Genomic DNA, 72089 nt, shown 5'->3' on the forward strand with positions numbered 1-72089 from the left:
ATAGTGTTCCTGTTGTTTCCATAGTGATGTATTATAGTGTTCCTGTTGTTTCCATAGTGATGTATTATAGTGTTCCTGTTGTTGCCATAGTGATGTATTATAGTGTTACTGTGTTTCCATAGTTATGTATTATAGTGTTCCTGTGTTTTCCATAGTGATGTATTATAGTGTTTCTGTTGTTTCCATAGTGATGTATTATAGTGTTCCTGTGTTTCCATAGTGATGTAGTATAGTGTTCCTGTGTTTCCATAGTGATGTATTATAGTGTTCCTGTGTTTCCATAGTGATGTATTATAGTGTTACTGTGTTTCCATAGTGATGTATTATAGTGTTCCTGTTGTTTCCATAGTGATGTGTTCCTGTGTTTTCATTGATAGTGTTCCTTTGTTTCCATAGTGATGTATTATAGTGTTCTGTGTTTCCATAGTGATGTATTATAGTGTTCCTGTTTTTTCCATAGTGATGTATTATAGTGTTCCTTTGTTTCCATAGTGATGTATTATAGTGTTCCTGTTGTTTCCATAGTGATGTATTATAGTGTTCCTGTTGTTTCCATAGTGATGTATTATAGTGTTCCTGTTGTTTCATAGTGATGTATTATAGTATTCCTGTTGTTGCCATAGTGATGTATTATAGTGTTCTGTTGTTTCCATAGTGATGTATTATAGTATAGTGATTCCTGTTGTTGCCATAGTGATGTATTATAGTGTTCCTGTGTTTCCATAGTGATGTATTATAGTGTTCCTGTGTTTCCATAGTGATGTATTATAGTGTTCTGTTGTTTCCATAGTGATGTATTATAGTGTTGTTTCCATAGTGAAATATTATAGTGTTCCTGTTGTTTCCATAGTGATGTATTATAGTGTTCCTGTTGTTTCCATAGTGATGTATTATAGTGTTCATGTTTTGCCATAGTGATGTATTATAGTGTTCCTGTTTGTTTCCATAGTGATGTATTATAGTGTTCTATTGCTTCCATAGTGATGTATTATAGTGTTCCTTTGTTTCCATAGTGATGTATTATAGTGTTCTTTTGTTTCCATAGTGATGTATTATAGTGTTCATGTTGTTGCCATAGTGATGTATTATAGTGTTCCTGTGCTTTTTTCCATAGTGATGTATTATAGTGTTCCTTTGTTTCCCATAGTGATGTATTATAGTGTTCCTGTTGTTTCCATAGTGATGTATTATAGTGTTCTGTTTTTTTTTCATTTGTTTCCAGTGATGTATTATAGTGTTCCTGTGTTTGTATTATAGTGTTCCCATAGTGATGTATTATAGTGTTCCTTTGTTTCCATAGTGATGTATTATAGTGTTCCTGTTGTTGCCATAGTGAAATATGTTCCTGTGTTTCCATAGTGTGTATTATTGTTCCTTGTTTCCATAGTGATGTATTATAGTGTTCCTGTTGTTTCCATAGTGATGTATTATAGTGTTCCTGTGCTTCCATAGTGATGTATTATAGTGTTCCCATGTTGTTGTGTTCCATAGTGATGTATTATAGTGTTCCTGTTGTTTCCATAGTGATGTATTATAGTGTTCCTATTGTTTCCATAGTGATGTAGTGATGTATTATAGTGTTCCTGTGTTTCCATAGTGATGTTGCTTTGTTGCCATAGTGATGTATTATAGTGTTCCTGTGCTTCCATAGTGATGTATTATAGTGTTCCTTTGTTTCCATAGTGATGTATTATAGTGTTCCTTTGTTTCCATAGTGATGTATTATAGTGTTCCTGTTGTTTCCATAGTGATGTATTATAGTGTTCCTTTGTTTCCATAGTGATGTATTATAGTGTTCCTTTGTTTCCATAGTGAAATATTATAGTGTTCCTGTTGTTTCCATAGTGATGTATTATAGTGTTCCTGTTGTTTCCATAGTGATGTATTATAGTGTTCCTGTTGTTTCCATAGTGATGTATTATAGTGTTCCTGTTGTTGCCATAGTGATGTATTATAGTGTTCCTGTGCTTCCATAGTGATGTATTATAGTGTTCCTGTTGTTTCCATAGTGATGTATTATAGTGTTCCCTTTGTTTCCATAGTGATGTATTATAGTGTTCTGTTGTTTCCATAGTGATGTATTATAGTGTTCCTGTTGTTTTCCATAGTGATGTATTATAGTGTTCCTGTTGTTTCCATAGTGATGTATTATAGTGTTCCTGTTTTTTCCATAGTGATGTATTATAGTGTTCCTGTTGTTTCCATAGTGATGTATTATAGTGTTCCTGTTGTTTCCATAGTGATGTATTATAGTGTTCCTGTTGTTTCCATAGTGATGTATTATAGTGTTCCTGTGCTTCCATAGTGATGTATTATAGTGTTCCTTTGTTTCCATAGTGATGTATTATAGTGTTCCTTTGTTTCCATAGTGATGTATTATAGTGTTCCTGTTGTTCCATAGTGATGTATTATAGTGTTCCTGTTTTTTCCATAGTGATGTATTATAGTGTTCCTTTGTTTCCATAGTGATGTATTATAGTGTTCCTGTGTTTCCATAGTGATGTATTATAGTGTTCCTGTTGTTTCCATAGTGATGTATTATAGTGTTCCTGTTGTTTTCCATAGTGATGTATTATAGTGTTACTGTGTTTCCATAGTTGTATTATAGTGTTCCTGTTGTTTCCATATAGTGATGTATTATAGTGTTCCTGTTGTTTCCATAGTGATGTATTATAGTGTTCCTGTGCTTCCATAGTGATGTGTATTATAGTGTTCCTGTTGTTTCCATAGTGAGTATATTATAGTGTTCCTGTGTTCCATAGTGATGTATTATAGTGTTCCTGTTGTTTCCATAGTGATGTATTATAGTGTTCCTGTGTTTCCATAGTTTGTTTCCATAGTGATGTATTATAGTGTTCCTGTTTTTCCATAGTGATGTATTATAGTGTTCCTTTGTTTCCATGTGAAATATTATAGTGTTCCTGTTGTTTCATAGTGATGTATTATAGTGTTCCTGTTGTTTCCATAGTGATGTATTATAGTGTTCCTGTTGTTTCCATAGTGATGTATTATAGTGTTCCTGTTGTTGCCATAGTGATGTATTATAGTGTTCCTGTGCTTCCATAGTGATGTATTATAGTGTTCCTTTGTTTCCATAGTGATGTATTATAGTGTTCCTTTGTTTCCATAGTGATGTATTATAGTGTTCCTGTTGTTTCCATAGTGATGTATTATAGTGTTCCTGTTTTTTTCCATAGTGATGTATTATAGTGTTCCTTTGTTTCCATAGTATGTATTAAGTGTTGTTTCCATAGTGATGTATTATAGTGTTCCTGTTTGTTGCCATAGTGATGTATTATAGTGTTTCCTGTTGCTTCCATAGTGATGTATTATAGTGTTCCTTTGTTTCCCATAGTGATGTATTATAGTGTTCCTGTGTTTCCATAGTGATGTATTATAGTGTTCCTGTTGTTGCCATAGTGATGTATTATAGTGTTTCTGTGTTTCCATAGTGATTCCTGTGTTTCCATAGTGATGTATTATAGTGTTACTGTGTTTCCATAGTGATGTATTATAGTGTTCCTGTGTTTTAGTGATGTATTATAGTGTTCCTGTGTTTCCATAGTGATGTATTATAGTGTTCCTTTGTTTCCATAGTGAAATGTATTATAGTGTTCCTGTTGTTTCCATAGTGATGTATTATAGTGTTCCTGTTGTTTCCATAGTGATGTATTATAGTGTTCCTGTGTTTCCATAGTGATGTATTATAGTGTTCCTGTTGTTTCCATAGTGATGTATTATAGTGTTCTGTTGTTTCCATAGTGATGTATTATAGTGTTCTTTGTTTCCCATAGTGATGTATTATAGTGTTCCTGTTGTTTCCATAGTGATGTATTATAGTGTTCATGTTGTTTCCATAGTGATGTATTATAGTGTTCCTGTTTTTCCATAGTGATGTATTATAGTGTTCCTGTTGTTTCCATAGTGATGTATTATAGTGTTCCTGTTGTTTCCATAGTGATGTATTATAGTGTTCATGTTGTTGCCATAGTGATGTATTATAGTGTTCCTGTGCTTCCATAGTGATGTATTATAGTGATGTATTATATAGTGTTCCTGTTGTTTCCATAGTGATGTATTATAGTGTTCCTGTTGTTTCCATAGTGATGTATTATAGTGTTCCTGTGTTTCCATAGTGATGTATTATAGTGTTCCTTTGTTTCCATAGTGATGTATTATAGTGTTCCTGTTGTTTCCATAGTGATGTATTATAGTGTTCCTGTTGTTTCCATAGTGATGTATTATAGTGTTCCTGTTTTTTCCATAGTGATGTATTATAGTGTTCCTGTTGTTTCCATAGTGATGTATTATAGTGTTCCTTTGTTTCCATAGTGATGTATTATAGTGTTCTGTTGTTTCCATAGTGATGTATTATAGTGTTCCTGTTGTTTCCATAGTGATGTATTATAGTGTTCCTGTTGTTTCCATAGTGATGTATTATAGTGTTCCTGTGTTTCCATAGTGATGTATTATAGTGTTCCTGTTGTTGCCATAGTGATGTATTATAGTGTTCCTGTGTTTCCATAGTGATGTATTATAGTGTTCCTGTGTTTCCATAGTGATGTATTATAGTGTTCCTGTTGTTTCCATAGTGATGTATTATAGTGTTCCTGTTTTTCCATAGTGATGTATTATAGTGTTCCTTTGTTTCCATAGTGAAATATTATAGTGTTCCTGTTGTTTCCATAGTGATGTATTATAGTGTTCCTGTTGTTTCCATAGTGATGTATTATAGTGTTCCTTTGTTTCCATAGTGATGTATTATAGTGTTCCTGTTGTTGCCATAGTGATGTATTATAGTGTTCCTGTTTCCATTTCCATAGTGATGTATTATAGTGTTCCTTTGTTTCCATAGTGATGTATTATAGTGTTCCTTTGTTGCCATAGTGATGTATTATAGTGTTCCTGTTTTCCCATAGTGATGTATTATAGTGTTCCTGTTTTCCATAGTTGTATTATAGTGTTCCTGTGTTTCCATAGTGATGTATTATAGTGTTCCTTTGTTTCCATAGTGAAATATTATAGTGTTCCTGTTGTTTCCATAGTGATGTATTATAGTGTTCCTGTTGTTTCCATAGTGATGTATTATAGTGTTCCTGTTTCCATAGTGATGTATTATAGTGTTCCTTCCATAGTGATGTATTATAGTGTTCCTGTTGTTTCCATAGTGATGTATTATAGTGTTCCTGTTGTTTCCATAGTGATGTATTATAGTGTTCCTGTTGTTTCCATAGTGATGTATTATAGTGTTCCTGTTTTTCCATAGTGATGTATTATAGTGTTCCTTTGTTTCCATAGTGATGTATTATAGTGTTCCTGTTGTTTCCATAGTGATGTATTATAGTGTTCCTGTTGTTTCCATAGTGATGTATTATAGTGTTCCTGTTGTTTCCATAGTGATGTATTATAGTGTTCCTGTTGTTGCCATAGTGATGTATTATAGTGTTCCTGTGCTTCCATAGTGATGTATTATAGTGTTCCTGTTGTTTCCATAGTGATGTATTATAGTGTTCCTTTGTTTCCATAGTGATGTATTATAGTGTTCCTGTGTTTCCATAGTGATGTATTATAGTGTTCCTGTTGTTTCCATAGTGATGTATTATAGTGTTCTGTGTTTCCATAGTGATGTATTATAGTGTTCCTGTGTTTCCATAGTGATGTAATATTATAGTGTTCCTGTTTTCCATAGTGATGTATTATAGTGTTCCTGTTGTTTCCATAGTGATGTATTATAGTGTTCCTGTTGTTTCCATAGTGATGTATTATAGTGTTCCTGTGTGTTCCATAGTGATGTATTATAGTGTTCCTGTTGTTTCCATAGTGATGTATTATAGTGTTCCTGTGTTTCCATAGTGATGTATTATAGTGTTCCTGTGTTTCCATAGTGATGTATTATAGTGTTACTGTGTTTCCATAGTTGTATTATAGTGTTCCATAGTGATGTATTATAGTGTTCCTGTGCTTCCATAGTGATGTATTATAGTGTTCCTTTTTTCCATAGTGATGTATTATAGATAGTGAAATATTATAGTGTTCCTGTTGTTTCCATAGTGATGTATTATAGTGTTCCTGTTGTTTCCATAGTGATGTATTATAGTGTTCCTGTTGTTTCCATAGTGATGTATTATAGTGTTCCTGTTGTTGCCATGGTGATGTATTATAGTGTTCCTGTCCTTCCATAGTGATGTATTATAGTGTTCCTTTGTTTCCATAGTGATGTATTATAGTGTTCCTTTGTTTCCATAGTGATGTATTATAGTGTTCCTGTTGTTTCCATAGTGATGTATTATAGTGTTCCTGTTTTTCCATAGTGATGTATATAGTTTCCTTTGTTTCATGGTGTTCCTGTTGTTTCCATAGTGATGTATTATAGTGTTCCTGTTGTTTCCATAGTGATGTATTATAGTGTTCCTGTGTTTCCATAGTGATGTATTATAGTGTTCCTGTTGTTGCCATAGTGATGTATTATAGTGTTCCTGTTGTGATGTATTATAGTGTTCCATAGTGATGTATTATAGTGTTCCTTTGTTTCCATAGTGATGTATTATAGTGTTCCTGTTGTTTCCATAGTGATGTATTATAGTGTTACTGTGTTTCCATGTGATGTATTAAATAGTGTTCCTGTGTTTCCATAGTGATGTATTATAGTGTTCCTGTGTTTCCATGTGATGTTTATAGTGTTCCTGTTGTTTCCATAGTGATGTATTATAGTGTTCCTGTTGTTGCCATAGTGATGTATTATAGTGTTCTGTGTTTCCATAGTGATGTATTATAGTGTTCCTGTGTTTCCATAGTGATGTATTATAGTGTTCCTGTTGTTGCCATAGTGATGTATTATAGTGTTCCTGTGTTTCCAGTGATGTATTATAGTGTTCCTGTGTTTCCATAGTGATGTATTATAGTGTTACTGTGTTTCCATAGTGATGTATTATAGTGTTCCTGTTTTTTCCATAGTGATGTATAGTGTTCCTTTGTTTCCATAGTGTTTATAGTGTTCCTGTTGTTTCCATAGTGATGTATTATAGTGTTCCTGTTGTTTCCATAGTGATGTATTATAGTGTTCCTGTTGTTTCCATAGTGATGTATTATAGTGTTCCTGTTGTTGCCATAGTGATGTATTATAGTGTTCCTGTGCTTCCATAGTGATGTATTATAGTGTTCCTTTGTTGTTTCCTTTGTTTCCATAGTGATGTATTATAGTGTTCCTGTTGTTTCCATAGTGATGTATTATAGTGTTCCTGTTTTTTCCATAGTGATGTATTATAGTGTTCCTTTGTTTCCATAGTTATTATAGTGTTCCATAGTGATGTATTATAGTGTTCCTGTTGTTTCCATAGTGATGTATTATAGTGTTCCTGTTGTTGCCATAGTGATGTATTATAGTGTTCCTGTGTTTCCATAGTGATGTATTATAGTGTTCCTGTGTTTCCATAGTGATGTATTATAGTGTTACTGTGTTTCCATAGTGATGTATTATAGTGTTCCTGTGTTTCCATAGTGATGTATTATAGTGTTCTGTTGTTTCCATAGTGATGTATTATAGTGTTCCTGTTGTTTCCATAGTGATGTATTATAGTGTTCCTGTTGTTTCCATAGTGATGTATTATAGTGTTCCTGTTGTTGCCATAGTGATGTATTATAGTGTTCCTGTGCTTCCATAGTGATGTATTATAGTGTTCCTTTGTTTCCATAGTGATGTATTATAGTGTTCCTTTGTTTCCATAGTGATGTATTATAGTGTTCCCATAGTGATGTATTATAGTGTTCCTGTTTTTTTCCATAGTGATGTATTATAGTGTTCCTTTGTTTCCATAGTGAAATATTATAGTGTTCCTGTTGTTTCCATAGTGATGTATTATAGTGTTCCTGTTGTTTCCATAGTGATGTATTATAGTGTTCCTGTTGTTTCCATAGTGATGTATTATAGTGTTCCCATAGTGATGTTTATAGTGTTCCTGTGCGTCCATAGTGATGTATTATAGTGTTCCTGTGTTTCCATAGTGATGTATTATAGTGTTCCTGTTGTTTCCATAGTGATGTATTATAGTGTTCCTGTTGTTTCCATAGTGATGTATTATAGTGTTCCTGTTTTTTTCCATAGTGATGTATTATAGTGTTACTGTGTTTCCATAGTGATGTATTATAGTGTTCCTTTGTTTCCATAGTGATGTATTATAGTGTTCCTGTTGTTTCCATAGTGATGTATTATAGTGTTCCTGTTGTTTCCATAGTGATGTATTATAGTGTTCCTGTGCTTCCATAGTGATGTATTATAGTGTTCCTTTGTTTCCATAGTGATGTATTATAGTGTTCCTGTTGTTGCCATAGTGATGTATTATAGTGTTCCTGTGTTTCCATAGTGATGTATTATAGTGTTCCTGTGTTTCCATAGTGATGTATTATAGTGTTCCTGTGTTTCCATAGTGATGTATTATAGTGTTCCTGTGTTTCCATAGTGATGTATTATAGTGTTCCTGTTGTTTCCATAGTGATGTATTATAGTGTTCCTGTTGTTTCCATAGTGATGTATTATAGTGTTCCTGTTGTTTCCATAGTGATGTATTATAGTGTTCCTGTTGTTGCCATAGTGATGTATTATAGTGTTCCTGTGCTTCCATAGTGATGTATTATAGTGTTCCTTTGTTTCCATAGTGATGTATTATAGTGTTCCTTTGTTTCCATAGTGATGTATTATAGTGTTCCTGTTGTTTCCATAGTGATGTATTATAGTGTTCCTGTTTTTTTCCATAGTGATGTATTATAGTGTTCCTTTGTTTCCATAGTGAAATATTATAGTGTTCCTGTTGTTTCCATAGTGATGTATTATAGTGTTCCTGTTGTTTCCATAGTGATGTATTATAGTGTTCCTGTTGTTGCCATAGTGATGTATTATAGTGTTCCTGTGTTTCCATAGTGATGTATTATAGTGTTCCTGTGTTTCCATAGTGATGTATTATAGTGTTACTGTGTTTCCATAGTGATGTATTATAGTGTTCCTGTTTTTTTCCATAGTGATGTATTATAGTGTTCCTTTGTTTCCATAGTGAAATATTATAGTGTTCCTGTTGTTTCCATAGTGATGTATTATAGTGTTCCTGTTGTTTCCATAGTGATGTATTATAGTGTTCCTGTTGTTTCCATAGTGATGTATTATAGTGTTCCTGTTGTTGCCATAGTGATGTATTATAGTGTTCCTGTGCTTCCATAGTGATGTATTATAGTGTTCCTTTGTTTCCATAGTGATGTATTATAGTGTTCCCATAGTGATGTATTATAGTGTTCCTGTTGTTTCATAGTGATGTATTATAGTGTTCCTGTTTTTTCCATAGTGATGTATTATAGTGTTCCTTTGTTTCCATAGTGAAATATTATAGTGTTCCTGTTGTTTCCATAGTGATGTATTATAGTGTTCCTTTGTTTCCATAGTGATGTATTATAGTGTTCCTGTTGTTGCCATAGTGATGTATTATAGTGTTCCTGTGTTTCCATAGTGATGTATTATAGTGTTCCTGTGTTTCCATAGTGATGTATTATAGTGTTCTGTGTTTGCCATAGTGATGTATTATAGTGTTCCTGTGCTTCCATAGTGATGTATTATAGTGTTCCTTTTGTTTCCATAGTGATGTATTATAGTGTTCCTTTGTTTCCATAGTGATGTATTATAGTGTTCCTTTGTTTCCATAGTGATGTATTATAGTGTTCCTGTTGTTTCCATAGTGATGTATTATAGTGTTCCTGTTTTTTTCCATAGTGATGTATTATAGTGTTCCTTTGTTTCCATAGTGAAATATTATAGTGTTCCTGTTGTTTCCATAGTGATGTATTATAGTGTTCCTGTTGTTTCCATAGTGATGTATTATAGTGTTCCTGTTGTTGCCATAGTGATGTATTATAGTGTTCCTGTGTTTCCATAGTGATGTATTATAGTGTTCCTGTGTTTCCATAGTGATGTATTATAGTGTTACTGTGGTTGCCATAGTGATGTATTATAGTGTTCCTGTGCTTCCATAGTGATGTATTATAGTGTTCCTTTGTTTCCATAGTGATGTATTATAGTGTTCCTTTGTTTCCATAGTGATGTATTATAGTGTTCCTGTGTTTCCATAGTGATGTATTATAGTGTTCCTGTTGTTGCCATAGTGATGTATTATAGTGTTCCTGTGTTTCCATAGTGATGTATTATAGTGTTCCTGTGTTTCCATAGTGATGTATTATAGTGTTACTGTGTTTCCATAGTGATGTATTATAGTGTTCCTGTTTTTTTCCATAGTGATGTATTATAGTGTTCCTTTGTTTCCATAGTGAAATATTATAGTGTTCCTGTTGTTTCCATAGTGATGTATTATAGTGTTCCTGTTGTTTCCATAGTGATGTATTATAGTGTTCCTGTTGTTTCCATAGTGATGTATTATAGTGTTCCTGTTGTTGCCATAGTGATGTATTATAGTGTTCCTGTGCTTCCATAGTGATGTATTATAGTGTTCCTTTGTTTCCATAGTGATGTATTATAGTGTTCCTTTGTTTCCATAGTGATGTATTATAGTGTTCCTGTTCCCATAGTGATGTATTATAGTGTTCTGTTTTTTTCCATAGTGATGTATTATAGTGTTCCTTTGTTTCCATAGTGAAATATTATAGTGTTCCTGTTGTTTCCATAGTGATGTATTATAGTGTTCCTGTTGTTTCCATAGTGATGTATTATAGTGTTCCTGTTGTTGCCATAGTGATGTATTATAGTGTTCCTGTGTTTCCATAGTGATGTATTATAGTGTTCCTGTGTTTCCATAGTGATGTATTATAGTGTTACTGTGGTTGCCATAGTGATGTATTATAGTGTTCCTGTGCTTCCATAGTGATGTATTATAGTGTTCCTTTGTTTCCATAGTGATGTATTATAGTGTTCCTTTGTTTCCATAGTGATGTATTATAGTGTTCCTGTGTTTCCATAGTGATGTATTATAGTGTTCCTGTTGTTGCCATAGTGATGTATTATAGTGTTCCTGTGTTTCCATAGTGATGTATTATAGTGTTCCTGTGTTTCCATAGTGATGTATTATAGTGTTACTGTGTTTCCATAGTGATGTATTATAGTGTTCCTGTGTTTCCATAGTGATGTATTATAGTGTTCCTGTGTTTCCATAGTGATGTATTATAGTGTTCCTTTGTTTCTATAGTGAAATATTATAGTGTTCCTGTTGTTTCCATAGTGATGTATTATAGTGTTCCTGTTGTTTCCATAGTGATGTATTATAGTGTTCCTGTTGTTTCCATAGTGATGTATTATAGTGTTCCTGTTGTTGCCATAGTGATGTATTATAGTGTTCCTGTGCGTCCATAGTGATGTATTATAGTGTTCCTTTGTTTCCATAGTGATGTATTATAGTGTTCCTGTTTGTTTCCATAGTGATGTATTATAGTGTTCTGTTGTTTCCATAGTGATGTATTATAGTGTTTCCTGTTGTTGCCATAGTGATGTATTATAGTGTTCCTGTGTTTCCATAGTGATGTATTATAGTGTTCCTGTGTTTCCATAGTGATGTATTATAGTGTTCCTGTGTTTCCATAGTGATGTATTATAGTGTTACTGTGGTTGCCATAGTGATGTATTATAGTGTTCCTGTGCTTCCATAGTGATGTATTATAGTGTTCCTTTGTTTCCATAGTGATGTATTATAGTGTTCCTTTGTTTCCATAGTGATGTATTATAGTGTTCCTGTGTTTCCCAGTGATGTATTATAGTGTTCCTGTTGTTGCCATAGTGATGTATTATAGAGTTCCTGTGTTTCCATAGTGATGTATTATAGTGTTCCTGTGTTTCCATAGTGATGTATTATAGTGTTACTGTGTTTCCATAGTGATGTATTATAGTGTTCCTGTGTTTCCATAGTGATGTATTATAGTGTTCCTGTGTTTCCATAGTGATGTATATAGTGTTCCTTTGTTTCTATAGTGAAATATTATAGTGTTCCTGTTGTTTCCATAGTGATGTATTATAGTGTTCCTGTTGTTTCCATAGTGATGTATTATAGTGTTCCTGTTGTTTCCATAGTGATGTATTATAGTGTTCCTGTTGTTGCCATAGTGATGTATTATAGTGTTCTGTGCGTCCATAGTGATGTATTATAGTGTTCCTTTGTTTCATAGTGATGTATTATAGTGTTCCTGTTGTTTCCATAGTGATGTATTATAGTGTTCCTGTTGTTTCCATAGTGATGTATTATAGTGTTACTGTTGTTGCCATAGTGATGTATTATAGTGTTCCTGTGTTTCCATAGTGATGTATTATAGTGTTCCTGTGTTTCCATAGTGATGTATTATAGTGTTCCTTTGTTTCCATAGTGAAATATTATAGTGTTCCTGTTGTTTCCATAGTGATGTATTATAGTGTTCCTGTTGTTGCCATAGTGATGTATTATAGTGTTCCTGTGCTTCCATAGTGATGTATTATAGTGTTCCTTTGTTTCCATAGTGATGTATTATAGTGTTCCTGTTGTTTCCATAGTGATGTATTATAGTGTTCCTGTTGTTTCCATAGTGATGTATTATAGAGTTCCTGTTGTTGCCATAGTGATGTATTATAGTGTTCCTGTGTTTCCATAGTGATGTATTATAGTGTTCCTGTGTTTCCATAGTGATGTATTATAGTGTTCCTTTGTTTCCATAGTGAAATATTATAGTGTTCCTGTTGTTTCCATAGTGATGTATTATAGTGTTCCTGTTGTTTCCATAGTGATGTATTATAGTGTTCCTGTTGTTGCCATAGTGATGTATTATAGTGTTCCTGTGTTTCCATAGTGATGTATTATAGTGTTCCTGTGTTTCCATAGTGATGTATTATAGTGTTACTGTGGTTGCCATAGTGATGTATTATAGTGTTCCTGTGCTTCCATAGTGATGTATTATAGTGTTCCTTTGTTTCCATAGTGATGTATTATAGTGTTCCTTTGTTTCCATAGTGATGTATTATAGTGTTCCTGTGTTTCCATAGTGATGTATTATAGTGTTCCTGTTGTTGCCATAGTGATGTATTATAGTGTTCCTGTGTTTCCATAGTGATGTATTATAGTGTTCCTGTGTTTCCATAGTGATGTATTATAGTGTTACTGTGTTTCCATAGTGATGTATTATAGTGTTCCTGTGTTTCCATAGTGATGTATTATAGTGTTCCTGTGTTTCCATAGTGATGTATTATAGTGTTCCTTTGTTTCTATAGTGAAATATTATAGTGTTCCTGTTGTTTCCATAGTGATGTATTATAGTGTTCCTGTTGTTTCCATAGTGATGTATTATAGTGTTCCTGTTGTTTCCATAGTGATGTATTATAGTGTTCCTGTTGTTGCCATAGTGATGTATTATAGTGTTCCTGTGCTTCCATAGTGATGTATTATAGTGTTCCTTTGTTTCCATAGTGATGTATTATAGTGTTCCTGTTGTTTCCATAGTGATGTATTATAGTGTTCCTGTTGTTTCCATAGTGATGTATTATAGTGTTCTGTTGTTGCCATAGTGATGTATTATAGTGTTCCTGTGTTTCCATAGTGATGTATTATAGTGTTCCTGTGTTTCCATAGTGATGTATTATAGTGTTCCTTTGTTTCCATAGTGAAATATTATAGTGTTCCTGTTGTTTCCATAGTGATGTATTATAGTGTTCCTGTTGTTGCCATAGTGATGTATTATAGTGTTCCTGTGCTTCCATAGTGATGTATTATAGTGTTCCTTTGTTTCCATAGTGATGTATTATAGTGTTCCTGTTGTTTCCATAGTGATGTATTATAGTGTTCCTGTTGTTTCCATAGTGATGTATTATAGTGTTCCTGTTGTTGCCATAGTGATGTATTATAGTGTTCCTGTGTTTCCATAGTGATGTATTATAGTGTTCCTGTGTTTCCATAGTGATGTATTATAGTGTTCCTTTGTTTCCATAGTGAAATATTATAGTGTTCCTGTTGTTTCATAGTGATGTATTATAGTGTTCCTGTTGTTTCCATAGTGATGTATTATAGTGTTCCTGTTGTTTCCATAGTGATGTATTATAGTGTTCCTGTTGTTGCCATAGTGATGTATTATAGTGTTCCTGTGCTTCCATAGTGATGTATTATAGTGTTCCTGTTGTTTCCATAGTGATGTATTATAGTGTTCCTGTTGTTTCCATAGTGATGTATTATAGTGTTCCTGTTGTTTCCATAGTGATGTATTATAGTGTTCCTGTTGTTGCCATAGTGATGTATTATAGTGTTCCTGTGTTTCCATAGTGATGTATTATAGTGTTCCTGTGTTTCCATAGTGATGTATTATAGTGTTACTGTGGTTGCCATAGTGATGTATTATAGTGTTCCTGTGCTTCCATAGTGATGTATTATAGTGTTCCTTTGTTTCCATAGTGATGTATTATAGTGTTCCTTTGTTTCCATAGTGATGTATTATAGTGTTCCTGTGTTTCCATAGTGATGTATTATAGTGTTCCTGTTGTTGCCATAGTGATGTATTATAGTGTTCCTGTGTTTCCATAGTGATGTATTATAGTGTTCCTGTGTTTCCATAGTGATGTATTATAGTGTTACTGTGTTTCCATAGTGATGTATTATAGTGTTCCTGTGTTTCCATAGTGATGTATTATAGTGTTCCTGTGTTTCCATAGTGATGTATTATAGTGTTCCTGTTGTTTCCATAGTGATGTATTATAGTGTTACTGTGTTTCCATAGTGATGTATTATAGTGTTCCTGTGTTTCCATAGTGATGTATTATAGTGTTCCTGTGTTTCCATAGTGATGTATTATAGTGTTCCTTTGTTTCTATAGTGAAATATTATAGTGTTCCTGTTGTTTCCATAGTGATGTATTATAGTGTTCCTGTTGTTTCCATAGTGATGTATTATAGTGTTCCTGTTGTTTCCATAGTGATGTATTATAGTGTTCCTGTTGTTGCCATAGTGATGTATTATAGTGTTCCTGTGCTTCCATAGTGATGTATTATAGTGTTCCTTTGTTTCCATAGTGATGTATTATAGTGTTCCTGTTGTTTCCATAGTGATGTATTATAGTGTTCCTGTTGTTTCCATAGTGATGTATTATAGTGTTCCTGTTGTTGCCATAGTGATGTATTATAGTGTTCCTGTGTTTCCATAGTGATGTATTATAGTGTTCCTGTGTTTCCATAGTGATGTATTATAGTGTTCCTTTGTTTCCATAGTGAAATATTATAGTGTTCCTGTTGTTTCCATAGTGATGTATTATAGTGTTCCTGTTGTTGCCATAGTGATGTATTATAGTGTTCCTGTGCTTCCATAGTGATGTATTATAGTGTTCCTTTGTTTCCATAGTGATGTATTATAGTGTTCCTGTTGTTTCCATAGTGATGTATTATAGTGTTCCTGTTGTTTCCATAGTGATGTATTATAGTGTTCCTGTTGTTGCCATAGTGATGTATTATAGTGTTCCTGTGTTTCCATAGTGATGTATTATAGTGTTCCTGTGTTTCCATAGTGATGTATTATAGTGTTCCTTTGTTTCCATAGTGAAATATTATAGTGTTCCTGTTGTTTCCATAGTGATGTATTATAGTGTTCCTGTTGTTTCCATAGTGATGTATTATAGTGTTCCTGTTGTTTCCATAGTGATGTATTATAGTGTTCCTGTTGTTGCCATAGTGATGTATTATAGTGTTCCTGTGCTTCCATAGTGATGTATTATAGTGTTCCTTTGTTTCCATAGTGATGTATTATAGTGTTCCTGTTGTTTCCATAGTGATGTATTATAGTGTTCCTGTTGTTTCCATAGTGATGTATTATAGTGTTCCTGTTGTTTCCATAGTGATGTATTATAGTGTTCCTGTTGTTGCCATAGTGATGTATTATAGTGTTCCTGTGTTTCCATAGTGATGTATTATAGTGTTCCTGTGTTTCCATAGTGATGTATTATAGTGTTACTGTGTTTCCATAGTGATGTATTATAGTGTTCCTGTGTTTCCATAGTGATGTATTATAGTGTTCCTGTGTTTCCATAGTGATGTATTATAGTGTTACTGTGTTTCCATAGTGATGTATTATAGTGTTCCTGTGTTTCCATAGTGATGTATTATAGTGTTCCTGTTTTTCCATAGTGATGTATTATAGTGTTCCTGTGTTTCCATAGTGATATATTATAGTGTTCCTGTGTTTCCATAGTGATATATTATAGTGTTCCTGTTGTTTCCATAGTGATGTATTATAGTGTTCCTGTTGTTTCCATAGTGATGTATTATAGTGTTCCTGTTGTTTCCATAGTGATATATTATAGTGTTCCTGTTGTTTCCATAGTGATGTATTATAGTGTATTGTGTTTGTGTATTGGTAGGTTGACTTCACAAAATGAATGTAAATGTACATGGACAATGAAGTAGATATTATTGTATGTCAGATATATTTTACAGTAAATTATTTCTACTTATATGTCTTATATGTTTGAATAATTCAGTGCTTATTTTCCATTCTAGTTTATGGGATGTATTTGGGATGGGATCTATTGGACCATTTGGGATCTATTTGGGATGGGATCTATTGGACCATTTGGGATCTATTTGGGATGGGATCTATTGGACCATTTGGGATCTATTTGGGATGGGATCTATTGGACCATTTGGGATCTATTTGGGATGGGATCTATTGGACCATTTGGGATATATTTGGGATGGGATCTATTGGACCATTTGGGATCTATTTGGGATGGGATCTATTGGATCATTTGGGATCTATTTGGGATGGGATCTATTGGACCATTTGGGATCTATTTGGGATGGGATCTATTGGACCATTTGGGATCTATTTGGGATGGGATCTATTGGACCATTTGGGATCTATTTGGGATGGGATCTATTGGACCATTTGGGATCTATTTGGGATGGGATCTATTGGATCATTTGGGATCTATTTGGGATGGGATCTATTGGACCATTTGGGATCTATTTGGGATGGGATCTATTGGACCATTTGGGATCTATTTAAACATTTGTAAACCAATTCACATACAGTACTGTACTTTTGTAGAGTATCATTAAAATTGTGTTGTGATTTCAGACGATACATACTTGATGCAAACTAGATTCCAGATACTGTAGAAGTGAATGAAAATGACATTTGTGATGGTTGATCTTCCCCCAGAGCTCTTTGGGACAGTGTTCAGCGAAGCCCGAGTAGAACAACAGTGTTCAGCGAAGCCCGAGTAGAACAACAGTGTTCAGCGAAGCCCGAGTAGAACAACAGTGTTCAGCGAAGCTTGATTAGAACAACAGTGTTCAGCGAAGCTTGATTAGAACAACAGTGTTCAGCGAAGCCCGAGTAGAACAACAGTGTTCAGCGAAGCCCGGTTGAACAACAGTGTTCAGCGAAGCCAGTAGAACAACAGTGTTCAGCGAAGCCCTAGTAGAACAACAGTGTTTGTAAAGCCTTTCTTCACAAACCTCTGCTCTCCATGTTTAGGTACGGAGAGGCCTTATTCATGACTTCTAAGCTAATCAGTGGGGTGACTGAATTCCTAAACACAGAGACGGAGCTGAATGAGGTACGTTTATTTATTAAGGTTCACTCAGGTGTCCCAGTCTTCAGTAACACACTGGCTTATTGTATGATGTGATATATTTAACTACATTGTAAATGACACTTTTTATAAAATGTGAAATAAATCTGAATATATGCCAACTTGGGGATTTTGGCCTTTTAAATAGCAGTATGATTATAACAGGTACATGCCATTTACTAATCTGTCCTGCTCCGTTAAATTGTCTTAACATTGATTTGATGGAGACAGTCTGGTACAGAGTCTCCTTTAAATTCCAACGTTCTCTAAAAACCATACCTTTATTTCTCACCACAAAGTAATAGTCTCTTTTTTTTAAATTAATAGTGTTTTTCTCACTGATCAGTGGGCATCAGTACCAGTCCAGTAATCCCATCTGACAGAACCCTAGAGAAGAGACCTAAACCTTAAAGGGATGTTTTCGAGTTCTTTTTGTTATTTGTTCTCTGCAGTCGCTAATTGGCAAAAAAAAAAGAAGCTTTTCTGAAGTTCTGAACTTCAAAGAAACTTCCTGTTTGTTTTCATGTCTGGGAGTAATTCAAAACATCCGTCTGCATATTACGGCTTATGCATACAGTAGGCCTATATATGAGCCCAAGCCTGGAAAAAGAAAACATTAATTAAATTAATGATTGTGCTGTTACACAATACATAGACTACTGCAATAAACACACGGCAGAATTATTATCATTTTTAAATACTGATTTAAGTTATTTTTTGGTACAGAATTGGTCTAGCCTAAATTAAACACATTTAGAGTTTTCCTACAAATATAGGGGATTTGTATTTGGTTTTGAATAGCCTAGTAATAGATAACATTAAAAAAAAATCATAATAATAGGCTGACACATTACCTTTAGCTCCAGAATATCTCAAAACCGTACATTTCCATCTCCTCCCCTCTCTTCTTGTCACGCCCTGGTCTAGTATTTTGTGTTTTCTTCATGTATTGGGTCAGGCCAGGGTGTGGCATAGAGTTTTTGTATTGTGGTGTGTTTTGTCTTGGGATTTTGGTGTGTTGTATAGTGGGATTGTAGCTTAGTGGGGTGTTCTAGGAGAGTCTATGGCTGTCTGAAGTGGTTCTCAATCAGAGGCAGGTGTTTACCGTTGTCTCTGATTGGGAACCATATTTAGGCAGCCATATTCTTTGGTTGTATTGTGGGTGATTGTCCTGTGTGTCTTGATGTCCTTGTTAGAGGTTAGTAGACACTTGTATAGGCTGTTTTCGGTTTTCGTTTCGTTTATTGTTTTGTAGTGTTAGTGTTTTGTCGTGTGTTACGTTTGTTTATTAAAGATGAATCGCAATGACACGCTGCAGTTTGGTCCGACTCTCCTTCACCATTAGAAAGCCGTTACAGAATCACCCACCAAAACGGACCAAGCAGCGTGTCAACAGGCAGGAGCAGCCCAAAGAGGAGAAGCGCTATAAGGATTTCTGGACATGGGAGGAAATCCTAAACGGAGAAGGACCCTGGGCTCAGGCTGGAGAATATCGCGCCCCAAGGAGGAACTGGAGGCGGTGAAAGCTGAGAGGCGCAGATATGAGGAGGCAGCACGGCGACGCGGACGTAAGCCTGAGAATCGGCCCCAAAACATTATTGGGGGCTAAGGGAGAGTGTGGCAGAGTCAGGAGTCAGACCTGAGCCAACTCTCCTGTTTATCGTGAGGAGCCAAGGAGGAGACCAGAACCAGAGCCGGTGTTGGAGGTGAGCGAAACAGAGACTGTGAAGGAGTTAATGGGGAAATTGGAGGAGAGAGAAATGAGGGAGTTGCTGTGTTGGTGCTTTTTGCATGGAATTCGACCGGCCAACGTGTCGGAGATTTGATGGCACCTGGGTTAGCGCTCCATACTCGTCCTGAGGTGCGTGTTAGTCGGCTGGTGAAGTTGGTGCCAGCCTCACGCACCAGGCCTCCTGTGCACATCCCTAGCCTTACACGTCCTGTGCCAACACTGCTCTCAAGATCTCCAGTACGCCTTCACGGTCTAGCCCATCCTGTGCCACCTCCACACTCTAGTCCTCCGGTAGCAGCTCCGCACCAGGCTTCCTGTGCGTGTCCTCGATCCAGTACCACCGGTTCCAGCACCACGCACCAGGCCTTCAGTGCGCCCCGCCTGTTTAGCGCGCCAGAGCCTGTCTCCCTCTCCTGCGCTGTCGGAGCCTCCCGCCTGTTTAGCGCGCCAGAGCCTGTCTCTCTCCTGCGCTGCCGGAGCCTCCCGCCTGTTTAGCGCAGCCAGAGCCTGTCTCTTCTCCTGCGCTGCCGGAGCCTCCGCCTGTTTAGCGCAGCCAGAGCCTGTCTCTTCTCCTGCGCTGCCGGAGCCTCCCGCCTGTTTAGCGCAGCCAGAGCCTGTCTCTTCTCCTGCGCTGCCGGAGTCTCCCGCCTGTTCAGCGCAGCCAGAGCCTGTCTCCTTTCCTGCGCTGCCGGAGCCTCCCGCCTGTTCAGCGCAGCCAGAGCCTGTCTCCTCTCCTGCGCTGCCGGAGTCTCCCGCATGTTCAGTGCAGCCAGAGCCTGTCTCCTCTCCTGCGCTGCCGGAGTCTCCCGCCTGTTTAGCGCTGTCGGAGCCTTTCTCTTCTCCTGCGCTGCCGGAGTCTCCAGTCTGCCCAGCGCCGCCAGTGCTCCCAGTCTGCCCAGCGCCGCCAGTCTGCCCAGCGCCGCCAGTCTGCCCAGCGCCGCCAGTCTGCCCAGCGCCGCCAGTGCTCCCAGTCTGCCCAGCGCCGCCAGTGCTCCCAGTCTGCCCAGCGCCGCCAGTCTGCTCAGCGCTGTCAGTCTGCCCAGCGTCGCCAGTGCTCCCAGTCTGCCCAGCGCCGCCAGTCTGCCAGACTCTTCCAGATCTGCCAGTCAGCCAGACTCTTCCAGATCTGCCAGTCAACCAGACTCTTCCAGATCTGCCAGTCAACCAGACTCTTCCGGATCTGCCAGTCAGCCAGACTCTTCCGGATCTGCCAGTCAGCCAGACTCTTCCGGATCTGCCAGTCAGCCAGACTCTTCCGGATCTGCCAGTCAGCCAGACTCTTCCGGATCTGCCAGTCAGCCAGACTCTTCCGGATCTGCCAGTCAGCCAGACTCTTCCGGATCTGCCAGTCAGCCAGACTCTTCCGGATCTGCCAGTCAGCCAGACTCTTCCGGATCTGCCAGTCAGCCAGACTCTTCCGGATCTGCCAGTCAGCCAGACTCTTCCGGATCTGCCAGTCAGCCAGGATCTTCCAGTAGCACCAGTCAGCCAGGATCTGCCAGTCAGCCAGGATCTGCTGAGACCACCAGCCAGCCAGGATCTGGTAGATCTATCTACCTGCCTGAGCTTCCTCTCACTCCCGAGCTTCCTCTCACTCCCGAGCTTTCTCTCGCTCCCGAGCTTCCTCTCGCTCCCGAGCTTTCTCTCACTCCCGAGCTTTCTCTCACTCCCGAGCTGCCTCAGTCCCGAGCTGTCCTTCAGTCCCGATCTGCTCCTCAGTCCATTGGGGTTCTGGGTGAGGACTACTAGGCCATGGTCGGCGGCGAGGGTGGACTATCCAGGGACGCGAGGAAGAGGGACTAAGACAGTAATTGAGTGGGGTCCACGTCCCGCGCCGGAACCGCCACCATGGACAGACGCCCACCCGGACCCTCCCTATTTGTTTTGAGGTGCGTTCGGGAGTCCGCACCTTAGGGGGGGGTTCTGTCACGCCCTGGTCTAGTATTTTGTGTTTTCTTCATGTATTGGGTCAGGCCAGGGTGTGGCATAGAGTTTTTGTATTGTGGTGTGTTTTGTCTTGGGATTTTGGTGTGTTGTATAGTGGGATTGTAGCTTAGTGGGGTGTTCTAGGAGAGTCTATGGCTGTCTGAAGTGGTTCTCAATCAGAGGCAGGTGTTTACCGTTGTCTCTGATTGGGAACCATATTTAGGCAGCCATATTCTTTGGTTGTATTGTGGGTGATTGTCCTGTGTGTCTTGATGTCCTTGTTAGAGGTTAGTAGACACTTGTATAGGCTGTTTTCGGTTTTCGTTTCGTTTATTGTTTTGTAGTGTTAGTGTTTTGTCGTGTGTTACGTTTGTTTATTAAAGATGAATCGCAATAGACACGCTGCAGTTTGGTCCGACTCTCCTTCACCATTAGAAAGCCGTTACAGAATCACCCACCACAAACGGACCAAGCAGCGTGTCAACAGGCAGGAGCAGCCCAAAGAGGAGAAGCGCTATAAGGATTTCTGGACATGGGAGGAAATCCTAAACGGAGAAGGACCCTGGGCTCAGGCTGGAGAATATCGCCGCCCCAAGGAGGAACTGGAGGCGGTGAAAGCTGAGAGGCGCAGATATGAGGAGGCAGCACGGCGACGCGGACGTAAGCCTGAGAATCGGCCCCAAAACATTATTGGGGGGGGGCTAAGGGAGAGTGTGGCAGAGTCAGGAGTCAGACCTGAGCCAACTCTCCCTGTTTATCGTGAGGAGCCAAGGAGGAGACCAGAACCAGAGCCGGTGTTGGAGGTGAGCGAAACAGAGACTGTGAAGGAGTTAATGGGGAAATTGGAGGAGAGAGAAATGAGGGAGTTGCTGTGTTGGTGCTTTTTGCATGGAATTCGACCGACGGAACGTGTCGGAGATTTGATGGCACCTGGGTTAGCGCTCCATACTCGTCCTGAGGTGCGTGTTAGTCGGCTGGTGAAGTTGGTGCCAGCCTCACGCACCAGGCCTCCTGTGCACATCCCTAGCCTTACACGTCCTGTGCCAACACTGCTCTCAAGATCTCCAGTACGCCTTCACGGTCTAGCCCATCCTGTGCCACCTCCACACTCTAGTCCTCCGGTAGCAGCTCCCCGCACCAGGCTTCCTGTGCGTGTCCTCGATCCAGTACCACCGGTTCCAGCACCACGCACCAGGCCTTCAGTGCGCCCCGCCTGTTTAGCGCGGCCAGAGCCTGTCTCCTCTCCTGCGCTGTCGGAGCCTCCCGCCTGTTTAGCGCGGCCAGAGCCTGTCTCCTCTCCTGCGCTGCCGGAGCCTCCCGCCTGTTTAGCGCAGCCAGAGCCTGTCTCTTCTCCTGCGCTGCCGGAGCCTCCCGCCTGTTTAGCGCAGCCAGAGCCTGTCTCTTCTCCTGCGCTGCCGGAGCCTCCCGCCTGTTTAGCGCAGCCAGAGCCTGTCTCTTCTCCTGCGCTGCCGGAGTCTCCCGCCTGTTCAGCGCAGCCAGAGCCTGTCTCCTTTCCTGCGCTGCCGGAGCCTCCCGCCTGTTCAGCGCAGCCAGAGCCTGTCTCCTCTCCTGCGCTGCCGGAGTCTCCCGCATGTTCAGTGCAGCCAGAGCCTGTCTCCTCTCCTGCGCTGCCGGAGTCTCCCGCCTGTTTAGCGCTGTCGGAGCCTTTCTCTTCTCCTGCGCTGCCGGAGTCTCCAGTCTGCCCAGCGCCGCCAGTGCTCCCAGTCTGCCCAGCGCCGCCAGTCTGCCCAGCGCCGCCAGTCTGCCCAGCGCCGCCAGTGCTCCCAGTCTGCCCAGCGCCGCCAGTGCTCCCAGTCTGCCCAGCGCCGCCAGTCTGCTCAGCGCTGTCAGTCTGCCCAGCGTCGCCAGTGCTCCCAGTCTGCCCAGCGCCGCCAGTCTGCCAGACTCTTCCAGATCTGCCAGTCAGCCAGACTCTTCCAGATCTGCCAGTCAACCAGACTCTTCCAGATCTGCCAGTCAACCAGACTCTTCCGGATCTGCCAGTCAGCCAGACTCTTCCGGATCTGCCAGTCAGCCAGACTCTTCCGGATCTGCCAGTCAGCCAGACTCTTCCGGATCTGCCAGTCAGCCAGACTCTTCCGGATCTGCCAGTCAGCCAGACTCTTCGGATCTGCCAGTCAGCCAGACTCTTCCGGATCTGCCAGTCAGCCAGACTCTTCCGGATCTGCCAGTCAGCCAGACTCTTCCGGATCTGCCAGTCAGCCAGACTCTTCCGGATCTGCCAGTCAGCCAGACTCTTCCGGATCTGCCAGTCAGCCAGGATCTTCCAGTAGCACCAGTCAGCCAGGATCTGCCAGTCAGCCAGGATCTGCTGAGACCACCAGCCAGCCAGGATCTGGTAGATCTATCTACCTGCCTGAGCTTCCTCTCACTCCCGAGCTTCCTCTCACTCCCGAGCTTTCTCTCGCTCCCGAGCTTCCTCTCGCTCCCGAGCTTTCTCTCACTCCCGAGCTTTCTCTCACTCCCGAGCTGCCTCAGTCCCGAGCTGTCCTTCAGTCCCGATCTGCTCCTCAGTCCATTGGGGTTCTGGGTGAGGACTACTAGGCCATGGTCGGCGGCGAGGGTGGACTATCCAGGGACGCGAGGAAGAGGGACTAAGACAGTAATTGAGTGGGTCCACGTCCCCGCGCCGGAACCGCCACCATGGACAGACGCCCACCCGGACCCTCCCTATTTGTTTTGAGGTGCGTTCGGGAGTCCGCACCTTAGGGGGGGGTTCTGTCACGCCCTGGTCTAAGTATTTTGTGTTTTCTTCATGTATTGGGTCAGGCCAGGGTGTGGCATAGAGTTTTTGTATTGTGGTGTGTTTTGTCTTGGGATTTTGGTGTGTTGTATAGTGGGATTGTAGCTTAGTGGGGTGTTCTAGGAGAGTCTATGGCTGTCTGAAGTGGTTCTCAATCAGAGGCAGGTGTTTACCGTTGTCTCTGATTGGGAACCATATTTAGGCAGCCATATTCTTTGGTTGTATTGTGGGTGATTGTCCTGTGTGTCTTGATGTCCTTGTTAGAGGTTAGTAGACACTTGTATAGGCTGTTGTCGGTTTTCGTTTCGTTTATTGTTTTGTAGTGTGTTACGTTTGTTTATTAAAGATGAATCGCAATAGACACGCTGCAGTTTGGTCCGACTCTCCTTCACCATTAGAAAGCCGTTACACTTCTTCATTCCTTTCTCCAGCATGCAGAGGAGAAGGCCTGTCAACAGTTTAATGAAATATGTTTTATTGTGAAAAGCACTGGGTAGCTGCAGGAACAGGGTTGGAGAGCCCATGGCATACAGAGTACTGGGTAGCTGCAGGAATAGGGCTGGAGAGACCATGGCATACAGAGTACTGGGTAGATACAGGCACAGGGCTGGAGAGACACGGCATACAGAGTACTGGGTAGATACAGGAACAGGGTTGGAGAGCCCACGGCATACAGAGTACTGGGTAGATACAGGAACAGGGCTGGAGAGACCATGCCATACAGAGTACTGGGTAGATACAGGAACAGGGCTGGAGAGACCATGACATACAGAGTACTGGGTAGATACAGGAACAGGGTTGGAGAGACCATGACATACAGAGTACTGGGTAGATACAGGAACAGGGTTGGAGAGACCATGGTATACAGAGTACTGGGTAGATACAGGAACAGGGTTGGAGAGACCATGACATACAGAGTACTGGGTAGATACAGGAACAGGGTCGGAGAGACCACAGCATACAGAGTACTGGGTAGATACAGGAACAGGGTCGGAGAGACCACAGCATACAGAGTACTGGGTAAATACAGGAACAGGGTCGGAGAGACCACAGCATACAGAGTACTGGGTAGCTGCAGGAACAGGGTTGGAGAGACCACAGCATACAGAGTACTGGGTAGATACAGGAACAGGGTCATTTGATAATGGGCCATTCTAAATCTGAACTACGTTTACATATTAGTAAAGACAAAGTATTTCGGGAAAGTATTCAGACCCCTTTACTTTTTCCACATTGTTACGTCACAGACTTATTTTTAAACGGATTCAATGTTTTTTTCCCGTCAATGTCACACAATAACCCATAATCACAAAGCAAAAACAGGCTTCTAGATTTTCTGGCAAAAAATAAGTGTTCAGACCCTTTACTCAGTACTTTGTTGAAGCACCTTGGGCAGCGATTGCAGCCTCGAGTCTTCTTGGGAATGACGGTACAAGCTTGGCACACCTGTATTTGGGGAGGTTCTTCCATTCTTCTCTGCAGATCCTCTCAAGCTCTGTCAGGTTGGATGGGGAGCGTTGCTGCACAGCTATTTTCAGGTCTCTCCAGAGATGTTTGATTGGGTTCAAGTCCGGGCTCTGGCTGGGCCACTCAAGGACATTCAGAAAATTGTCCTGAAGCCAATCCTGCGTGGTCTTGGCTGTGTGCTTAGGGCCATTGTCCTGTTGGAAGGTGAACCTTTGCCCAAGTCTGAGGTCATGAGTGCTCTGGAGCAGGTTTTCATCAAGGCTCTCTTTGTACTTTGACCGTTCATCTTTCCCTCAAGCCTGACTAGTGTCCCATTCCCTGCCGCTGAAAAACATCCCCACAGCATGATGCTGCCACCACCACCGTGCTTCACTGTAGGGATGGTGCCAGGTTTCCTCCAAACGTGAAGCTTGGCATTCAGGCCAAAGAGTTCAATCTTGTTTTCTTAAAACCAGAGAATCTTGTTTCTCATGGTCTGAGAGTCTTTAGGTGCCTTTTGACAAACTCCAAGCAGGCTGTCATGTACCTTTTACTGAGGAGTGTCTTCCGTCTGACCACTCTACCATAAAGGCCTGATTGGTGGAGTTCTGCAGAGATGGTTGTCCTTCTGGAAGGTTATCCCATCTCCACAGAGAAACTCTGGAGTTGTATCAGAGTGACCATCGGGTTCTTGGTCACCTCCCTGACCAAGGCCCTTCTCCCCCGATTGCTCAATTTGGCCGGGCAGCCAGCTCTAGGAAGAGTCTTAGTTGTTCCAAACTTCTTCCATTTAAGAATGATGGAGAAATTTTTTGGTACCCTTCCCCAGATCTGTGCCTCGATTACAATCCTGTCTCAGACAATTTCTTCGACCTCATGTCTTGATTTTTGCTCTGACATGCACTGTCAACTGTGGGACCTTATAAAGACATGTGTGTGCTTTTCCAAATCATGTCCAATCAATTTAGTTGACCACAGATGGACTCCAATCAAGTTGTAGAAACATCTGAAGGATGATCAATGGAAACAGGATGCATCTGAGCTCAATTTCGAGTTTCAAAGCAAAGGGGATGAATACTTATGTAAATAAGTAAAATTTCAATAAACCTGTTTTCGCTTTTTCGTTATGGGGTATTGTGATGTCATTATGGGGTATTGTGATGTCGTTATGGGGTATTGTGATGTCGTTATGGTGTATTGTGTGTAAATTGATGTGAGAAATGAAATGATTGTATCAATTTTAGAATAAGGCTGTAACATAATAAAATCTGGAAAAAGTCAAGGTGTCTGAATACTTAAAAAAAAATGTTTATTTATTTAACCTTTATTTAACTATGCAAGTCAGTTAAAAGAACAAATTATTATTTACAATGACGGTCTAGGAACAGTGTGTTAACTGCCTTGTTCTGCCTGAATGCACTGTATGATCACTTGATGAGAATGATGAGAGGCAAGGAAAAGAGTGCAAGCTTTTTTTGCGACTTTTTCAAATCATCGATAGCCGATAGTAATCATCGATAGCCGATAGTAATCATCGATAGCCGATAGTAATCATCGATAGCCGATAGTAATCATCGATAGCCGATAGTAATCATCGATAACCGATAGTAATCATCGATAGCCGATAGTTATCATCGATAGCCGATAGTTATCATCGATAGCCGATAGTTATCATCGATAGCCGATAGTAATCATCGATAGCCGATAGTAATCATCGATAGCCGATAGTAATCATCGATAGCCGATAGTAATCATCGATAGCCGATAGTAATCATCGATAGCCGATAGTAATCATCGATGGCCGATAGTAATCATCGATGGCCGATAGTAATCATCGATAGCCGATAGTAATCATCGATGGCCAATAGTAACATCATGCAGCCCATAAATGTGTTGATTTCTAACACGTTCTAAGGTTTGTGTCATTTACAACTAAAGTTGCCAAATAACTCTAAATCTAGCATATAGGACCTGTTTCAAATTATCACTTCTACGCTCAACATCATATGCCCGATCTCGCTCCACAATGTGAAAAATGTCCTTTCTATTTTATTTCATTATATTCTTCTTACTATAAAATCATATAATAATGTCTGCTAAATGAACAAGCCTACAGCCTATGGCCTATGGCATGGAACATAGCCAGATAACATATAGTAGGTCAGTAGGTTCCTCCATACCATAATGTATGGTCTGGTACTCAGGGCTCTATTGTCTATAGCATGGAACATAGCCAGATAACATACAGTAGGTCAGTAGGTTCCTCCATACCATAATGTATGGTCTGGTACTCAGGGCTCTATTGTCTATGGCATGGAACATAGCCAGATAACATACAGTAGGTCAGTAGGTTCCTCCATACCATAATGTATGGTCTGGTACTCAGGGCTCTATTGTCTATGGCATGGAACATAGCCAGATAACATACAGTAGGTCAGTAGGTTCCTCCATACCATAATGTATGGTCTGGTACTCAGGGCTCTATTGTCTATGGCATGGAACATAGCCAGATAACATACAGTAGGTCAGTAGGTTCCTCCATACCATAATGTATGGTCTGGTACTCAGGGCTCTATTGTCTATGGCATGGAACATAGCCAGATAACATACAGTAGGTCAGTAGGTTCCTCCATACCACAATGTATGGTCTGGTACTCAGGGCTCTATTGTCTATAGCATGGAACATAGCCAGATAACATACAGTAGGACAGTAGGTTCCTCCATACCATAATGTATGGTCTGGTACTCAGGGCTCTATTGTCTATGGCATGGAACATAGCCAGATAACATACAGTAGGTCAGTAGGTTCCTCCATACCATAATGTATGGTCTGGTACTCAGGGCTCTATTGTCTATGGCATGGAACATAGCCAGATAACATACAGTAGGTCAGTAGGTTCCTCCATACCATAATGTATGGTCTGGTACTCAGGGCTCTATTGTCTATGGCATGGAACATAGCCAGATAACATACAGTAGGTCAGTAGGTTCCTCCATACCATAATGTATGGTCTGGTACTCAGGGCTCTATTGTCTATGGCATGGAACATAGCCAGATAACATACAGTAGGTCAGTAGGTTCCTCCATACCATAATGTATGGTCTGGTACTCAGGGCTCTATTGTCTATGGCATGGAACATAGCCAGATAACATACAGTAGGTCAGTAGGTTCCTCCATACCATAATGTATGGTCTGGTACTCAGGGCTCTATTGTCTATGGCATGGAACATAGCCAGATAACATACAGTAGGTCAGTAGGTTCCTCCATACCATAATGTATGGTCTGGTACTCAGGGCTCTATTGTCTATGGCATGGAACATAGCCAGATAACATACAGTAGGTCAGTAGGTTCCTCCATACCATAATGTATGGTCTGGTACTCAGGGCTCTATTGTCTATAGCATGGAACATAGCCAGATAACATACAGTAGGTCAGTAGGTTCCTCCATACCATAATGTATGGTCTGGTACTCAGGGCTCTATTGTCTATAGCATGGAACATAGCCAGATAACATACAGTAGGTCAGTAGGTTCCTCCATACCATAATGTATGGTCTGGTACTCAGGGCTCTATTGTCTATAGCATGGAACATAGCCAGATAACATACAGTAGGTCAGTAGGTTCCTCCATACCATAATGTATGGTCTGGTACTCAGGGCTCTATTGTCTATAGCATGGAACATAGCCAGATAACATATAGTAGGACAACTCATATTCTGTTCTTCTGAAATACATTTTCTTCCTACCATAATGTTTCTTTAGACCTGTTAAAAATAAATAATGGTGATGATATATATTCAGTTGATTTATTAGACCTTAGATGTATATTCAGTTGATTTATTAGACCTTAGATGTATATTCAGTTGATTTATTAGACCTTAGATGTATATTCAGTTGATTTATTAGACCGTAGATGTATATTCAGTTGATTTATTAGACCTTAGATGTATATTCAGTTGATTTATTAGACCTTAGATGTATATTCAGTTGATTTATTAGACCGTAGATGTATATTCAGTTGATTTATTAGACCTTAGATGTATATTCAGTTGATTTATTAGACCTTAGATGTATATTCAGTTGATTTATTAGACCTTAGATGTTCCTAAGGTCCGCATCAACTGCTTATGTTAATTTGTATACCAGAAGAAGCCTGGAGATGCGAAACGCATTTATGTTAATTAACCAGAAGAAGCCTGGAGATGCTGAACACATTTATGTTAATTAACCAGAAGAATCCTGGAGATGCTGAACACATTTATGTTAATTAACCAGAAGAAGCCTGGAGATGCTCAACACATTTATGTTAATTAACCAGAAGAAGCCTGGAGATGCTGAACACATTTATGTTAATTAACCAGAAGAAGCCTGGAGATGCGAAACACATTTATGTTAATTAACCAGAAGAAGCCTGGAGATCCTCAACACATTTATGTTAATTAACCAGAAGAAGCCTGGAGATGCTGAACACATTTATGTTAATTAACCATCAGTTACCGTGACACCTGCAGCCTGTTTTGCATTATTAACCTTTCATGACCGCCACCGCCCTATCTGGACCAGAGATATTTTGTCTTCTTTCTTAAACATGATTTTATTCTGTAATGACCACAAGTGTCTCTGATATCTTCCAAAGTAATAATTCACAGCAAAGGACATGTTTGTCTGTTCCGCTCGGCCCAGATTCAGACTTAGGAAATCTATTTCTTTATTTGCATTTTGTTTACCATTTTTTTTCTCTCCCAATTGGTAGTTACAGTCTTGTCCCATCGCTCCAATTCCCGTACGGTCTCGGGAGAAGCGAAGGTCGAGAGCCGTGCGTCCTCCAAAACACAGCCCTGATAAGCAGCTTGTTGACACACTGCCCTGCTAAACCCAGAAGCCAGCCGCACCAATGTGTCGGAGGAAACACCGCACACCTGGTGACCATGTCAGCGTGCACTGCACCCAGCCCGCCACAGAACGCGATGGGACAAGGACATCCCGGCCGCCCAAATCCTCCCCTTACCCGGACAACGCTGGGCCAATTCTCTGCCGCCTCATGGGTCTCCCAGGCGCGGCCCGGCTGCGACACAGCCTGGGATTTGAACCCGTTTCTGTAGTGACGCCTCTAGCACACTGCAATGCAGCAGCTGCGCCACTCGGGAGGTGAAGATCTAGTCCTTTTTTACATGTTTTTGATTGAAGCACTTCTCAGTAGTTTATATTCAGACTTACCATATGGAGGTGCGTAACTGACTTTGCAGGTGTGACTCCCTTGCGGGCCCTGAATAAATTTAATTCAACAGCTGAATACCCTCCCATATGCTGGCCAAAAAATATTTTCTCATGAATTGGTCATTCAATAGGGTTTTCAGTACATTTATCTAGTGCTATCTCTTTAAATACTGTGTACTTTCAATTAGAATCTTCTTGACAGAATAGTTCAGAATAGGGATGAAAGAATGCCACTACTACTGTGAATACACACATGTTCCTCTCCTTTCCAGCACCAATTGGTAAATCTATAAATAATCAGATGTTGTAGATTATTTAGGAACATATGAATGAATCAAACATAAACAGGCTGGAGGGCCTTTACGGTGAACCTAGAAACTACAGGAACGTCTGAATGAATCAAACATAAACAGGGCCGGAGGGCCTTTACGGTGAACCTAGAAACTACAGGAACGTCTGAATGAATCAAACATAAACAGGCTGGAGGGCCTTTACGATGAACCTAGAAACTACAGGAACGTCTGAATGAATCAAACATAAACAGGCTGGAGGGCCTTTACGGTGAACCTAGAAACTACAGGAACGTCTGAATGAATCAAACATAAACAGGCTGGAGGGCCTTTACGGTGAACCTAAAAACTACAGGAACGTCTGAATGAATCAAACATAAACAGGCTGGAGGGCCTTTACGGTGAACCTAGAAACTACAGGAACGTCTGAATGAATCAAACATAAACAGGCTGGAGGGCCTTTACGGTGAACCTAGAAACTACAGGAACGTCTGAATGAATCAAACATAAACAGGCTGGAGGGCCTACGGTGAACCTAGAAACTACAGGAACGTCTGAATGAATCAAACATAAACAGGCTGGAGGGCCTTTACGGTGAACCTAAAAACTACAGGAACGTCTGAATGAATCAAACATAAACAGGCTGGAGGGCCTTTACGGTGAACCTAGAAACTACAGGAACGTCTGAATGAATCAAACATAAACAGGCTGGAGGGCCTTTACGATGAACCTAAAAACTACAGGAACGTCTGAATGAATCAAACATAAACAGGCTGGAGGGCCTTTACGGTGAACCTAAAAACTACAGGAACGTGTGCAATAGAAGTAAAACCAGGAATCTATAAATCTACCCTCAGTTAGCATGGACCTGGTGTGCCAGGCTCCAGGTTTAACCTGCTTCTATTCGGTCTGACTTGTAATCCATCATGGACCTGGTGTGCCAGGCTCCAGGTTTAACCTGCTTCTATTCAGTCTGACTTGTAATCCATCATGGACCTGGTGTGCCAGGCTCCAGGTTTAACCTGCTTCTATTCGGTCTGACTTGTAATCCATCATGGACCTGGTATGCCAGGCTCCGGGTTTAACCTGCTTCTATTCGGTCTGACTTGTAATCCATCATGGACCTGGTATGCCAGGCTCCGGGTTTAACCTGCTTCTATTCGGTCTGACTTGTAATCCATCATGGACCTGGTGTGCCAGGCTCCGGGTTTAACCTGCTTCTATTCGGTCTGACTTGTAATCCATCATGGACCTGGTGTGCCAGGCTCCGGGTTTAACCTGCTTCTATTCGGTCTGACTTGTAATCCATCATGGACCTGGTGTGCCAGGCTCCGGGTTTAACCTGCTTCTATTCGGTCTGACTTGTAATCCATCATGGACCTGGTGTGCCAGGCTCCGGGTTTAACCTGCTTCTATTCGGTCTGACTTGTAATCCATCATGGACCTGGTGTGCCAGGCTCGGGGTTTAACCTGCTTCTATTCGGTCTGACTTGTAATCCATCATGGACCTGGTGTGCCAGGCTCCGGGTTTAACCTGCTTCTATTCGGTCTGACTTGTAATCCATCATGGACCTGGTGTGCCAGGCTCCGGGTTTAACCTGCTTCTATTCGGTCTGACTTGTAATCCATCATGGACCTGGTGTGCCAGGCTCCGGGTTTAACCTGCTTCTATTCGGTCTGACTTGTAATCCATCATGGACCTGGTGTGCCAGGCTCGGGTTTAACCTGCTTCTATTCGGTCTGACTTGTAATCCATCATGGACCTGGTGTGCCAGGCTCCGGTTTTAACCTGCTTCTATTCGGTCTGACTTGTAATCCATCATGGACCTGGTGTGCCAGGCTCCGGGTTTAACCTGCTTCTATTCGGTGTGACTTTTAATCCATCATGGACCTGGTGTGCCAGGCTCCGGGTTTAACCTGCTTCTATTCGGTCTGACTTGTAATCCATCATGGACCTGGTGTGCCAGGCTCCGGGTTTAACCTGCTTCTATTCGGTCTGACTTGTAATCCATCATGGACCTGGTGTGCCAGGCTCGGGTTTAACCTGCTTCTATTCGGTCTGATTTGTAATCCATCATGGACCTGGTGTGCCAGGCTCCGGTCTGACTTTATCCTGCTTCTATTCGGTCTGACTTGTAATCCATCATGGACCTGGTGTGCCAGGCTCCGGGTTTAACCTGCTTCTATTCGGTCTGACTTGTAATCCATCATGGACCTGGTGTGCCAGGCTCCGGGTTTAACCTGCTTCTATTCGGTCTGACTTGTAATCCATCATGGACCTGGTGTGCCAGGCTCCGGGTTTAACCTGCTTCTATTCGGTCTGACTTGTAATCCATCATGGACCTGGTGTGCCAGGCTCCGGGTTTAACCTGCTTCTATTCGGTCTGACTTGTAATCCATCATGGACCTGGTGTGCCAGGCTCCGGGTTTAACCTGCTTCTATTCGGTCTGACTTGTAATCCATCATGGACCTGGTGTGCCAGGCTCCGGGTTTAACCTGCTTCTGTCGGTCTGACTTGTAATCGATCATGGACCTGGTGTGCCAGGCTCCGGGTTTAACCTGCTTCTTTTCGGTCTGACTTGTAATCCATCATGGACCTGGTGTGCCAGGCTCCGGGTTTAACCTGCTTCTATTCGGTCTGACTTATAATCCATCATGGACCTGGTGTGCCAGGCTCCGGGTTTAACCTGCTTCTATTCGGTCTGACTTGTAATTCATCATGGACCTGGTGTGCCAGGCTCCGGGTTTAACCTGCTTCTATTCGGTCTGACTTGTAATCCATCATGGACCTGGTGTGCCAGGCTCCGGGTTTAACCTGCTTCTATTCGGTCTGACTTGTAATTCATCATGGACCTGGTGTGCCCGGCTCCGGGTTTAACCTGCTTCTATTCGGTCTGACTTGTAATCCATCATGGACCTGGTGTGCCAGGCTCCGGGTTTAACCTGCTTCTATTCGGTCTGACTTGTAATCCATCATGGACCTGGTGTGCCAGGCTCCGGGTTTAACCTGCTTCTATTCGGTCTGACTTGTAATCCATCATGGACCTGGTGTGCCAGGCTCCGGGTTTAACCTGCTTCTGTCGGTCTGACTTGTAATCCATCATGGACCTGGTGTGCCAGGCTCCGGGTTCCAACCTGCTTCTATTCGGTCTGACTTGTAATCCATCATGGACCTGGGTGTGCCAGGCTCGGGTTTAACCTGCTTCTATTCGGTCTGACTTGTAATCCATCATGGACCTGGTGTGCCAGGCTCCGGGTTTAACCTGCTTCTGTCGGTCTGACTTGTAATCCATCATGGACCTGGTGTGCCAGGCTCCGGGTTTAACCTGCTTCTATTAGGTCTGACTTGTAATCCATCATGGACCTGGTGTGCCAGGCTCCGGGTTTAACCTGCTTCTATTCGGTCTGACTTGTAATCCATCATGGACCTGGTGTGCCAGGCTCCGGGTTTAACCTGCTTCTGTCGGTCTGACTTGTAATCCATCATGGACCTGGTGTGCCAGGCTCGGGTTTAACCTGCTTCTATTCGGTCTGACTTGTAATCCATCATGGACCTGGTGTGCCCAGGCTCAGGTTTAACCTGCTTCTATTCAGTCTGACTTGTAATCCATCATGGACCTGGTGTGGGCCAGGCTCCGGGTTTAACCTGCTTCTATTCGGTCTGACTTGTAATCCATCATGGACCTGGTGTGCCAGGCTCCAGGTTTAACCTGCTTCTATTCGGTCTGACTTGTAATCCATCATGGACCTGGGTGTGCCAGGCTCCAGGTTTAACCTGCTTCTATTCGGTCTGACTTGTAATCCCATCATGGACCTGGTGTGCCAGGCTCTGGGTTTAACCTGCTTCTATTCGGTCTGACTTGTAATCCATCATGGACCTGGTGTGCCAGGCTTCGGAGTTTAACCTGCTTCTATTCAGTCTGACTTGTAATCCATCATGGACCTGGTGTGCCAGGCTCCGGGTTTAACCTGCTTCTATTCGGTCTGACTTGTAATCCATCATGGACCTGGTGGCAGGCTCGGGTTTTAACCTGCTTCTATTCGGTCTGACTTGTAATCCATCATGGACCTGGTGTGCCAGGCTCCGGGTTTAACCTGCTTCTATTCGGTCTGACTTGTAATCCATCATGGACCTGGTGTGCCAGGCTCCGGGTTTAACCTGCTTCTTTTCGGTCTGACTTGTAATCCATCATGGACCTGGTGTGCCAGGCTCCGGGTTTAACCTGCTTCTATTCGGTCTGACTTATAATCCATCATGGACCTGGTGTGCCAGGCTCCGGGTTTAACCTGCTTCTATTCGGTCTGACTTGTAATTCATCATGGACCTGGTGTGCCAGGCTCCGGGTTTAACCTGCTTCTATTCGGTCTGACTTGTAATCCATCATGGACCTGGTGTGCCAGGCTCCGGGTTTAACCTGCTTCTATTCGGTCTGACTTGTAATTCATCATGGACCTGGTGTGCCCGGCTCCGGGTTTAACCTGCTTCTATTCGGTCTGACTTGTAATCCATCATGGACCTGGTGTGCCAGGCTCCGGGTTTAACCTGCTTCTATTCGGTCTGACTTGTAATCCATCATGGACCTGGTGCCAGGCTCCGGGTTTAACCTGCTTCTATTCGGTCTGACTTGTAATCCATCATGGACCTGGTGTGCCAGGCTCCGGGTTTAACCTGCTTCTATTCGGTCTGACTTGTAATCCATCATGGACCTGGTGTGCCAGCTCCGGGTTTAACCTGCTTCTGTCGGTCTGACTTGTAATCCATCATGGACCTGGTGTGCCAGGCTCGGGTTTAACCTGCTTCTATTCGGTCTGACTTGTAATCCATCATGGACCTGGTGTGCCAGGCTCGGGTTTAACCTGCTTCTATTCGGTCTGACTTGTAATCCATCATGGACCTGGTGTGCCAGGCTCCGGGTTAACCTGCTTCTATTCGGTCTGACTTGTAATCCATCATGGACCTGGTGTGCCAGGCTCCGGGTTTAACCTGCTTCTATTCGGTCTGACTTGTAATCCATCATGGACCTGGTGTGCCAGGCTCCAGGTTTAACCTGCTTCTATTCGGTCTGACTTGTAATCCATCATGGACCTGGTGTGCCAGGCTCAGGTTTAACCTGCTTCTATTCGGTCTGACTTGTAATCCATCATGGACCTGTGTGTGCCAGGCTCTAGGTTTAACCTGCTTCTATTCGGTCTGACTTGTAATCCATCATGGACCTGGTGTGCCAGGCTTCGGGTTTAACCTGCTTCTATTCAGTCTGACTTGTAATCCATCATGGACCTGGTGTGCCAGGCTCCGGGTTTTAACCTGCTTCTATTAGGTCTGACTTGTAATCCATCATGGACCTGGTGTGCCAGGCTCCAGGTTTAACCTGCTTCTATTGGTCTGACTTGTAATCCATCATGGACCTGGTGTGCCAGGCTCGGGTTTAACCTGCTTCTATTCGGTCTGACTTGTAATCCATCATGGACCTGGTGTGCCAGGCTCCGGTTTAACCTGCTTCTATTCGGTCTGACTTGTCCATCATGGACCTGGTGTACCAGGCTCCGGGTTTAACCTGCTTCTATTCGGTCTGACTTGTAATCCATCATGGACCTGGTGTGCCAGGCTCCGGGTTAACCTGCTTCTATTCGGTCTGACTTGTAATCCATCATGGACCTGGTGTGCCAGGCTCCGGGTTTAACCTGCTTCTATTCAGTCTGACTTGTAATCCATCATGGACCTGGTGTGCCAGGCTCCAGGTTTAACCTGCTTCTATTCGGTCTGACTTGTAATCCATCATGGACCTGGTGTGCCAGGCTCAGGTTTAACCTCTTCTATTCGGTCTGACTTGTAATCCATCATGGACCTGGTGTGCCAGGCTCAGGTTTAACCTGCTTCTATTCAGTCTGACTTGTAATCCATCATGGACCTGGTGTGCCAGGCTCTGGGTTTAACCTGCTTCTATTCAGTCTGACTTGTAATCCATCATGGACCTGGTGTGCCAGGCTCTGGAGTTTAACCTCCTTCTGTCAGGTCTGACTTGTAATCCATCATGGACCTGGTGTGTGCCAGGCTTCGGGTTTAACCTGCTTCTATTCAGTCTGACTTGTAATCCATCATGGACCTGGTGTACTTGAGCTCCGGGTTTAACCTGCTTCTATTCGGTCTGACTTGTAATCCATCATGGACCTGGTGTGCCCAGGCTCCAGGTTTAACCTGCTTCTATTCGGTCTGACTTGTAATCCATCATGGACCTGGTGCTTGGCAGGCTCCGGGTTTAACCTGCTTCTATTCGGTCTGACTTGTAATCCATCATGGACCTGGTGTGCCAGGCTCCGGGTTTAACCTGCTTCTATTCGGTCTGACTTGTAATCCATCATGGACCTGGTGTGCCAGGCTCGGGTTTAACCTGCTTCTTTTCGGTCTGACTTGTCCATCATGGACCTGGTGTGCAGGCTCCGGGTTTAACCTGTTCTATTCGGTCTGACTTATAATCCATCATGGACCTGGTGGCCGGGTTTAACCTGCTTCTATTCGGTCTGACTTGTAATTCATCATGGACCTGGTGTGCCAGGCCGGGTTTAACCTGCTTCTATTCGGTCTGACTTGTAATCCATCATGGACCTGGTGTGCCCGCTCCGGGTTTAACCTGCTTCTATTACGGTCTGACTTGTAATTCATCATGGACCTGTAACCTGCTTCTATTCGGTCTGACTTGTAATCCATCATGGACCTGGTGTGCCAGGCTCCGGGTTTAACCTGCTTCTATTCGGTCTGACTTGTAATCCATCATGGACCTGGTGTGCCAGGCTTCTATTCGGTCTGACTTGTAATCCATCATGGACCTGGTGTGCCAGGCTCGGGTTCGCCTGCTTCTATTCGGTCTGACTTGTAATCCATCATGGACCTGGTGTGCCAGGCTCCGGGTTTAACCTGCTTCTGTCGGTGACTTGTAATCAGGACCTGGTGTGCCAGGCTCCGGGTTTAACCTGCTTCTATTCGGTCTGACTTGTAATCCATCATGGACCTGGTGTGCCAGGCTCCGGAGTTTAACCTGCTTCTATTCGGGTCTGACTTGTAATCCATCATGGACCTGGTGTGCCAGGCTCCGGGTTTAACCTGCTTCTATTCGGTCTGACTTGTAATCCATCATGGACCTGGTGTGCCAGGCTCCGGGTTTAACCTGCTTCTATTCGGTCTGACTTGTAATCCATCATGGACCTGGTGTGTCCGGAGTTTAACCTCCTTCTATTCGGTCTGACTTGTAATCCCATCATGGACCTGGTGTGCCGGAAGCAGGTTTAACCTGCTTCTATCGGTCTGACTTGTAATCCATCATGGACACGTGTGCCAGGCTCTGGTTTAACCTGCTTCTATTCGGTCTGACTTGTAATCCATCATGGACCTGGTGTGCCAGGCTTCGGGTTTAACCTGCTTCTATTCAGTCTGACTTGTAATCCATCATGGACCTGGTGTGCCAGGCTCCGGGTTTCACCTGCTTCTACGGTCTGACTTGTAATCCATCATGGACCTGGTGTGCCAGGCTCCGGTTTAACCTGCTTCTATTCGGTCTGACTTGTAATCCATCATGGACCTGGTGTGCCAGGCTCCGGGTTTAACCTGCTTCTGTCGGTCTGACTTGTAATCCATCATGGACCTGGTGTGCCAGGCTCCGGGTTTAACCTGCTTCTATTCGGTCTGACTTGTAATCCATCATGGACCTGGTGTGCCAGGCTCCGGAGTTTAACCTGCTTCTATTCGGTCTGACTTGTAATCCATCATGGACCTGGTGTGCCAGGCTCCGGGTTTAACCTGCTTCTATTCGGCCTGACTTGTAATCCATCATGGACCTGGTGTGCCAGGCTCCGGGTTTAACCTGCTTCTATTCCAGTCGACTTGTAATCCATCATGGACCTGGTGTGCCAGGCTTCGGGGTTTAACCTGCTTCTATTCGGTCTGACTTGTAATCCATCATGGACCTGGTGTGCCAGGCTCAGGTTTAACCCTCTTCTATTCGGTCTGACTTGTAATCCATCATGGACCTGGTGTGGCAGGCTCCGGGTTTAACCTGCTTCTATTCAGTCTGACTTGTAATCCATCATGGACCTGGTGTGCCAGGCTCTGGAGTTTAACCTGCTTCTATTCGGTCTGACTTGTAATCCATCATGGACCTGGTGTGCCAGGCCCGGAGTTTAACCTGCTTCTGCTTCCAGTCTGACTTGTAATCCATCATGGACCTGGTGTGCCAGGCTCCGGGTTTAACCTGCTTCTATTCGGTCTGACTTGTAATCCATCATGGACCTGGTGTGCCAGGCTCGGGTTTAACCTGCTTCTATTCGGTCTGACTTGTAATCCATCATGGATATCCAGGCTCGGGTTTAACCTGCTTCTACTCTGACTTGTAATCCATCATGGACCTGGTGTGCCAGGGCTCCGGGTTTAACCTGCTTCTATTCGGTCTGACTTGTAATCCATCATGGGACCTGGTGCCAGGCTCCGGGGTTTAACCTGCTTCTATTCGGCTCTGACTTGTAATCCATCATGGACCTGGTGTGCCAGGCTCCGGGTTTAACCTGCTTCTATTCGGTCTGACTTGTAATCCATCATGGACCTGGTGTGCCAGGCTCCGGAGTTTAACCTGCTTCTATTCGGGCTGACTTGTAATCCATCATGGACCTGGTGTGCCAGGCTCCGGGTTTAACCTGCTTCTATTCGGCCCGACTTGTAATCCATCATGGACCTGGTGTGCCAGGCTCAGGTCTTAACCTGCTTCTATTCGGTCTGACTTGTAATCCATCATGGACCTGGTGTGCCAGGCTCCGGGTTTAACCTGCTTCTATTCGGTCTGACTTGTAATCCATCATGGACCTGGTGTGCCAGGCTCCAGGTTTAACCTGCTTCTATTCGGCCTGACTTGTAATCCATCATGGACCTGGTGTGCCAGGCTCTGGGTTCTAACCTGCTTCTATTCGGTCTGACTTGTAATCCATCATGGACCTGTAGTGTGTGCCAGGCCCTGCTTCTATTCAGTCTGACTTGTAATCCATCATGGACCTGGTGTGCCAGGCTCTGGGTTTAACCTGCTTCTGTGGTCTGACTTGTAATCCATCATGGACCTGGTGTGCCAGGCCCGGGTTTAACCTGCTTCTATTCAGTCTGACTTGTAATCCATCATGGACCTGGTGTGCCAGGCTCGGGTTTTTAACCTGCTTCTATTCGGTCTGACTTGTAATCCATCATGGACCTGGTGCCAGGCTCCGGGTTAACCTGCTTCTATTCGGTCTGACTTGTAATCCATCATGGACCTGGTGTGCCAGGCTCCAGGTTTAACCTGCTTCTATTCGGTCTGACTTGTAATCCATCATGGACCTGGTGTGCCAGGTCTCCGGGTTTAACCTGCTTCTATTCGGTCTGACTTGTAATCCATCATGGACCTGGTGTGCCAGGCTCCGGGTTTAACCTGCTTCTATTCAGTCTGACTTGTAATCCATCATGGACCTGGTGTGCCAGGCTCCGGGTTTAACCTGCTTCTATTCCAGTCTGACTTGTAATCCATCATGGACCTGGTGTGCCAGGCTCCAGGTTTAACCTGCTTCTATTCGGTCTGACTTGTAATCCATCATGGACCTGGTGTGCCAGGCTCCAGGTTTAACCCTCTTCTATTCGGTCACAGAAGCATTCCATCATTGGTGTGCCAGGCTCAGGTTTAACCTGCTTCTATTCAGTCTGACTTGTAATCCATCATGGACCTGGTGTGCCAGGCTCTGGGTTTAACCTGCTTCTATTCGGTCTGACTTGTAATCCATCATGGACCTGGTGTGCCAGGCCCCTGCTTCTATTCAGTCTGACTTAACATCTGGACCTGGTGTACAACCTGCTTCTGTCGGTCTGACTTGTAATCCATCATGGACCTGGTGTGCCAGGCTCCGGGTTTAACCTGCTTCTATTCGGTCTGACTTGTAATCATCATGGACCTGGTGTGCCAGGCTCCGGTTTTAACCTGCTTCTATTCAGTCTGACTTGTAATCCATCATGGACCTGAGTGTGCCAGGCTCCGGGTTTAACCTGCTTCTATTCGGTCTGACTTGTAATCCATCATGGACCTGGTGTGCCAGGCTCCGGGTTTAACCTGCTTCTATTCGGTCTGACTTGTAATCCATCATGGACCTGGTGTGCCAGGCTCCAGGCTTAACCTGCTTCTATTCGGTCTGACTTGTAATCCATCATGGACCTGGTGTGCCAGGCTCGGGTTTAACTCTGCTTCTATTCCGGTCTGACTTGTAATCCATCATGGACCTGGTGTGCCAGGCTCCGGAGTTTAACCTGCTTCTATTCGGTCTGACTTGTAATCATCATGGACCTGGTGTGCCAGGCTCGGGTTTAACCTGCTTCTATTCAGTCTGACTTGTAATCCATCATGGACCTGGTGTGGCTCCAGGTTTAACCTGCTTCTATTCGGGTCTGACTTGTAATCCATCATGGACCTGGTGTGCCAGGCTCCAGGTTTAACCTGCTTCTATTCGGTCTGACTTGTAATCCATCATGGACCTGGTGTGCCAGGCTCTGGGTTTAACCTGCTTCTATTCGGTCTGACTTGTAATCCATCATGGACCTGGTGTGCCAGGCTTCGGGGTTTAACCTGCTTCTATTCAGCCTGACTTGTAATCCATCATGGACCTGGTGTGCCAGGCTCGGGTTAACCTGCTTCTATTTCGGTCCGACTTGTAATCCATCATGGACCTGGTGCCAGGCTCCGGGTTTAACCTGCTTCTATTCGGTCTGACTTGTAATCCATCATGGACCTGGTGTGCCAGGCTCCGCCTGCTTCTTACTTGTAATCCATCATGGACCTGGTGTGCCCGGGCTCCGAACCTGCTTCTATTCGGTCCTGACTTGTAATCCATCATGGACCTGGTGTGCCAGGCTCGGGTTTAACCTGCTTCTATTCGGTCTGACTTGTAATCCATCATGGACCTGGTGTGCAGGCTCCGGGTTTAACCTGCTTCTATTCGGTCTGACTTGTAATCCATCATGGACCTGGTGTGCCAGGCTCCGGGTTTAACCTGCTTCTATTCGGTGACTTGTAATCCATCATGGACCTGGTGTGCCAGGCTCAGGTTTAACCTGCTTCTATTCAGTCTGACTTGTAATCCATCATGGACCTGGTGTGCCAGGCTCCAGGTTTAACCCCTGCTTCTAATCGGTCTGACTTGTAATCCATCATGTGGACCTGGTGTGCCAGGCTCCAGGTTTAACCTGCTTCTATTCAGTCCATGTCCATCATGGACCTGGTGGCGCAGGCTCTGAGTTTAACCTGCTTCTATTCGGTCTGACTTGTAATCCATCATGGACCTGGTGTGCCAGGCTTCGGGTTTAACCTGCTTCTATTCAGTCTGACTTGTAATCCATCATGGACCTGGTGTGCCAGGCTCCGGGTTTAACCTGCTTCTATTCGGTCTGACTTGTAATCCATCATGGACCTGGTGTGCCAGGCTCCGGGTTTAACCTGCTTCTATTCGGTCTGACTTGTAATCCATCATGGACCTGGTGTATTGCCAGGCCCGGGTTTAACCTGCTTCTATTCGGTCTGACTTGTAATCCATCATGGACCTGGTGTGCCAGGCTCCGGGTTTAACCTGCTTCTGTCGGTCTGACTTGTAATCCATCATGGACCTGGTGTGCCAGGCTCGGGTTTAACCTGCTTCTATTCGGTCTGACTTGTAATCCATCATGGACCTGGTGTGCCAGGCTCGGGTTTAACCTGCTTCTATTCGGTCTGACTTGTAATCCATCATGGACCTGGTGTGCCCAGGCTCCGGGTTTAACCTGCTTCTATTCAGTCTGACTTGTAATCCATCATGGACCTGGTGTGCCAGGTCCGGGTTTAACCTGCTTCTATTCAGTCTGACTTGTAATCCATCATGGACCTGGTGTGCCAGGCTCCAGGTTTAACTCTGCTTCTATTCGGGGTCTGACTTGTAATCCATCATGGACCTGGTGTGCCAGGCTCTGGGTTTAACCTGCTTCTATTCGGGCCTGACTTGTAATCCATCATGGACCTGTGTGTACCCAGGCTTCCGGGTTTAGCCTGCTTTATTCAGTCTGACTTGTAATCCATCATGGACCTGGTGTGCCAGGCTCCGGGTTTAACCTGCTTCTATTCGGTCTGACTTGTAATCCATCATGGACCTGGTGTACTTGAGCTCCGGGTTTAACCTGCTTCTATTCGGTCTGACTTGTAATCCATCATGGACCTGGTGTGCCCAGGCTCCGGGTTTAACCTGCTTCTATTCGGTCGACTTGTAATCCATCATGGACCTGTGTGCCAGGCTCCGGGTTTAACCTGCTTTATTCAGTCTGGACTTGTAATTCATCATGGACCTGGTGTGCCAGGCTCCAGGTTTGGCCCTGCTCTATTCGTCCGACTTGTAATCCATCGCGGACCTGGTGTGCCAGGCTCCAGGTTTAACCTGCTTCTATTCGGTCTGACTTGTAATCCATCATGGACCTGGTGTGCCAGGCTCCAGGTTTAACTCTGCTTCTATTCGGGTCTGACTTGTAATCCATCATGGACCTGGTATGCCAGGCTCCGGGTTTAACCTGCTTCTATTCGGTCTGACTTGTAATCCATCATGGAACGGTGTGCCAGGCCCGGCTTCATAACCTGCTTCTATTCGGCCCGACTTGTAATCCATCATGGACCTGGTGTGCCAGGCTCGGGGTTTAAACCTGCTTCTATTCGGCTCCGACTGTAATCCATCATGGACCTGGTGTGCCAGGCTCCGGGTTTAACCTGCTTCTATTCGGTCTGACTTGTAATCCATCATGGACCTGGTGTGCCAGGCTCCGGGTTTAACCTGCTTCTATTCGGTCTGACTTGTAATCCATCATGGACCTGGTGTGCCAGGCCCGGGTTTAACCTGCTTCTATTCGGTCTGACTTGTAATCCATCATGGACCTGGTGTGCCAGGCTCGGGTTTAACCTGCTTCTATTCGGTCTGACTTGTAATCCATCATGGACCTGGTGTGCCAGGCTCCGGGTTTAACCTGCTTCTATTCGGTCTGACTTGTAATCCATCATGGACCTGGTGTGCCAGGCTCCGGGTTTAACCTGCTTCTATTCGGTCTGACTTGTAATCCATCATGGACCTGGTGTGCCAGGCTCCGGGTTTAACCTGCTTCTATTCGGTCCGACTTGTAATCCATCATGGACCTGGTGTGCCAGGCTCCGGGTTTAACCTGCTTCTATTCGGTCTGACTTGTAATCCATCATGGACCTGGTGTGCCAGGCTCCGGGTTTAACCTGCTTCTATTCGGTCTGACTTGTAATCCATCATGGACCTGGTGTGCCAGGCTCCGGGTTTAACCTGCTTCTATTCGGTCTGACTTGTAATCCATCATGGACCTGGTGTGCCAGGCTCCGGTTTAACCTGCTTCTATTCGGTCTGACTTGTAATCCATCATGGACCTGGTGTGCCAGGCTCCGGGTTTAACCTGCTTCTATTCGGTCTGACTTGTAATCCATCATGGACCTGGTGTGCCAGGCTCAGGTTTAACCTGCTTCTATTCGGTCTGGACTTGTAATCCATCATGGACCTGGTGTGCCAGGCTCCGGGTTTAACCTGCTTCTGTTCGGTCTGACTTGTAATCCATCATGGACCTGGTGTGCCAGGCTCCGGGTTTAACCTGCTTCTATTCGGCTCCGACTTGTAATCCATCATGGACCTGGTGTGCCCAGGCTCCGGGTTTAACCTGCTTCTATTCGGCCTGACTTGTAATCCATCATGGACCTGGTGTGCCAGGCTCCGGGTTTAACCTGCTTCTATTCGGTCTGACTTGTAATCCATCATGGACCTGGTGTGCCAGGCTCCGGGTTTAACCTGCTTCTATTCAGTCTGACTTGTAATCCATCATGGACCTGGTGTGCCAGGCTCCGGGTTTAACCTGCTTCTATTCGGTCCGACTTGTAATCCATCATGGACCTGGTGTGCCAGGCTCAGGTTTAACCTGCTTCTATTCAGTCTGACTTGTAATCCATCATGGACCTGGTGTGCCAGGCTCCGGGTTTAACCTGCTTCTATTCAGTCTGACTTGTAATCCATCATGGACCTGGTGTGCCAGGCTCCGAGTTTAACCTGCTTCTATTCGGTCTGACTTGTAATCCATCATGGACCTGGTGTGCCAGGCTCCGGGGTTTAACCTGCTTCTATTCGGTCTGACTTGTAATCCATCATGGACCTGGTGTGCCAGGCTCCGGGTTTAACCTGCTTTTAATATGATCCACTATTGCTAGCGACCCTTGCAGGAACAACCACACTGACGTGACAGAATGAAGACAGGTACATTAACCATGTCATGATGACATGATATAAAATGTAGGCTTCAGAATAGAGAATAAAGTGGCTTTTTTTTTTTTTTTCTCACTTGGAACCCGGCAGGTCGTTCGTCCTTATTCATCGTTTTCCGTGCGTTTTAAAAGGTGGTGGAATTATGAGTATCTGAAGACACACTTCCACAAGAGCTCAGTTTTCTTTGCTCTCCACCTAAAATGCGTACCTTTTCCCCATAAATTCAAGGTCAGAATACACGCAGAGAGAAAAGCTCATGAAATGGAAATAAAGTTACATTTACGTGGAAGTAACTCTGGTCTGAATTCTTCTGCCCCTTCTGCAGCTTTGTTTTGGGTCTAACGTTTGAATTATTTCCCAGAATGCACTTTAAAACGTATCTAGAATACCTAGACACTAGATACACACAGTATTCTTTCCAACAGGTATGCTTGCTGATTGTTTTGGGTCTAACGTTTGAATTATTTCCCAGAATGCACTTTAAACGTATATAGAGTACCTAGACACTAGATACACACAGTATTCTTTCCAACAGGTATTCTTGCTGATTGTTTTGGTTCTAACGTTTGAATTATTTCCCAGAATGCACTTTAAAACGTATCTAGAGTACCTAGACACTAGATACACACAGTATTCTTTCCAACAGGTATGCTTGCTGATTGTTTTGGGTCTAACGTTTGAATTATTTCCCAGAATGCAAAAACTCTAGAGTACCTAAAAGATACACGTATTCTTTTCCAACAGGTATGCTTGCTGATTGTTTTGCCTGAATTATTTCCCAGAATACCTTATCTAGAGTACCCTAGACACTAGATACACACAGTATTCTTTCCAACCGGTATGCTTGCTGATTGTTGCCTGGATACCCTCACGTACCTGACTCTGTGTGTGTCTGTTCCCGTCTTCAGCTGAAGGAGTTTATCCAGATCAGTGGAGGTGGAGCGGGGCCGGCGTTGGCCCGGGCCGTGGAGATCGTGGAGGCCAACGTGAGATGGCACAGTCTCTACGACGCCAGATCTTCCAGTGGCTAAGGAAGTCTCCCAACGGTTAACACACAGCCAACAGGGTTCAGCCCAAGCACGGCATCTCTCTGACACTATTACAGACCCAACAAATCAGGCGGAGAAAAAAATATCCGAAAAAACAGTTTCAACATGAATATGTTAATTTGAATTACAAAATAAGACATTTCCCCGCCTTCCCCCAAAAAAAAACTTGATGAGAAAGTGACTGGAAAACCGGAGAGAGGGAACAGTGAAGACAGACGACGTGATTGGCTCAGATGACCTTAGTCTGACCCGGCCGTTTGGAAAGTGGATTTGATTAGGTATAAATATTGCATGGTGGCTTTCATCTCCAGTGACTGTTTTCTTTTCAACGCATGGTTTTCACCCCTCTCCTCTGATTGGTTTTCCACTAAGCTGACCCATGTGACCTTTTCAATGACCTTTGAACCTCCGGTCGACTCTTTAGTAGCCTATGAGGAGAAAGACAAACTAGAGCTACAAGAGGCACGGGAAGAGGACCTGGCGGCTTTATGATACAACTGTGACAAGCACAAGTATTATAATTTTTTGTTCAATGATGACAATCATTATTTTGATTGGGAAAACAACAAAAAAAACTAATATAAATTATAACGAAATAAAATAATATGTGTACCTAAATGTTTTGGACCTTAATAACCTTCTCTTTTGAGCCATACTGAGGTGGAACATTTAGACAGGGGGTGGCGGCTGAAGTGATGTTCATTGTTGTGCGTGGTGTGTTCCATAATAACTTATCCTCCTTCCTCAGCCAATAAGGTTTCCTAAATGACATTACTTCCTCAGCCAATAAGGTTTCCTAAATGACATTACGCCAGGGGAGACTCTGCAGAACCCAGGAGGCAGGTTGGAAGCAGGAACAAGGGGACTCCCCATAACCCGAAGGAGTCACTATTGATTATTGATCGATTATCGTTAAATTACATCATTTATATTTGCTTGTTGCACCGGAGTGTCCTTTGGATTATACCGTCTTGGTGTTTGAGTGAAAATAAAAAATGAAACTGTTGTGAGTTGCAGGTTGATATTCTGTGTGCAAAATGGTCCACGTTGCTGATGGGACTGAGAGCCAGTGGATACAGTCTGTGAGCCGCGGTGTAGTAATGCTGACATATAGAAACTTACGTTGTTTTGGTCAAACGTCATGCTTGGGTTTTCATGTGCCGCTAATTACTTCATAAAAAGTTTCACTCAGAAACCGTATTTTTTAAGCAAAAAGCAGAGGAAATATGCTACAATATTCCCGACAGATATTACTAGTTTTGTTGCTACCCTGCAAAGCCCAGTAAACTTAACAGGCCGATGCTAACAGCTAGCTGGATATACTCTGTGGACTCGTTTCATGAAGAATAGAACATAATAATGAGTTTTTACTGTTGACACTTGGCTGGTAGAGCAAATCCCCATTGGGTTTACTGGGGAGTCCATTGCTCTTATTTTCTGTGTAAAAGTCAGTGCTATTTATATCCTCTACGGCTAATCCTTGATACTGTAGACCTCAAGAAGAAAACAGTTGCAGCCCTTCACCATCTTTTCCTTTCTTGTTGTTGTTTTGATGTGTTAAAACAGTTTTTTTTTTTTTAAATGAGGGACTATATTGTTCTGTGTTTTGAGCAGAGCAGCAATGGGATTTTAACGCTGATAAATAAATTATTTTGTACAGTAATGCAACGCTGCCTGACTGTCTGTCATTATGTGTGAGAGAGAGAGACAGAGAGGGAGAGAGGGACAGAGAGAGAGAGAGACAGAGGGGAGAGAGAGAGAGGGAGAGAGACAGAGAGAGACAGAGAGAGAGAGAGAGACAGAGGGAGAGAGAGAGACAGAGAGAGAGAGAGACAGACAGAGGGAGAGAGAGAGAGACAGAGGGAGAGAGAGAGACAGAGGGAGAGAGACAGAGAGAGAGAGAGAGAGAGAGACAGAGGGAGAGAGAGAGAGACAGAGGGAGAGAGAGAGACCGAGGGACAGAGAGGGGAGAGACAGAGAGAGACATATAGAGAGAGACCGAGGGACAGAGAGATGGAGAGAGACAGACAGAGAGAGACAGATAGAGAGACCGAGGGACAGAGAGACAGAGAGATGGAGAGAGACAGAGAGAGAGAGAGACAGATAGAGAGACCGAGGGACAGAGAGACAGAGATGGAGAGAGACAGACAGAGAGAGACAGATAGAGAGACCAAGGGACAGAGACAGGGAGATGGAGAGAGACAGAGACAGATAGTTTGTGTTTGCTCTGCAGCTGACTCCACTATTTCCATTTTGTCTTGATGGACCAATTCGAACCGGGAAAAGTGTGAGGAAAAGGGTTGGTCGTTTTACTTGCTGAATTAAGCCACACAGTATATTTTAGAGATCATCAACTAGATTCATAAAGGTATTGATTGTCACACATGATCTACAATCAGAGATGGACAACAGAGCTTCGAGTGGCCTTAAACAGCAATCAGAGATGGACAACAGAGTGGCCTTAAACAGCAATCAGAGATGGACAACAGAGTGGCCTTAAACAGTAAACAGAGATGGACATCAGAGTGGCCTTTCCAGCAATCAGAGATGGACAACAGAGTGGCCAAAAGTAAACAGCAATCAGAGATGGACAACAGAGTGGCCTTAAACAGTAAACAGAGATGGACATTAGAGTGGCCAAACAGTAAACAGCAATCAGAGATGGACAACAGAGTGGCCTTAAAGGTAAACAGAGATGGACATCAGAGTGGCCTTTCAAACAGTAAACAGCAATCAGAGATGGACAACAGAGTGGCCTTAAACAGTAAACAGCAATCAGAGATGGACAACAGAGTGGCCTTAAACAGTAAACAGCAATCAGAGATGGACAACAGAGTGGCCTTAAACAGTAAACAGCAATCAGAGATGGACAACAGAGTGGCCTTAAACAGTAAACAGAGATGGACAACAGAGTGGCCTTAAACAGTAAACAGCAATTGGACAACAGTAAACAGCAATCAGAGATGGACAACAGAGTGGCCTTAAACAGTAAACAGCAATCAGAGATGGACAACAGAGTGGCCTTAAACAGTAAACAATGGTAAATGAAGATTGAAGATGATATACTTCATGTATTTTTCGTCATTCGTGCGTTTATTTGTCATTCAGTACCTGCCTTACTCTGTCACCTTGTAGAATGTATTAGTATAATGTTATTATTAGTTTGCATCCTGTAGCTCCAACTCCAAAAAGTTCTGGGACACTGTGAAGTCCATGGAGAACAAGAGCACCTCCTCCCAGCTGCCCACTGCACTGAGGCTAGGGAACACGGTCACCACCGACAAATCCATGATTATCGAAAACTTCAACAAGCATTTCTCAACGGCTGGCCATGCCTTCCGCCTGGCTACTCCTACCTCGGCCAACAGCTCCGCCCCCCCCGCAGCTCCTCGCCCAAGCCTCTCCAGGTTCTCCTTTACCCAAATCCAGATAGCAGATGTTCTGAAAGAGCTCCAAAACCTGGACCCGTACAAATCAGCTGGGCTTGACAATCTGGACCCTCTATTTCTGAAACTATCCGCCGCCATTGTCGCAACCCCTATTACCAGCCTGTTCAACCTCTCTATCACATCGTCCGAGATCCCCAAGGATTGGAAAGCTGCCGCAGTCATCCCCCTCTTCAAAGGGGGAGACACCCTGGAACCAAACTGTTACAGACCTATATCCATCCTGCCCTGCCTATCTAAGGTCTTGAAAGCCAAGTCAACAAACAGATCACTGACCGCTCTCGAATCCCACCGTACCTTCTCCGCTGTGCAATCTGGTTTCCGAGCCGGTCACGGGTGCACCTCAGCCACACTCAAGGTACTAAACGATATCATAACCGCCATCGATAAAAGACAGTACTGTGCAGCCGTCTTCATCGACCTTGCCAAGGCCTTCGACTCTGTCAATCACCATATTCTTATCGGCAGACTCAGCAGCCTCGGTTTTTCGGATGACTGCCTTGCCTGGTTCACCAATTACTTTGCAGACAGAGTTCAGTGTGTCAAATCGGAGGGTTGTCGGTCCATGCTGTCCGGTCCTCTGGCAGTCTCTATGGGGGTGCCAGAGGGTTCAATTCTCGGGCCGACTCTTTTCTCTGTATATATCAATGATGTTGCTCTTGCTGCGGGCGATTCCCTGATCCACCTCTCGCAGACGACACCATTCTATATACTTTCGGCCCGTCATTGGACACTGTGCTATCTAACCTCCAAACAAGCTTCAATGCCATACAACACTCTTCCGTGGCCTCCAACTGCTCTTAAACGCTAGTAAACCAAATGCATGCTTTTCAACCGATCCCTGCCTGCACCCGCATGCCCGACTAGCATCACCACCCTGGATGGTTCCGACCTTGAATATGTGGACATCTATAAGTACCTAGGTGTCTGGCTAGACTGCAAACTCTCCTTCCAGACTCATATCAAACATCTCCAATCGAAAGTCGGCTTTCTATTCCGCAACAAAGCCTCCTTCACTCACGCTCAAGCTTACCCTAGTAAAACTGACTATCCTACCGATCCTCGACTTCGGCGATGTCATCTACAAAATGGCTTCCAACACTCTACACAGCAAACTGGATGCAGTCTATCACAGTGCCATCCGTTTTGTCACTAAAGCACCTTATACCACCCACCACTGCGACTTGTATGCTCTAGTCGGCTGGCCCTCGCTACATATTCGTCGCCAGACCCACTGGCTCCAGGTCATCTACAAGTCCATGCTAGGTAAAGCTCCGCCTTATCTCAGTTCACTGGTCACGATGGCAACACCCATTCGTAGCACGCGCTCCAGCAGGTGTATCTCACTGATCATCCCTAAAGCCAACACCTCATTCGGCCGCCTTTCGTTCCAGTACTCTGCTGCCTGTGACTGGAACGACTAAAAATCGCTGAAGTTGGAGACTTTTATCTCCCTCACCAACTTCAAACATCAGCTATCTGAGCAGCTAACCGATCGCTGCAGCTGTACATAGTCTATTGGTAAATAGCCCACCCATTTTCACCTACCTCATCCCCATACTGTTTTTATTTATTTACTTTTCTGCTCTTTTGCACACCAATATCTCTACCTGTACATGACCATCTGATCATTTATCACTCCAGTGTTAATCTGCAAAATTGTAATTATTCGCCTACCTCATGCCTTTTGCACACATTGTATATAGACTCACCCCTTTTTTTCCAACTGTGTTATTGACTTGTTAATTGTTTACTCCATGTGTAACTCTGTGTTGTCTGTTCACACTGCTATGCTTTATCTTGGCCAGGTCGCAGTTGCAAATGAGAACTTGTTCTCAACTAGCCTACCTGGTTAAATAAAGGTGAAATAAAATAAAAATAAAAATTAGTATTAGTATAATGCTTAGTATAAGTATTAGTATTAGTATAATGTTAGTATTAGTATTAGTATAATGTTAGTATTAGTATTGTCATTCAGTACCTGCCTTACTCTGTCACCTTGTAGAATGTATTAGTATAATGTTAGTATTAGTATTAGTATAATGCTTAGTATAAGTATTATTATTAGTATAATGTTAGTATTAGTATTAGTATTAGTATAATGTTAGTATTAGTATTAGTTTTAGTATAATGTTAGTATTAGTATTAGTATTAGTATAATGTTAGTATTAGTATTAGTTTTAGTATAATGCTTTCTCTATGTAATCCAGTGTTATTAAGGCATATTTGTTTTCCCAAAATGAAGTCTGTAAAAGTAACTTAGAAATACAGTGCATTTGGGAAAGTATTCTGACCCTTTGACTTTTTCCACATTTTTACAAATTTATAAAAAATAAAAACCGGAAAAATAACATTTACATAAGTATTCAGACCCTTTACTCGGGACTTTGTTGAAGCACCTTGGGCAGCGATTATAGCCTTGAGTCTTCTTGGGAATGACGCTACAAGCTTGGCTCACCTGTATTTAGGGAGTTTCTCCCATTCTTCTTTGCAGATCCTCTCAAGCTCTGTCAGGTTAGATGGGGAGCGTCACTGCACAGCTATTTTCAGGTCTCTCCAGAGATGTTTGATCGGGTTCAAGTCCGGGCTCTGGCTCGGCCACTCAAGTACATTCAGAAACGAAATCATATCAAAATCAAATCAAATGTATTTATATAGCCCTTCCAGCCTAAAACCGCAAACAGCAAGCAATGCAGGTGTTGAAGCACGTTGGCTAGGAAAAATTCCCTATAAAGGCCAAAACCTAGGAAGAAACCTAGAGAAGAACCAGGCTATGAGGGGTGGCCAGTCCTCTTCTGGCTGTGCCGGGTGGAGATTATAACAGAACGTGGCCAAGATGTTCAAATGTTCATAAATGACCAGCATGGTCAAATAATAATAATCACAGTAGTTGTCGAGGGTGCAGCAAGTGAGCACCTCAGGAGTAAATGTCAGTTGGCTTTTCATAGCCGATCATTCAGAGTATCTCTACCACTCCTGCTGTCTCTAGAGAGTTGAAAACAGCAGGTCTGGGACAGGTAGCACGTCCGGTGAACAGGTCAGGATTCCATAGCCGCAGGCAGAACAGTTGAAACTGGAGCAGCAGCACGACCAGGTGGACTGGGGACAACAAGGAGTCATCATGCCAGGTAGTCCTGAGGCATGGTCCTAGGGCTCAGGTCCTCCGAGAGAGAGAAAGAAAGAGAGAATTAGAGAGAGCATACTTAAATTCACACAGGATACCGGATAGGACAGGAGAAATACTCCAGATATAACAGACTGACCCTAGCCCACCGACACATAACTACTGCAGCATAAATACTGGAGGCTGAGACAGGAGGGGTCAGGAGACACTGTGGCCCCATCCGATGATACCCCCGGACAGGGCCGAACAGGCAGGATTTAACTCCACCCACTTTGCTGAAGCACAGCCCCCACACGACTAGAGGGATATCTTCAACCACCAACTTACCTTCCGGAGACAAGGACGAGTATAGCCCACAAAGATCTCCGCCACGGCCTAACCCAAGGGGGGGCGCCAATCCAGACAGGAAGATCACGTCAGTGACTCAACCCACTCAAGTGACGCACCCCTCCTAGGGACGGCATGGAAGAGCACCAGTAAGCCAGTGACTCAGCCCATGTAATAGGGGGCCACTCCTGCATTGTCTTGACTGTGTGCTTAGGGTCGTTGTCCTGTTGGAAGGTCAACCTTCGCCCCAGTCTGAAGTCTTGAGCGCTTAGGAGCAGGTTTTCATCAAGGATCTCTCTGTACTTTGCTCCGTTCATCTTTCCCTCAATTATGACTAGTCTCCTAGTCTCTGCCGCTGAAAAACATCCCCACATCATGATGCTGCCACCACCATGATACACCGTAGGAATGGTGCCAGGTTTCCTCCAGACGTGGCGCTTGGCATTCAGGCCAAAGAGTTAATCTTGATGTCATTAGACCAGAGAAAATGGTTTCTCATGGTTTGAGAGTCCTTTAGGTGCCTTTTGGCAAACTCCAAGTGGGCTGTCATGTGCCTTTTACTGAGGAATGGCTTCCGTCTGGACACTCTACCTTAAAGGCCCGAATTGGTGGAGTGCTGCAGAGATGGTTGTCCTTCTGGAAGGTTCTCCCATCTCCACAGAGAACCTCTGGAGCTCCATCAGAGTGACCATCATGTTCTTGGTCAACTCCTGACCAAGGCCCTTCTCCCCAGATTGCTCAGTTTGGCTGGGCGGCCAGCTCTAGGAAGAGTCTAGGTGGTTCCATACGTCTTCCATTTAAGAATGATGAAGGGCACTGTCTTCTTGGGGACCTTCAAGGCTGCACAAATGTTTTGGTACCCTTACCCAGATCTGTACCTCGACACAATCCTGTCTCGGAGCTCTACGGACAATTCCTTCGACCTTATGGCTTGGTTTTTGCTCTGACATGCCATGTCAACTGTGGGACCTTACATAGACAGGTGTGTGCCTTTCCAAAATCATGTCCAATCAATTGAATGTATCACAGGTGGACTCCAATCAAGTTGTAGAAACATCTCAAGGATGATCAATGGAAACAGGATGCACCTGAGCTCAATGTCGAGTCTCATAGCAAAGGGTCTGAAGACTTATGTAAATAAGGTATTTCTCTTTATTGTAAATTCATACATTTTCCCCAAAAATTATAGAAAAGTGTTTTTGCTTTGTCATTATGGTGTGTAGATTGATGAGGATTTTTTTTTTATTTACTCCATTTTAGAATACGGCTGTAACGTAACAAAATGAATTGCACCTATACAGACATACACAAGTTTGCATCTATTCTAGACTTACTTCTTATTCCGACTTAGGGAATTTATGCCTTTCCTACACATGCCTTTCCTATGCCCTTCTTAGTACTGTAGTTGGTATAGAGCCCCACAGTGGATGTGTCATAAGACCCATAAAACCTGGTGGTCAAACAGGGAAATGCCTCCAATAGTTTTTACACCATTCAATTTTCCCATAGGGGATTTTAGAAACACTTGAAAGAATGGCTGTGTTTGGTGTTTCAATAACTATTTAAATCTCTCAGATTCAAAAATGCTAATAAGCATCAAAGTAGACATCTTGAAAACTACAAATCCCTGCAAGCTCCTGCATGTCTTCTCTAGCTGACACCTTTGCTAAGAGGTATTGTGTCAATGTAACACTTGCACAAGACAGTTCACAAAATTGTCCATATAAAGAAATTTAGCCAATTTATGAATTACTACATTTAGCTAACATTAGATAGTTAATCCAGAGATTCCTTCAATCAATCAAATGTATTTATAAAGCCCTTCTTACATCAGCTGATATCTCAAAGTGCTGTACAGAAGCCCAGCCTAAAACCCCAAACAGCAAGCAATGCAGGTGTAGAGGCACGGTGGCTAGGAAAAACTCCCTAGAAAGTCCAAGAACGTAGGACTACACCTGGGGGTGGCCAGTCCTCTTCTGGCTGTGCCGGATGGAGATTATAAGAGAACATGACCATGGAGGCCAGATTGTTCTTCAAGATGTTCAAACGTTCATAGATGACCAACAGGATCAAATAAAGAATCACAGTGGTAAATCACAGGAGTAAATGTCAGTTGTCTTTGCCTCGATTCGGCAGTCTCATGCAGATCATCATGACCTGTGTAGTTCTTTATGATAGCCACATTAGCATCTAATTAGCATTTCATTTGTCAGGGGGTAAATACAGCCGCACAAAATCTAATAATGAATTTAAAAAATACAGTTCAATATTCAAGTTCAATCCATGAAATATTGGAAAGTGGAAAGAAAGTGTGCAAAAGGGGGTTGAACAACAATCAACAATCCTATAATCCTATAAATCTACCCATGATTCTCAGTAATCGCGGCGCAGCAGGACCACGGTCCAGTCGTGGTGAACCGTGAGTCAGGCTCCAGGTTTAACCTGCTACACGTGGTCTGAGTTTCATAATGATTACAATAGGCTACATGTCCCAAATGATTGCGCAACGTTAGCCGCTAATGAGCCGCCAATGCTAACGGTACATCAGGAACAACCACGCTGACGTGACAGAGGAAATAAAGGTAAACGGAATGAAATGATGCAACATGTACAGAAAACTAACACTAAAGTGACGTTTTATAAACGTCCGGTATGTGACTGACGGTGGCTCCTGATAGCGGCTAATATTTAAACATGATACAAACTGTGAAGTAAAAATGTAGAAAAAGCTTTGGGAATAGAATTAAACCATTCTAAAGCACATACATCATCTGGGCAGGTGTCACACCCTGACCATAGTTTGCTTTGTCTGTTTCTATGTTTTGTTTGGTCAGGGTGTGATCTGAGTGGGCATTCTATATTGGATGTCTTGTTTGTCTGTTTTTGTGTTTGGGCCTGATATGGTTCTCAATCAGAGGCAGGTGTTAGTCATGGTCTCTGATTGAGAGCCATATTTAGGTAGCCTGTTTGGTGTTGGGTTTTGTGGGTGATTGTTCCTGTCTTTGTGTTTGTTACACCAGATAGGGCTGTCTTTGTGTTTGTTACACCAGATAGGGCTGTCTTTGTGTTTGTTACACCAGATAGGGCTGTCTTTGTGTTTGTTACACCAGATAGGGCTGTCTTTGTGTTTGTTACACCAGATAGGGCTGTCTTTGTGTTTGTTACACCAGATAGGGCTGTCTTTGTGTTTGTTACACCAGATAGGGCTGTCTTTGTGTTTGTTACCCAGATAGGGCTGTCTTTGTGTTTGTTACACACAGATAGGGCTGTCTTTGTGTTTGTTACACCAGATAGGGCTGTCTTTGTGTTTGTTACACCAGATAGGGCTGTTTTGTGTTTGTTACACCAGATAGGGCTGTCTTTGTGTTTGTTACACCAGATAGGGCTGTCTTTGTGTTTGTTACACAGATAGGGCTGTCTTTGTGTTTGTTACACCAGATAGGGCTGTCTTTGTGTTTGTTACACCAGATAGGGCTGTCTTTGTGTTTGTTACACCAGATAGGGCTGTCTTTGTGTTTGTTACACCAGATAGGGCTGTCTTTGTGTTTGTTACACCAGATAGGGCTGTCTTTGTGTTTGTTACACCAGATAGGGCTGTCTTTGTGTTTGTTACACCAGATAGGGCTGTCTTTGTGTTTGTTACACCAGATAGGGCTGTCTTTGTGTTTGTTACACCAGATTGTCTTTGTGTTTGTTTGGGCTGTCTTTGTGTTTGTTACACCAGATAGGGCTGTCTTTGTGTTTGTTACACCAGATAGGGCTGTCTTTGTGTTTGTTACACCAGATAGGGCTGTCTTTGTGTTTGTTACACCAGATAGGGCTGTCTTTGTGTTTGTTACACCAGATAGGGCTGTCTTTGTGTTTGTTACACCAGATAGGGCTGTCTTTGTGTTTGTTACACCCAGATAGGGCTGTCTTTGTGTTTGTTACACCAGATAGGGCTGTCTTTGTGTTTGTTACACCAGATAGGGCTGTCTTTGTGTTTGTTACACCAGATAGGGCTGTCTTTGTGTTTGTTACACCAGATAGGGCTGTCTTTGTGTTTGTTACACCAGATAGGGCTGTCTTTGTGTTTGTTACACCAGATAGGGCTGTCTTTGTGTTTGTTACACCAGATAGGGCTGTCTTTGTGTTTGTTACACCAGATAGGGCTGTCTTTGTGTTTGTTACACCAGATAGGGCTGTGTCTTTGTGTTTGTTACACCAGATAGGGCTGTCTTTGTGTTTGTTACACCAGATAGGGCTGTCTTTGTGTTTGTTACACCAGATAGGGCTGTCTTTGTGTTTGTTACACCAGATAGGGCTGTCTTTGTGTTTGTTACACCAGATAGGGCTGTCTTTGTGTTTGTTACACCAGATAGGGCTGTCTTTGTGTTTGTTACACCAGATAGGGCTGTCTTTGTGTTTGTTACACCAGATAGGGCTGTCTTTGTGTTTGTTACACCAGATAGGGCTGTCTTTGTGTTTGTTACACCAGATAGGGCTGTCTTTGTGTTTGTTACACCAGATAGGGCTGTCTTTGTGTTTGTTACACCAGATAGGGCTGTCTTTGTGTTTGTTACACCAGATAGGGCTGTCTTTGTGTTTGTTACACCAGATTGTCTTTGTGTTTGTTACACCAGATTGTCTTTGTGTTTGTTACACCAGATAGGGCTGTCTTTGTGTTTGTTACACCAGATAGGGCTGTCTTTGTGTTTGTTACACCAGATAGGGCTGTCTTTGTGTTTGTTACAGATAGGGCTGTCTTTGTGTTTGTTACACCAGATAGGGCTGTCTTTGTGTTTGTTACTTTGTGTTTGTTACACCAGATAGGGCTGTCTTTGTGTTTGTTACACCAGATAGGGCTGTCTTTGTGTTTGTTACACCAGATAGGGCTGTCTTTGTGTTTGTTACACCAGATAGGGCTGTCTTTGTGTTTGTTACACCAGATAGGGCTGTCTTTGTGTTTGTTACACCAGATAGGGCTGTCTTTGTGTTTGTTACACCAGATAGGGCTGTCTTTGTGTTTGTTACACCAGATAGGGCTGTCTTTGTGTTTGTTACACCAGATAGGGCTGTCTTTGTGTTTGTTACACCAGATAGGACTGTCTTTGTGTTTGTTACACCAGATAGGGCTGTCTTTGTGTTTGTTACACCAGATAGGGCTGTCTTTGTGTTTGTTACACCAGATAGGGCTGTCTTTGTGTTTGTTACACCAGATAGGGCTGTCTTTGTGTTTGTTACACCAGATAGGGCTGTCTTTGTGTTTGTTACACCAGATAGGGCTGTCTTTGTGTTTGTTACACCAGATTGTCTTTGTGTTTGTTACACCAGATAGGGCTGTCTTTGTGTTTGTTACACCAGATAGGGCTGTCTTTGTGTTTGTTACACCAGATAGGGCTGTCTTTGTGTTTGTTACACCAGATAGGGCTGTCTTTGTGTTTGTTACACCAGATAGGGCTGTCTTTGTGTTTGTTACACCAGATAGGGCTGTCTTTGTGTTTGTTACACCAGATAGGGCTGTCTTTGTGTTTGTTACACCAGATAGGGCTGTCTTTGTGTTTGTTACACCAGATAGGGCTGTCTTTGTGTTTGTTACACCAGATAGGGCTGTCTTTGTGTTTGTTACACCAGATAGGGCTGTCTTTGTGTTTGTTACACCAGATAGGGCTGTCTTTGTGTTTGTTACACCAGATAGGGCTGTCTTTGTGTTTGTTACACCAGATAGGGCTGTCTTTGTGTTTGTTACACCAGATAGGGCTGTCTTTGTGTTTGTTACACTGTCTTTGTGTTTGTTACACCAGATAGGGCTGTCTTTGTGTTTGTTACACCAGATAGGGCTGTCTTTGTGTTTGTTACACCAGATAGGGCTGTCTTTGTGTTTGTTACACCAGATAGGGCTGTCTTTGTGTTTGTTACACCAGATAGGGCTGTCTTTGTGTTTGTTACACCAGATAGGGCTGTCTTTGTGTTTGTTACACCAGATAGGGCTGTCTTTGTGTTTGTTACACCAGATGGGCTGTCTTTGTGTTTGTTACACCAGATAGGGCTGTCTTTGTGTTTGTTACACCAGATAGGGCTGTCTTTGTGTTTGTTACACCAGATAGGGCTGTCTTTGTGTTTGTTACACCAGATAGGGCTGTCTTTGTGTTTGTTACACCAGATAGGGCTGTCTTTGTGTTTGTTACACCAGATAGGGCTGTCTTTGTGTTTGTTACACCAGATAGGGCTGTTTCTTTGTGTCTTTTTCCCCCACATTTCTTGTTTTATATATTGTTCAGTTATCATCTTCATTAAAGATGTATCACAATAACCAGGCTGCGTTTTGGTCCGCCTCTCCTTCAACAGAAGAAAGCCGTGACAGCAGATTCAGCCCTACAGGAGCCTATACCTTGGGTCTCAATTTCATCCACGCAGATTACGAGGGCAATTCGGAATAAGGGCACAGCTATTGAGAGCCGACTTCACTGTGGAAAAAGGGGCCGTAATCCATATTTTGTTGATATGATTTTCAGTTTGCTTCCATACGGCTGGTTTGACATTGGTCTCCAAGGATTATAAGGAAAATGTATCTAAAACAGTTACTATCTGTATTTTCAATCCCCTTCTCTAAACTCATTTACACAGATTTGATCAATAGCTCTCATCTATTTATAAATGACAGTGCATGGAGAGTGTTTTATTTTTTTTGCCTCCTTTTTCGATCTTGTGTCATCGCTGCAACTCTTCCCAATAGGCTCGGGAGATGAAGGTCGAGTCACGAGTCCTCCGAAACATGACCCGCTAAACCGCACTTCTTAACATCCGCCTGCTTAGCCCAGAAGTCAGCCGCACCAATGTGTCAGAGGAAACACTGTTCAACTGACGACGATGTCAGCCTGCAGGTCCCCGGCGTGATGAGCCAACTGAAGCCCCCCCAGACAAATCCTCCCCTACCCCGGACGACGCTGGGCCAACTGTGCGCCGCCTTATGGGACTCCCGATCACGGCCAGTTGTGATACAGTTTAGGATCGAACCCAGGTCTGTAGTGAGTCCTCTAGCACCGCGATGTTGTGCTTTAGACCGCTACCCAACTCCGGAGGCCCCAGAATGCTGTTATTTCTATCGGACAAAAAGAAAGTAGATTATTTTTCCACTTGGAACTGGCAGGTTCACTTAACCCGCTATTCATTTGGGTTGGAGATCAAAGAAATAAAGATTTTTTTAGAGTTGTCTCTCCAGATACGCTGTGCTCTGACTTTGACTTCATTCTCTCCTAATTCCACCATCTTTACGCACCAGGAACCCATGAATAAGGTTAATAGCATAATATTATCAGGCTTAAGTTCATGGTCAGAATACGCGTAGAGATAAAAGCGCATAAAAAGGGAATTACCTTCCATTTATCCACACTTAACTCAGGTGGGAATCAGCCCCATGGGCATAGATACAATACCTGTTTGCTCCCTCACGGTTAGCCCTGTATAAAGAGCTATGTGTCATACAGAGAGTTTATCTCCCTCCTACCACTACCCAGTATCTCCTAACATATTACAGAGTTTATCTCCCTCCTACCACTACCCAGTATCTCCTATCATATTACAGAGTTTATCTCCCTCCTACCACTACCCAGTATCTCCTATCATATTACAGAGTTTATCTCCCTCCTACCACTACCCAGTATCTCCTATCATATTACAGAGAGTTTATCTCCCTCCTACCACTACCCAGTATCTCCTAACATATTACAGAGTTTATCTCCCTCCTACCACTACCCAGTATCTCCTATCATATTACAGAGAGTTTATCTCCCTCCTACCACTACCCAGTATCTCCTATCATATTACAGAGTTTATCTCCCTCCTACCACTACCCAGTATCTCCTAACATATTACAGATAGTTTATCTCCCTCCTACCACTACCCAGTATCTCCTATCATATTACAGAGTTTATCTCTCTCCTACCACTACCCAGTATCTCCTATCATATTACAGAGTTTATCTCCCTCCTACCACTACCCAGTATCTCTAACATATTTATCTCCCTCCTACCACTACCCAGTATCTCCTAACATATTACAGAGTTTATCTCCCTCCTACCACTACCCAGTATCTCCTAACATATTACAGAGTTTATCTCCCTCCTACCACTACCCAGTATCTCCTATCATATTACAGAGTTTATCTCCCTCCTACCACTACCCAGTATCTCCTAACATATTACAGAGTTTATCTCCCTCCTACCAGTACCCAGTATCTCCTAACATATTACAGAGTATCTCCTCCTACCACTACCCAGTATCTCCTAACATATTACAGAGTTTATCTCCCTCCTACCACTACCCAGTATCTATCATATTACAGAGTTTATCTCCCTCCTACCACTACCCAGTATCTCCTAACATATTACAGAGTTTATCTCCCTCCTACCACTACCCAGTATCTCCTAACATATTACAGAGTTTATCTCCCTCCTACCACTACCCAGTATCTCCTAACATATTACAGAGTTTATCTCCCTCCTACCACTACCCAGTATCTCCTAACATATTACATTTATTACCACTACCCAGAGTTTATCTCCCTCCTACCACTACCCAGTATCTCCTAACATATTACAGAGAGTGAATCTCCCTCCTACCACTACCCAGTATCTCCTATCATATTACAGAGTTTATCTCCCTCCTACCACCCAGTATCTCTAACATATTACAGAGTTTATCTCCTCCTACCACTACCCAGTATCTCCTATCATATTACAGAGTTTTATCTCCTCCTACCACTACCCAGTATCTCCTCCATACCTCCCTCCTACTACCCAGTATCTCCTATCTCAGAGAGTTTATCTCTCTCCTACCACTACAGTATCTCCTATCATATTACAGAGAGTTTATCTCCTCCTACCACTACCTCAACATATTACAGAGAGGTTATCTCCCTCCTACCACTACCCAGTATCTCCTAACATATTACAGAGTTTATCTCCCTCCTACCACTACCCAGTATCTCCTAACATATTACAGAGTTTATCTCCTCCTACCACTACCCAGTATCTCCTATCATATTACCTCCCTACCACATATCTCTAACATATTACAGAGTTTATCTCCCTCCTACCAGTACCCAGTATCTCCTAACATATTACAGAGTTTATCTCCCTCCTACCACTACCCAGTATCTCCTAACATATTACAGAGTTTATCTCCCTCCTACCACTACCCAGTATCTCCTATCATATTACAGAGTTTATCTCCCTCCTACCACTACCCAGTATCTCCTAACATATTACAGAGTTTATCTCCCTCCTACCACTACCCAGTATCTCCTAACATATTACAGAGTTTATCTCCCTCCTACCACTACCCAGTATCTCCTAACATATTACAGAGTTTATCTCCCTCCCTACCACTCCCAGTACTCCTAACTATTACAGAGAGTTTATCTCCAGTATCTCCTAACACATTACAGAGTTTATCTCCCTCCTACCACTACCCAGTATCTCCTAACATATTACAGAGAGTGAATCTCCCTCCTACCACTACCCAGTATCTCCTATCATATTACAGAGTTTATCTCCCTCCTACCAGTACCCAGTATCTCCTAACATATTACAGAGTTTATCTCCCTCCTACCACTACCCAGTATCTCCTAACATATTACAGAGTTTATCTCCCTCCTACCACTACCCAGTATCTCCTATCATATTACAGAGTTTATCTCCCTCCTACCACTACCCAGTATCTCCTAACATATTACAGAGTTTATCTCCCTCCTACCACTACCCAGTATCTCCTAACATATTACAGAGTTTATCTCCCTCCTACCACTACCCAGTATCTCCTAACATATTACAGAGTTTATCTCCCTCCTACCACTACCCAGTATCTCCTAACATATTACAGAGTTTATCTCCCTCCTACCACTACCCAGTATCTCCTAACTAGTTATTCCTTCTATGATTGGCCACCCCCTTCTATGATTCCTCATTGGGGCACATAGTATCAGATCTCTGCAATACCAGGAAACAAAACAGCATGCTGTATAGAGTGCTTTAAAAGTGGTTTCTTTAAAATAGGTTTCTAAATGTTCCCCGCCGTAGTACTACCAAGTTACGCTTCTTACTTCTCAAGGCTCACATCGGTGTAGTTATAATCATAGCCGAGGGATGTAGGCTCCCCTCCCCCCATAGCTCCCCCACCTCCAAACTACTTCCTGCGGCTGCTATGGTTATAATGAGCATGTCATCTGTGCAGGCAGAATGAGGTGAGATTCTGGGCCTGCTGCTCCTCATCCACCCTGGTCAGATGACTCTCTCCTGGAACCCATCAGGGACATGACCCCGGTTACCCTCCTGGGTGAAAAGGGCCAGTGCCTGTCCAGAGGATGAGGAAGACACAGACTACAAAGTGGAGACTTCATCATAAAGGAAAAGAGCAATATCATGATACACTGTATTCACCATGCCTAATGTGTAGTATGGGATATCATTCAGTCATGTTAAATAACCACCACGTCTCTTCCCAGGGTGTAATCAAGCTGGCTCGTATCTGCACCTGTAAATGTGTAGTGGTATTGTAACGATCGTCTGTGGTGGAAGAAGAGGAGGACCAACGCGCAGCGTGGTAAGTGTCCATATTGATCATTTATTACCGTGAACACAAAAAAAACTAAATAACGAGAACGAAACTAAACAGTCCTGTACGGTGAATACACAACACAGGAAACAATCACCCACAATCACCCATCACCCACAACTCAAAGGCTACCTGAGTATGGTTCTCAATCAGGGACAACCGATTGACAGCTGCCTCTGATTGACAACAATACCAGGCCGAACACAGCAATCCCAAATCATAGAAAAAAAGACCATAGACTGCCCACCCCAACTCACGCCCTGACCAATACTAAAACAAAGACATAACAAAGGAACTAAAGTCAGAACGTGACAGATATCCTCTGATTTATCATTCACACCACATAAACAAGTTCATATTTCCCCAGTGTGAGGCTCCTGCTCTTCACGTTGTATTCTGAGTGGCACCTGCTCGCACTGTAAAACGAGAGAATTAAAAAAGGTTGAACGTGGGCCAATCAGCTGCAGTCTTCCCCCCCCCCGCCTGTAGAGATATGCAGCGTGAGCATCAAACACGGTGTCAACGTGTGATCTTCAAAAGATCCCAACCGCCGTATTAGCATAAACATGTATGATACAAGTAAGAAGTCTCAACTTTCCCAAAGCCGAGCTGAGAACAAAGATACCCACAGAGAGACGCATCCCAAAGCCAAGCTGAGAACAAAGATACCCACAGAGAGACGCATTCCAAAGCCGAACCGAAAAGAAAACTACCCACAGAGAAATTCATCCGATTTAAACCAACTAAATGCATATGAAGTATTGTGTCATCAGCAGCTGTGAGCAACACAATCAGCACACATTCATATTTACATCACAAATCAATGAAACAGATTTAAAATGGAGCCCCCTTATCTGCCTTGCTTTGTTGTCTGGCTTAACTTCCTTGAGTTTGGGCATTAGAAACAAGATGAGGGAAATAAACCACTTATCAGAACTCCTTCAATCCCTGCCTGTGCCTCAGCCTCAGCCTCAGCCTCAGGGTCAGCGTCAGAAGAGGCTTTCACTTTGAGCGTTAGGGAGAGTCAAGCTACCCTCTGAGAGTTAGGGAGAGTCAAGCTACCCTCTGAGACTTAGGGAGAGTCAAGCTTCCTCTGAGAGTTAAGGAGAGTCACTCTCCTTCCTTCCCTCTGAGAGTTAGGGAGAGTCAAGCTACCCTCTGAGAGTCAAGCTTCCCTCTGAGAGTTAGGGAGAGTCAAGCTACCCTCTGAGAGTTAGGGAGAGTCAAGCTACCCTCTGAGAGTTAGGGAGAGTCAAGCTACCCTCTGAGAGTTAGGGAGAGTCAAGCTACCCTCTGAGAGTTAGGGAGAGTCAAGCTACCCTCTGAGAGTTAGGGAGAGTCAAGTTACCCTCTGAGAATTAGGGAGAGGCAAGCTACCCTCTGAGAGTTAGGAGTCAAGCTACCCTCTGAGAGTTAGGGAGAGTCAAGCTACCCTCTGAGAATTAGGGAGAGTCAAGCTACCCTCTGAGAGTTAGGGAGAGTCACTCTCCTTCCTTCCCTCTGAGAGTTAGGGAGAATCACGCTCCTTCCTTCCCTCTGAGAGTCAGGGAGAGTCACGCTCCTCTGAGGACCTGACCTTTGAGAGAGAAGAGGAGGGGATCAATTGCAAGCCCTGGTCGACACAACAGGTGTTTACTGATTGGTAATTGATGGAGACAATAAGAACTGCAGGGACATGGTTTACATTTGTTGTCTCTCTCATGTTTTTCCCAAAGAGCAACACAGCTTGGTTTATAGTTTCTGACTTATCCAAGAAGACCAAGGCCTCAGAATTGAGAGATCCTTCCAGCTGTCTGGGGGATGATAGATCCAAAGGAAAATATCTTTAGAAATGCTCGATCCATTATTCTGAACCACTACACCACGCTCCATTATTCTAAACTACTACAACACCACGCACCATTATTCTGAACTACAACACCACGCTCCATTATTCTGAACTACAACACCACGCTCCATTATTCTGAACTACAACACCACGCTCCATTATTCTGAACTACTACACCACACTGCTCCATTATTCTGAAATACTACAACACCACGCTCCATTATTCTGAACTACTACACCACGCTCCATTATTCTGAACTACTACACCACGCTCCATTATTCTGACTACAACACCACGCTCCATTATTCTGAACTACAACACCACGCTCCATTATTCTGAACTACAACACCACGCTCCATTATTCTGAACCACTACTACACCACGCTCCATTATTCTGAACTACAACACCCTGCTCCATTATTCTGAACTACAACACCACGCTCCATTATTCTGAACTACAACACCACGCTCCATTATTCTGAACTACTACACCACGCTCCATTATTCTGAACTACTACACCACGCTCCATTATTCTGAACTACTACACCACGCTCCATTATTCTGAACTACAACACCACGCTCCATTATTCTGAACTACACCACGCTCCATTATTCTGAACTACTACACCATGCTACATTATTCTAAACTACAACACCACACTCCATCTGTCTCCCTACTGCTGGGCAGTAACAGACACACTCTATCTCTCTCTTTTGATCTATCTCTCTCTCTCTCTTCATATTGCTACCTCATACATCATCTAAGAACTGCAAAGGGCTGAGAGATTGTGATGACGTGATCCATCATTGCTTTTATGTGTCTGTGCGGTGCTGGACCTGTTGTCACTAGCAACACCAGGGCTGTTAGCACCAGCAACACCAGGGCTGTTGTCACTAGCAACACCAGGGCTGTTATCACTAGCAACACCAGGGCTGTTATCACCAGCAACACCAGGGCTGTTATCACCCGCAACACCAGGGCTGTTAATACCAGCAACACCAGGGCTGTTGTTACTAGCAACAACAGGGCTGTTATCACCAGCAACACCAGGGCTGTTATCACCAGCAACACCAGTGCTGTTACCAGCACCAGGGCAACACCAGGGCTGTTATCACCAGCAACACCAGGGCTGTTATCACCAGCAACACCAGGGCTGTCACCAGCAACACCAGGGCTGTTGTCACTAGCAGCAACACCAGGGCTGTTATCACCAGCAACACCAGGGCTGTTATCACTAGCAACACCAGGGCTGTTATCACTAGCAACACCAGGGTTTGCAGCCTGTACAGAGGCCAATGGCCAATGTAATATCCTCCATGTCAATAACATGTGTGGCAAGGAGAATAACACCTGGCCTGGCTGACAGATACCCAGCCTAAACCCCAAAGAGTTAAGCCTCAGTGAAGGAATACCCAGCCTAAACCCCAGAGTTAGGCCTCAGTGAAGAATACCCAGCCTAAACCCCAAAGAGTTAAGCCTCAGTGAGGGAATACCCAGCCTAAACACCAGAGTTAGGCCTCAGTGAGGGAATACCCAGCCTAAACACCAGAGTTAGGCCTCAGTGAAGGAATACCCAGCCTAAACCCCAAAGAGTTAAGCCTCAGTGAGGGAATACCTAGCCTAAACCCAAAAGAGTTAGGCCTCAGTGAGAGAATACCCAGCCTAAACCCCAAAGAGTTAGGCCTCAGTGAGGGAATACCCAGCCTAAACCCCAAGAGTTAGGCCTCAGTGAGGGAATACCCAGCCTAAACCCCAGAGTTAGGCCTCAGTGAAGGAATACCCAGCCTAAACCCCAGAGTTAGGCCTCAGTGAGGGAATACCCAGCCTAAACACCAAGAGTTAGGCCTCAGTGAGGAATACCCAGCCTAAACACCAGAGTTAGGCCTCAGTGAGGGAATACCCAGCCTAAACACCCCAGAAGAGTTAGGCCTCAGTGAGGGAATACCCAGCCTAAACACCAGAGTTAGGCCTCAGTGAGAGGAATACCCAGCCTAAACACCAGAGTTAGGCCTCAGTGAGGGAATACCCAGCCTAAACACCAAAGAGTTAGGCCTCAGTGAGGGAATACCCAGCCTAAACCCCAGAGTTAGGCCTCAGTGAGGAATACCCAGCCTAAACCCCAGAGTTAGGCCTCAGTGAGGGAATACCCAGCCTAAACACCAGAGTTAGGCCTCAGTGAGGAATACCCAGCCTAAACACCAGAGTTAGGCCTCAGTGAGGGAATACCCAGCCTAAACACCAGAGTTAGGCCTCAGTGAGGAATACCCAGCCTAAACACCAGAGTTAGGCCTCAGTGAGGGAATACCCAGCCTAAACACCAGAGTTAGGCCTCAGTGAAGGAATACCCAGCCTAAACACCAGAGTTAGGCCTCAGTGAGGGAATACCCAGCCTAAACCCCAGAGTTAGGCCTCAGTGAGGAATACCCAGCCTAAACCCCAGAGTTAGGGCCTCAGTGAGGGAATACCCAGCCTAAACCCCAGAGTTAGGCCTCAGTGAAGGAATACCCAGCCTAAACACCAGAGTTAGGCCTCAGTGAGGGAATACCCAGCCTAAACCCCAGAGTTAGGCCTCAGTGAGGGAATACCCAGCCTAAACCCCAGAGTTAGGCCTCAGTGAAGGAATACCCAGCCTAAACACCAGAGTTAGGCCTCAGTGAGGGAATACCCAGCCTAAACACCAGAGTTAGGCCTCAGTGAGGGAATACCCAGCCTAAACCACAAAGAGTTAGGCCTCAGTGAAGGAATACCCAGCCTAAACCCCAGAGTTAGGCCTCAGTGAAGGAATACCCAGCCTAAACACCAGAGTTAGGCCTCAGTGAGGGAATACCCAGCCTAAACACCAGAGTTAGGCCTCAGTGAGGGAATACCCAGCCTAAACACCAGAGTTAGGCCTCAGTGAAGGAATACCCAGCCTAAACACCAGAGTTAGGCCTCAGTGAGGGAATACCCAGCCTAAACCCCAGAGTTAGGCCTCAGTGAAGGAATACCCAGCCTAAACACCAGAGTTAGGCCTCAGTGAAGGAATACCCAGCCTAAACCCCAGAGTTAGGCCTCAGTGAGGGAATACCCAGCCTAAACACCAGAGTTAGGCCTCAGTGAGGAATACCCAGCCTAAACCCCAGAGTTAGGCCTCAGTGAAGGAATACCCAGCCTAAACACCAGAGTTAGGCCTCAGTGAGGGAATACCCAGCCTAAACCCCAGAGTTAGGCCTCAGTGAAGGAATACCCAGCCTAAACCCCAGAGTTAGGCCTCAGTGAAGGAATACCCAGCCTAAACACCAGAGTTAGGCCTCAGTGAGGGAATACCCAGCCTAAACCCCCAGAGTTAGGCCTCAGTGAAGGAATACCCAGCCTAAACCCCAGAGTTAGGCCTCAGTGAGGGAATACCCAGCCTAAACCCCAGAGTTAGGCCTCAGTGAAGGAATACCCAGCCTAAACACCAGAGTTAGGCCTCAGTGAGGGATTACCCAGCCTAAACACCAGAGTTAGGCCTCAGTGAAGGAATACCCAGCCTAAACACCAGAGTTAGGCCTCAGTGAAGGAATACCCAGCCTAAACCCCAGAGTTAGGCCTCAGTGAAGGAATACCCAGCCTAAACACCAGAGTTAGGCCTCAGTGAGGGAATACCCAGCCTAAACACCAGAGTTAGGCCTCAGTGAAGGAATACCCAGCCTAAACACCAGAGTTAGGCCTCAGTGAAGGAATACCCAGCCTAAACCCAGAGTTAGGCCTCAGTGAAGGAATACCCAGCCTAAACCCCAGAGTTAGGCCTCAGTGAAGGAATACCCAGCCTAAACCCCAGAGTTAGGCCTCAGTGAAGGAATACCCAGCCTAAACCCCAGAGTTAGGCCTCAGTGAAGGAATACCCAGCCTAAACACCAGAGTTAGGCCTCAGTGAGGGAATACCCAGCCTAAACCCCAGAGTTAGGCCTCAGTGAAGGAATACCCAGCCTAAACCCCAGAGTTAGGCCTCAGTGAGGGAATACCCAGCCTAAACCCCAGAGTTAGGCCTCAGTGAAGGAATACCCAGCCTAAACCCCAGAGTTAGGCCTCAGTGAAGGAATACCCAGCCTAAACCCCAGAGTTAGGCCTCAGTGAAGGAATACCCAGCCTAAACCCCAGAGTTAGGCCTCAGTGAAGGAATACCCAGCCTAAACCCCAGAGTTAGGCCTCAGTGAAGGAATACCCAGCCTAAACCCCAGAGTTAGGCCTCAGTGAAGGAATACCCAGCCTAAACCCCAGAGTTAGGCCTCAGTGAAGGAATACCCAGCCTAAACACCAGAGTTAGGCCTCAGTGAAGGAATACCCAGCCTAAACACCAGAGTTAGGCCTCAGTGAAGGAATACCCAGCCTAAACCCCAGAGTTAGGCCTCAGTGAAGGAATACCCAGCCTAAACCCCAGAGTTAGGCCTCAGTGAAGGAATACCCAGCCTAAACACCAGAGTTAGGCCTCAGTGAGGAATACCCAGCCTAAACACCAGAGTTAGGCCTCAGTGAAGGAATACCCAGCCTAAACACCAGAGTTAGGCCTCAGTGAAGGAATACCCAGCCTAAACCCCAGAGTTAGGCCTCAGTGAAGGAATACCCAGCCTAAACCCCAGAGTTAGGCCTCAGTGAAGGAATACCCAGCCTAAACCCCAGAGTTAGGCCTCAGTGAAGGAATACCCAGCCTAAACCCCAGAGTTAGGCCTCAGTGAAGGAATACCCAGCCTAAACCCCAGAGTTAGGCCTCAGTGAAGGAATACCCAGCCTAAACCCCAGAGTTAGGCCTCAGTGAAGGAATACCCAGCCTAAACCCCAGAGTTAGGCCTCAGTGAAGGAATACCCAGCCTAAACACCAGAGTTAGGCCTCAGTGAAGGAATACCCAGCCTAAACCCCAGAGTTAGGCCTCAGTGAAGGAATACCCAGCCTAAACCCCAGAGTTAGGCCTCAGTGAAGGAATACCCAGCCTAAACCCCAGAGTTAGGCCTCAGTGAAGGAATACCCAGCCTAAACCCCAGAGTTAGGCCTCAGTGAAGGAATACCCAGCCTAAACACCAGAGTTAGGCCTCAGTGAAGGAATACCCAGCCTAAACCCCAGAGTTAGGCCTCAGTGAAGGAATACCCAGCCTAAACACCAGAGTTAGGCCTCAGTGAAGGAATACCCAGCCTAAACCCCAGAGTTAGGCCTCAGTGAAGGAATACCCAGCCTAAACCCCAGAGTTAGGCCTCAGTGAAGGAATACCCAGCCTAAACCCCAGAGTTAGGCCTCAGTGAAGGAATACCCAGCCTAAACCCCAGAGTTAGGCCTCAGTGAAGGAATACCCAGCCTAAACCCCAGAGTTAGGCCTCAGTGAAGGAATACCCAGCCTAAACCCCAGAGTTAGGCCTCAGTGAAGGAATACCCAGCCTAAACCCCAGAGTTAGGCCTCAGTGAGGGAATACCCAGCCTAAACCCCAGAGTTAGGCCTCAGTGAAGGAATACCCAGCCTAAACCCCAGAGTTAGGCCTCAGTGAAGGAATACCCAGCCTAAACCCCAGAGTTAGGCCTCAGTGAAGGAATACCCAGCCTAAACCCCAGAGTTAGGCCTCAGTGAGGAATACCCAGCCTAAACCCCAGAGTTAGGCCTCAGTGAAGGAATACCCAGCCTAAACCCCAGAGTTAGGCCTCAGTGAAGGAATACCCAGCCTAAACCCCAGAGTTAGGCCTCAGTGAAGGGAATACCCAGCCTAAACACCCAGAGTTAGGCCTCAGTGAAGGAATACCCAGCCTAAACCCCAGAGTTAGGCCTCAGTGAAGGAATACCCAGCCTAAACCCCAGAGTTAGGCCTCAGTGAAGGAATACCCAGCCTAAACCCCAGAGTTAGGCCTCAGTGAAGGAATACCCAGCCTAAACCCCAGAGTTAGGCCTCAGTGAAGGAATACCCAGCCTAAACCCCAGAGTTAGGCCTCAGTGAAGGAATACCCAGCCTAAACCCCAGAGTTAGGCCTCAGTGAAGGAATACCCAGCCTAAACCCCAGAGTTAGGCCTCAGTGAAGGAATACCCAGCCTAAACCCCAGAGTTAGGCCTCAGTGAAGGAATACCCAGCCTAAACCCCAGAGTTAGGCCTCAGTGAAGGAATACCCAGCCTAAACACCAGAGTTAGGCCTCAGTGAGGGAATACCCAGCCTAAACCCCAGAGTTAGGCCTCAGTGAAGGAATACCCAGCCTAAACACCAGAGTTAGGCCTCAGTGAGGGAATACCCAGCCTAAACACCAGAGTTAGGCCTCAGTGAAGGAATACCCAGCCTAAACCCCAGAGTTAGGCCTCAGTGAAGGAATACCCAGCCTAAACCCCAGAGTTAGGCCTCAGTGAAGGAATACCCAGCCTAAACACCAGAGTTAGGCCTCAGTGAAGGAATACCCAGCCTAAACCCCAGAGTTAGGCCTCAGTGAAGGAATACCCAGCCTAAACCCCAGAGTTAGGCCTCAGTGA

Source organism: Oncorhynchus nerka, unplaced genomic scaffold, assembly GCF_034236695.1.
Source record: "Oncorhynchus nerka isolate Pitt River unplaced genomic scaffold, Oner_Uvic_2.0 unplaced_scaffold_717, whole genome shotgun sequence".
NCBI lineage: Eukaryota > Metazoa > Chordata > Actinopteri > Salmoniformes > Salmonidae > Oncorhynchus > Oncorhynchus nerka.